Source organism: Lates calcarifer, linkage group LG10 (assembly GCF_001640805.2).
Source record: "Lates calcarifer isolate ASB-BC8 linkage group LG10, TLL_Latcal_v3, whole genome shotgun sequence".
Classification (NCBI taxonomy): Eukaryota; Metazoa; Chordata; class Actinopteri; family Centropomidae; genus Lates; species Lates calcarifer.
The window spans coordinates 27,273,925-27,346,013 of NC_066842.1; the positions used below are offsets into that span (position 1 = coordinate 27,273,925).

Sequence of the window (72,089 nt, forward strand, 5' to 3'; positions counted from 1 at the left end):
ACAAGAGAGAGACAGAGAGAGATAAATACGTCATATTCTTAAGTCAGTGTAACAAGTGTGTGAAACTACAATGCAGGTTTCTGCCAACAGTGACAACTAGAGATTAACCTGCTGCTGTCTCATAAAAATGAGTGAAAGTGGGCTGAATGTATGTTGTGTAGTGTGTTGTCTGAAAGAGGTATAAAAGTATGTGATTAAGGTTAGGCAATAGTCAAGACACCATCATTCATTGTTCATACAGGGGGACCAAACCATTTTTAGTTCATACTTCTAAGGCTTGATTCATCCACGTTGTTTCCTGCCTTCTCATATTGTTTCATCAAAGATTTTCTTAGGGCCCTTGGAGAAGTTAAAGAGTCCGGTATTTATATTATTGTCATGCAATCAGACCCTGTTTTGATCATATTTGTGTTCTGCATTTTTCTTTCAGCAACAGCTCTTCTTTGTATTTATATTCTATATTTGCTTCTCTCTGGGTGGTGCAGTGAGACAGCAAGAAGCAAGAGGGTTTTGATTTTCAGTATGGAGTTTGTAAGTTCTTCCTGTGCCTCTGTGGGTTCTTTCCGGGTAATCCAGCTTCCTCCCACGGTCCAAAGACATGCAGGTTAATTGGTGATTGTCTGTAGGTGTGAATGTGAGTGTGAATGGTTGTTTGGCTCTATACATTGTCCTTGTGATAGACTGGCAATCTGTCCAGGGTGAACCCCACCCTTTGACCAGTGTCAGCTAGGATTGGCTTCAGCCCCCTGTGAGCCTTAAGGATCAGCAGTAAGGTCCACCATCCCTGCACTGGGGCTAGGGGTTAACCCCAAGATACAAAACTGAAAAAAGATTCACCAGAAATTTTGTATAAAAGAAAAATTCTTTCTTATCCCTTCAATCATTCATCTTTCATCTTATGATGCTTTTAGGGGTCCTGACCCCCAGATAGGCAGTTACTGGTTTGACTGAAAGTTAAGACCATATTTCAATTAAAAGAAAATCCTAATTATACATGAAAATATAGTCATTAACATGCTATTGAAACAATAGTTATGTAATTTAGACTTCACAACCAAATTTAGCCCACCTGCACATCATCAAAGTGATGTTTACTGGGCAGGTTGAGCATTAGTCGAAACATCACTACCAACAAGCCGACTGAATAGAGGACATACATCATGTGGTATGACACATTCTGATTTGTCTTGTGAGAAGTCAATGATGGGGTCAGAATCTGGTGTACACAGTTTGAAACCATGGGATTCATTTGATTGTCAGAGCTGTAGGCTGTTGACATTAATGGCGTGGAGAGTAGTTTCTTGGCACACACTCGCCACTTCAACTGAGCATCAGTCAAATGGCCACAGTGTACCTTGGCATTGTTTCTGAACAGGTGCATCCCTTTATCCACACTCTATCCACACCAGTGTGTAATGTCACAAAGCACTCACTGTCTCAAAATGCTTCAGGGAACATGATGGAGAATGATGACCTGCACACCCTAAGCAGTCTCAACCACACAGAGCACCTTTGGGTCTTGGGCTGCTCAGATGTGGGGTTTACCTTGTGCTAACACTGATTGACCTACTTGACTTTTGTGGGCCTGAACCAGAAGCATTAGGGCATAATGCCTTGTTTTTGTTCCCACCAGAGAGGATGTAAAGTATTCTAATGGTCATCCACATTTTTTTTCTACTTTTGATGCATAATGACAACCCTGTTCCCCAGAAATCACATAGAGGTCATTTGTCCCTAACCTCTGATATGACCCATTGGTGCGTAACAGCAGCAGACATACCAGACCTTGGTCATCATGGTAACTATGTTACTAGTATGAGTGTACCAGCACCAAGTGTGCCAGACATTTGTTGTTATGGTAACAGATAACTGTTACACAGTAAGGTTGAGCATTCATGGTTTGTTTAGATTTAGGCACAAAAAGTACTTGGTCTGGTTTAGGAGAAGATCATGGTTTGGGTTTAAATAAGTGCTTCCTTAAGGTTAGAGGACCTTTGTGGTCATGGTAATAGTAATAACAGTCATGGAGAAGAGAAAGGTCACTTTGCCTTTCCCTTCCCCAAAGCCCACTGAACCAGTTCCATCCATCTGAAATGGATGAAGAATGGATCAAGACACATGAAGGGGGCCTGGAGGAGGAATCAGCAGTGGAGGAGACCTCAACTGGACAGCCTGGGGGCTGGGGAATCACTGAGGGAATCAACAAGCAGGACACCTAGCACAGACAGAAACTGGAGGGACTTGACACAGCCCAGGGGAGGATGGGTCCCCCAAAGAGCCAGGTTCCTCCTAAGGTTTCTCCCTCAGAGGGAGGTTTTCCTTGCCACAGTCGCCCACAATCACTGACAGGACAAAGATTTTTAGCTCCAGATAGATTTTTACTGTCCTGTCACCCTGTACAGATGATTGGCCCTTTCTGATTTAGCTTATGGCTTGCTCTCTGGGGAGAAGGTAAATAGATAACAGAGATCTTAAAAAAAAACTTTTTTAAAATTGTAATTACAATAAATAAATAATAAATATCTAATTGATATAATTAATAAATATAATAAAGAAATATAATAAAGTACCTGCAGAATCTGCAGTGTGACAGGTGTAAAAAGTGTGTTTGCTCAGGATAAATAGATAATAGATAAATAGATAATATCATATTTATTTATGTTTTTTCTCCAGACTTTAAGTTAGACTCAAACTCTCATAACACACTGTATTCACACATTAACACCAAATATGTGCATCCATGTATATTCACAGGAACAAAACCCTCAACATATCAAGTGCATGCACAGAGTGAAAACAAGCCTACACAAAGTCAAGCATAATTGATTCAGGCAGCTTGAGACAACACTCAGTCAATGTGTTTACTTTTCGTTTACATGGTTTGTAATAGTGGTACAGTGGTACAGTGGTTAGCACTATCACTACCTGTACTTAGGTAGTTTGTTCCAGCATCTTGGAGAAGTTCCTTCAGTTCCTCAGTGGACTCAGGCTGTCTCAGTGTCCTCTGTCTCTTCATGTAATCCCAGACTGACTCTGTGATGCTGAGATCAGGACTCCTTGTTCTTGTTGTCTCTGAGGACAGTTCTTTATGATGCTGACTGTGTGTTTGGACTCACTGTCCTGTTCTCCAATCAGACACCTTAATCTGTGAAGAAAATAGGGTAGTAAAATACTACTCACCACCTGTATCTGTAATTCATTCATATGATTGACTGAATGATCACATCTTCACAGCCTTACTTTCGATCTTCATAAATACTTCACCTCTCTTCATAAAGGATTCACCACTACTTCCTGTTTGGCACTGGCTGTTAATTGTGAGGTGCTGAATTACCCACTATGGACATAGCTCCTCAGATACTGACTTGCATAAAGCGCTCAGCAAACTCATTTTCCTCTTCCTTTTATTCACCCCCTCCACTGTCTTTCACCTGCTCTGCCCTCGTCCTCATTCTCATTTCAGTCCCGTCTGTATGTGTTCCCTCCCCACTTATCTGACATGTTACATTCCCTTCTGTTGCTCCTTGTGTCATGTCTCACTCTGTCTCTGCTCCATCATCATCAGGTGCCCTGACTCTGTGGTAATGCCCACCATCATGTCTGATACTGCTGACCATCATTACAGGCAGAAACAGTAAATCCTCAGGGGAGGCTGCCTGCTCATTGCCAGGAAGGCCCCTCCACAGGTCAGTGTGTGATAGGTGTTATTACAGACTGAAGGTGGAGAGTTGAAAAGAGAGAGCATGAAATGGTTTTCTCCCTTTCTGCTGTACTTTTCACATGCCTATTAAACTGTCACCAAGTGTTTATTTTGGCTACCGCAGGGAAGATGTAAAATATGACTAATATATTTTGCACGTTTTCCTCTCACAAGAATTTCGGATGGATTTCATTTGTGTTTTTCTTGCTCTTGGCGTCTGAATGGGTTCTAATACCCTTCAAATATACTATGATAATAATAAAACAAATCAATATTACTGTTATGGCTGCTATGTGCTCTCAGAAGCCATAATGTACCAACTCTGCATGAAATCCTTCTGAACAAGCTAAAGACAAACCTGGACCGATACAGAGGAGTATCATTCAGCACAATGATATATACAATATCAGCATTAGAGCTCTGGTAAGGGTTTTAATGTATGTCTCTGGTACCGAGGCTCAAAATAGCAAAAGGAGTGTGATCTTATTAGTTTGAGAAGGTAGTGAGCACTGTATCAAACCAAGTGCACATATGGAGCTGAAAACAGTGTAAAACTCACCCTGATACAAGGTGTCAGATAGGATCGCATCATCCATCCAGAGTATCAGCATCTTTTCAGCTTCCATGTTTTCAAAAGATTCCTAACTGATGATGCCACAGGATGAATAAATAGTACTGTTTGTTCTACAAAATTTAAGCCATGCTGGCAGCACTGTTAGTCTGTTTGCCCACTATACCATCCATACTGAAATATCTCAACTACTACTAGATAGAATGCCATGAAATCTTTTACAGACACAAGTCTCAGCCTTGTTCTAGCATATCTGTTAACTCACTTGAGGCAGTTTGGACAATAGATTAAGTAAAGCGTGAACTATTGTGTGGCCATTAAATTGTATTATATTGTATTAGGGTTAGGGGGTTAGGATTAGGGTTATACCCTAATAAAGGATGTGCACTGATTTCAGACCAGGTCCTGTTCAGCTGAATCTTTCAAATGGAAACTGCTCTGAACATATAAATAAATAAGATCAAATGACATAGTAAGTAATATATATGTATAATCATTCCAAAAGTTTCCAAGTTTACTTGATTGTTGTTTATTTGGTCATTAATGCTTAATGTAATAGAGAAATACTTTTCCACAAAGAATTCAAATACCTTGTTACAATACTTTACTTGATATGATCAATCTGTCTTTATTAGCAGGTTATGTACCAGAGTTTTTTAAAGTAGCGTTACTTAAACCTCTGCTTAAAAAGCCTAGCCCTGATTCAGGTGTATTATCTAACTATAAACCCTATCTAACCTTCCCTTTCTCTCTAAGATCCTTGAGAACACAGTCACAATCAAGTGTGTATGACTTTCTACTTTTGAGGACTTTCAGTCAGGATTACATCATAGCATGGAGACAGCACTGGTGAAAGTTACAAATGACCTCCTAATTGCATCAGACAAAGGACTTGTCATCAGGAAACACTTTGTAAACTTCAGTTGTTTCCCGGCCTCCAGCTCCAATGAAAGGAATCTCTGAGTTATCTCTAATCAGGATACGCCTTCTGTTAGGTTTCAGTAAACCACTGTGTGATATACCTCATTTTAAGCTTGGTAATTTTGTGTGAAGATGTTTTATTTGTTTGTTTTGCGGAGATGTGCCTGAGAACCAAAATAAATGTATGTTATTAGTATTGATTATTAGTATCAAGGCCAGATTAGCTTCTAACGTTGTGTGCTGGGAATCTCAGAGCTTCATCAGCAGGTCCCACTGGGCCCTCACTGAGATGAAACATTGTTTAATTTCACAGTTTCAGTCTCTAACACATTCTACATTGTAATCATGTTTATTTTGATGATGTTTTTCAGTCCTGCTAAAGAAAGAGAAAGTTGCGCATTTCACTTACCTTGAAAATATAAAGTTTGTATTAAATCATACCAAATTAAAATCCCAACAGAAATCTTCTTGCAGGTATCAAGGAGAACATCTAATCACATTGCAGATAGGGGCTGTGATGTGGCACACATACATTCATTCTAAATAACACCAATATTCCTGTTGGGCAACATATAAAGGGTTTGTGCAGACTACTCCTTTAGGATTGTATCTGAAGAATGATATATATACACATAATATTACTAGCATCTGAATTGAGGGATGCTGGTGTGGTCAAAATTTTGTGGTACATGTTGCACCATGCCGCTTGCTTAATTCAACCTATTTAGCTGAGATGTTACTCCACATATTTATATTTCACATTCAACCCTATCTTTTAAAATGATGTTCTTATAAACTACAAAGGCAAATAGATTTTGTAGGGAAATTGTGCCTGGATTATGTTTTTTATTAACATAATGAGGATATGTAGTTAATTGACATATTTGGCAAGCAACAAATGCATTTATACTGAAAATATCACAGACAACAGATTTGTTTTATGTGAAAATACCTGATCCTGCAGTGCAATACCCACCTGTTGTACATTTGCTTTATTACACTTTTTGTGGTTGTGTTTGGCCACTCACAGCTGTTTGGTAAAAGGTTAATGAGAGATCTGGTTCTAATCTGATATTTAGTCATTATTCTATTCTATTATCTAGCAGGCTTCAATCACCAAACATTTTTTGCCTACTTGCCCTCATCAGGGTGGTGTCTGAGGTTCATTCTGGCTTCCTCATATATGGCCTATGAATTAGTCATGTGACCTATAAAGGTAAGGAAAATCAACTTTAACTTCTGTGTCCTTTATCATGAAATAATGGGAAACCATTAAAATTCAGGTCATGATTGAAATGAAAAATTTACTTGTATTGGGGCTTTATTTATGTAACATTAAAGTTAATTAAAGTTAATTAATTAATTAGAAATTTAAATATGTTCATTTAGGCATTTAAGAAGCTCATTTTCAGAATGATTAGCAGTGAGATCTGTGTATCTGTGGTATACTTCTCTGCACCACTGATTTATTAGGGGGAAAAGCTTGTTTGACTGTGTGTCACAGATTAGGATGATTTTTAAACAAGTACCTTTAAAAAATAACCCAAGATGCTTAAATCTGCTCTTGTACAAGTCTTAATTTATGTCCCAGTTCCAGAAACATATTGTACAGAACAACTGCAGCTCAGCCCATTACTGGGGCTTTCTGTAATCTGTATTATTGTCTGCCTGTTATTATGATAGGGTTTTGAAATGGATGTGGTACACAGAGGGGACACTGTTCCCACACTCTGTTTTGTTACACAGTGATCTAACAAATGAGTCTAGCTGCAGTACAAACCAAGGCAGCATCTTCGTTCACACTCAAATCCAAGGGTCCCATCAAGACATGAACATGTATTATATAGATATGAGATGGTGTAAACAACACAAACATATCATCAAACAAAACAGCAGCAATGGCCCGTGAATGGCCAATAAAAACCAGTAAACTGGGGTTGTTTCTTTAATACAGACTGTACAGTATAGACTGAATTATTTCACTTCAACACATGACTGACTGCTGGCAAACAGTGTGGCAGGTTAATAGTAAATATTTCTATATAACACAGTCTGATCAACATCGTGTTCAGGCTGCTAACAAGTATAAACAATGGAGATTATGCCAGAATTCCATCATTTACATCTTGTTTTGTTTCTTTTATTTGTCTAATTTGTGTGATATATATACCTCCAGTGTGTACAATGCAGCCACTTAATGTAAATCAGTATAGATCTCCAGCTTACTTAATATAGTCAAATCAGCTGCACCATCTAATCTTTACAGTCACATTCAGATCAGATGTCAGGCGTCAAGTGACTTGAAAGAAAGACTGCAAGTAGTGTCTGATTTGGATTCCTTTCTTCATCACACACACACACACACACACACACACACATACTGGTTTCCATCTTGTATGGGGACCACATTTCTGATCATCACTTGTGGGGACCACCATTTCTAGAGGTTGTAGAGGGCTGAAAAAAATCAGGTAAACCAATCACAGCCTTGTTAGCTCATACACGCGTTTAAACACCTGAAATGATGAAGTAATGGTTGGAGCGTGTTCAGTGGGGACCTCTGAAAAATCCAGTGAACATTATTGATGGGGACCTCATTAACATATTATTTGCATAATTCACACAAATTCCCATGTGTTTAGTGGGGACCTCATAATAACAATATGCCTATTACTAATGACAAAATGACACATGATATGCATCTCTTATTAAATAATAAATAATTAATAATATTGCATTTGTTGAAAGAAAAGTTTAATCTGCAAATTTGTAGAAAAAATACAGGTGTAGTAAATCAATATCAAATTTTGAAATTTAGCTCAGCTTACTTCCTCATAGTTTATGTAAAGACATAGTATGAGGCCAGAAAATGGTGCTACTGATACAAAGCATAGTGCTGTTTGCTGTGCATGTAGTCAACTGCACAACACAGCAGAAATAGGATAATACATATTAAAAAAAATAAAAATGGAAGGCAACTTTTACATGCCTGTAGGCCGTAATGTGGTTATAAATGAAGAATTTCAGTTTCTGCTGCTCCCAGTTCAGCCCATAAATACTTCTCACAGTCAGTTGACGCTGGTACAAGATGTGATGAATCGATTCATGCGCCTTTCCATCATCTGCACATCTGTTTGCTGCCAGGATGTTTTCTTCATCTGGGTGGCCTAACCTTAAAGATAAAAAATAAAAATTCAAGATTTTCATGAAGATATATAATTTACAGTTACTACAGAATGTTGACAATACAGAGTTAATGTATCATTTGTTAATCAATAGTATAGAATTGCCTTGTAAGTATATTTGAGCTACATCATTTAACTAATGAATCAGCATTTTTTGAACTTTTTTTTCTGTTGACTCCTGATACTGATGTTACTGACAAAAATCTGTCATGGAGTTAGAGCAGATTTGATTTAAGTACACTGTGAATTATGTTCTAGTTAGCTATATCAATGTATCTTAATTGAGAACTTACTATGACACTTTTAGTCTGTCTCAGTGGGATGACACTCTACGTTTTGCTTTGAAATTCTGTCACAATTTGTTCACAAGAGCAACAGTATAAACAACATTTTACATTATTATAGTATTTGCTATTTAGAAATAAGATTAAAAGCTCAAAGATGTGATACATGCCATCTTAAATAAAGCAGATTTTGTGTGGACATTTAACGCAGTTTGCCAAGAAAAAAAATCTTTGAGAAGGTTAAATTCTGCCCTAAATATGCCACTCCTACTAACCTTCTACATGCGTTACATTAAACTGTTAAATGTACTAATTAACATGACTCCTGCCCAGCCAGTACCTGTCAGAATAAAACAGGCTTTATGGGGACCATTCACACACAGTGTTACAGTTACTTGTGGGGACCAGTTTTGGCCACGTTTTCACACAGTTTCTACTCAGATGCTGACTGAATGTGTGTTGTGGGGACACCGTAAGTGTCCAAAACAAAGTAATAATTAGCTAAGAAAAAAAAATCATATGAAGATTAAATTCTACTCTAAACATGCCACTACCACTAACCTTCTACATGCATTACTTTAAGCTGTTAAATGTATTGATTAAGATCATTCCTGCCCAGCCAATATGTGTTTGAATAAAACAGGCTTTGTGGGGACCTTTCACACACAGTGTTACAGTTACTTGTGGGGACCAGTTTTGGCCATGTTTTCACACAGTTTCTACTCAGACGCTGACTGAATATGTGTTGTGGGGACACCGTAAGTGTCCAAAACAAAGTAATAATTAGCTAAGAAAAAAGATTCCTGTGAAGGTAAAATTCTGCCCTAAACATGCCACTACCACTAACCTTCTATATGCAGTTCATTAAACTGTCTGGTATATTGATTCACACTAGATTATCATCACAATACACTTAATTTCCAGTGTAAACTGCCTAAAAAAGCAAAAATATTAAAAGAAAGAATAATAAAATAACAAAGACAGACTGTAGAAGTAAACCTTAAGTGATGAACATGAATGTACCTGTTGAGGAGAGTTGTTTGGACCTGTAGCATCATCTCTCTGAGTCTTTGGCATAGTGAAGGATGGAAATCAACCACTGCTATGGAATCAGCTGCAGTGCTGGTTGTCTGTAAATACATATTTTATGACATAATTTTAGAAAATAAAACCACAAGGCACAAATGGTCACTTGGATGTAAAGACTGCATAACATGCAAATAGATTGACCACCTGTTCAGACAAAATCTCTGAGATACATGCCATCATAAAACACACTTGGAAGAAAAAAATAATCGAATCCATACTGAAATATTTCTTCTCGCCCAGCCATGCTCTATCTGCATTCACACACTTTGAATAAAACAGGCTTTGTGGGGACCTTTCACACACAGTGTTACAGTTACTTGTGGGGACCAGTTTTGGCCATGTTTTCACACAGTTTCTACTCAGACGCTGACTGAATGTGTGTTGTGGGGACACCGTAAGTGTCCAAAACAAAGTAATAATTAGCTAAGAAAAAAAAATCATATGAAGGTTAAATTCTACCCTAAACATGCCACTACCACTAACCTTCTACATGCATTACTTTAAGCTGTTAAATGTATTGATTAAGATCATTCCTGCCCAGCCAATATGTGTTTGAATAAAACAGGCTTTGTGGGGACCTTTCACACACAGTGTTACAGTTACTTGTGGGGACCAGTTTTGGCCATGTTTTCACACAGTTTCTAGTCAGACGCTGACTGAATGTGTGTTGTGGGGACACCGTAAGTGTCCAAAACAAAGTAATAATAAGCTAAGAAAAAAGATTCCTGTGAAGGTAAAATTCTGCCCTAAACATGCCACTACCACTAACCTTCTATATGCAGTTCATTAAACTGTCTGGTATATTGATTCACACTAGATTATCATCACAATACACTTAATTTCCAGTGTAAACTGCCTAAAAAAGCAAAAATATTAAAAGAAAGAATAATAAAATAACAAAGACAGACTGTAGAAGTAAACCTTAAGTGATGAACATGAATGTACCTGTTGAGGAGAGTTGTTTGGACCTGTAGCATCATCTCTCTGAGTCTTTGGCATAGTGAAGGATGGAAATCAACCACTGCTATGGAATCAGCTGCAGTGCTGGTTGTCTGTAAATACATATTTTATGACATAATTTTAGAAAATAAACCACAAGGCACAAATGGTCACTTGGATGTAAAGACTGCATAACATGCAAATAGATTGACCACCTGTTCAGACAAAATCTCTGAGATACATGCCGTCATAAAACACACTTGGAAGAAAAAAATAATCGAATCCATACTGAAATATTTCTTCTCGCCCAGCCATGCTCTATCTGCATTCACACACTTTGAATAAAACAGGCTTTGTGGGGACCTTTCACACACAGTGTTACAGTTACTTGTGGGGACCAGTTTTGGCCAAGAAAAAAAAAATCAAATCCATACTGAAATATTTCTTCTCGCCCAGCCATGCTCTATCTGCATTCACACACTTTGAATAAAACAGGCTTTGTGGGGACCTTTCACACACAGTGTTACAGTTACTTGTGGGGACCAGTTTTGGCCATGTTTTCACACAGTTTCTAGTCAGACGCTGACTGAATGTGTGTTGTGGGGACACCGTAAGTGTCCAACACAAAGTAATAATAAGCTAAGGAAAAAGATTCCTGTGAAGGTCAAATTCTGCCCTAAACATGCCACTACCACTAACCTTCTATATGCAGTTCATTAAACTGTCTGGTATATTGATTCACACTAGATTATCATCACAATACACTTAATTTCCAGTGTAAACTGCCTAAAAAAGCAAAAATATTAAAAGAAAGAATAACAAAATAACAAAGACAGACTGTAGAAGTAAACCTTAAGTGATGAACATGAATGTACCTGTTGAGGAGAGTTGTTTGGACCTGTAGCATCATCTCTCTGAGTCTTTGGCATAGTGAAGGATGGAAATCAACCACTGCTATGGAATCAGCTGCAGTGCTGGTTGTCTGTAAATACATATTTTATGACATAATTTTAGAAAATAAAACCACAAGACACAAATGGTCACTTGGATGTAAAGACTGCAGATGTGCAGAATCATATTTCCAGGGAGAATTTAAGTACTTTTTGAACCTAACTTACTGCATCAGACAACTTCGCCTTACAAATCCTTAATTAATTCAACGAGATTACGCTGAAAACCTTAATCCCTGTTTTAGGTAGCTTAGGTAGATAACTAGATATCTAGTTAGTGTACTTTCAGACACAGTAAACATGATGTTTGGCCAGCATCCAATAACATTCAAGTAGTGTGGTGCATACATTTACTCATAACATATAAAAATTGTGTTGGGTTTCATTTGATATATCTCACAGAGTCACAGACACTTACTGAACAATTTTAAGCACCTCACAGCCCACTGCATTATGTTTTCAGCCTTGAAAACATAATGGGCTTTGATGGGGATGTAGAACAAAGTTAGCATTGTTAATGTTAAGGGTGCTTCCTGCACAGTTTCAAATTAAAAGCTTCACAACGGAAGTCTCAGAGAAATGGCATTTAATATTTTTGTGTAAAAGCACTTTGGTCAAAGCTTGTTGTTTTTTCTAGCTACCTTATAAATTCACTTTTACCTAACATCAGTACAAATATTGATCCTAAATTCATAGGGAAACAAAAATCACATTTACATCTATAAAAGCTAGAATTTCACCATATAAGCCTATCATCCGAGATTGAACAATTTAGCTAAAGATCTAACTGTATCTTTTTAGTGTGCATTAATTTATTCACACCAAAATGCATGCAACTAATTGGAAAAACATAGTAAAACATTTCAGAATCACAATCAGAAACAGAATCAGATAAAGTAACATTTAAAGTCTACACACGGCCTCTCTAGCTAGTGCTAGCGCTAGCGCTAGCTAGCTATTCTGCTAACCAATGAAAGCTAATCAACTTAATTTGATAGTTGAATAGTGGTCATTCTGGTTTGTCATACAAATGTGCTTACCTTGTGTTTCACTTTTGCTCCTTTGCAAAAATTCCAAGGTCATAAACTGGTATATCTTCTGTAAATAATCCATCTCTTCATCCACCGTGTGGATTGCAGCCTGTAACATGCTGGTAAAATCCTTCCTTATGGGGACAAGGAAGTGGGCAGTGCCCAGCCATATTTGGAATAAGTGTGTGTGTGGAGCAGCGAGTGCACTACCAGTCCCAAACTACGAGGGGCGAAAGTGAGCACTCCACACACACACACACTGACTGAAAAACATGTGTGATGGGCCAATGCTAAAAATCACACAGGCACCTTCAGAATAGCTCCTGCACTCATTTAATAGGGCTTCCCTCATGGGGACCTGATTTTTTGTCCCCACACCGTCAGAGGTCCCCATGACGTGACTGTGTAAACAGATTTTTGTCCCCACAACGTGATGATTACCAGAACACACACACACACACACACACATATATATATATATATATATATATATATATATATATATAGAATACCATGTGACTCATCTGAGACACGTGTACTGAAGGCACAGAACAAGTCTACATCATAATGGTCTTCAAATTAGAAGAAGTATTTCTGGAGAACATACAATGCTTCCCTTGGAGCATATTAGTCAACTAAGAAGTGTTAAAATAATTTGATAATCAATCAATCCTACCATCATGTATTTAGGAAGGAAAGATGAGACAAAATAATAAAAACTCGTGGAAGGATAATGTTCAACAGCATCACAGACTGATTAAACACCTCTCTAAAATGTGTCCACACAAAGACAGAACATTAAAGCTTTCATGAAGGGACAATTATTGCAGTATCAGACTGAACTGGTTTTAGGTAAATGTACCAAATAAACTGGTGGAGAAGTGATCATTCATTTGTAAGAATATAAGTGGGTGTTCTGACACTGCGGAATGAGTCTTATTGAGCCATTCTGAATCATTCCGTTTTAAAATGAATATGGACTTTAAATATGATTCTTGTTTAGGATGGAGCTTTATTTCAGCAAATACAGTACATTAGTCAAAGAGGCAAATGACATCTATAAAATAAGAAAAAAAAGGGGAGGGGGGGGCATCAAGCTTCCCTCATGTGGTTCTGTGTGAACAACCAAAGGCGATGTATTTAAGGGATTTAAATAAAAAAAATAATGAATTTATTAATGAATTAATAAAAACTTCAGTCTTCAACTGGCTGGATTTCCATGGACATACATTGCTTCTTGTTTTGACCTTTAAAAAAACGAGGGCCTCAAGTCAAAGAGCAGCGACAGAAGTGATCATGAGGTTGAACCTGTTAGGTGCAGCCTACTGTATATACTGTGCGTACTGCTCGCAATAACAACATCTGCACTGTTCCAGCCACAGGACGAATATCTCTGTTATTTTCCCTCTTTACTATTGGTCTGTTACACCTGTTGAAATGCTCAGTAAAATCTGCACCTGAACAGATGAACGAAACATACAAGCAGAAAACTGAGGCAATCATGGGGAGCCGTAAAACATGAAATCTTTGTTGATCATTGACCAGAACGTGTTTTATTGACCATCTGCTCCTTCAGAGACACATGAGGCTCCTGGAATAAGCATGTTACAGTCAGATATCAGATTAAGACAGAAAAATCGCGCAGCCGTATTTTTCCCTTTTTTAAATTTAATCCCATGTCTCCAAGGGCGACAAAGAAAAATCTGATGATGGCATTATATGATATTATTGAATTTCATTATGCGTTCTGTTCGTGACCTGCCCATCCTGTCTGCAGGAGGGGGCTGCTGACGCGCGCTGACAGCAGCAGGGTCGGACTGCAGTGAAATAAAAGGTGGATGGAGTCCTCATTTCATCCCAAAACACTGAGTTTCACACATCGACCAAACTTCTGCGGCTGACTTCAGTGTGGAACAGACGGCGGGAAAATCACATCAAAGGTAAATTACTGCTTTTGTAGACCTTAAAGGAACGTTTCCTTTTTATAATTTGGTAAAATGTATACTCATGGTGGGAAAAGTTATCTTGAATGTTCGCCGATGGGATTCGTCTGCAGTAGAAATGCTTGTAAATACTTTAATATTGATGTGGACTCTTTCTTCTGTCTCTTTCTTAGATGCAGAGGTGCTTTGGGATTTTTTGCGTGTCGCTCATCTTCTGCGCAACTCTCTCTGAGACCATCGGGTTGGTCATTGCGGTAAGTTTCAACACAGCCTTATCAACGAAGTTAAATTAAGATTCACATAACACAATATAACAACATCATATAAAATAATAATGTAAAAGTGGGAAATGGGTGAGGATAAAAAAAACTACTAAATATATCACAGAAATGACAATATCAATTTTAAAAATCAGAATAACAAATTTGACAACAGAGACAGTGACTGTTTATAAAGAGGTTAAACACAGTTTGTGTTTTGTATGTTAAAATGTTCATTATACTAAAAAGATTTGATACATCCATGCAAACTGTATAGTGGCAGTACAGTTGTGGCCATAAAGAATACAGAGGCAAAGCCACTTAACAGTCTTCCACAGGAATCAGCTTTTTGAGTCTGAGTGTCTTTTATTTAGGTCTAATGGAAACATACCAGAGACCAAAGAAGATGACAACACCTAGGACAGTAAAAACATCTTAAATGCTAATCTCTGTCAGGGAGTGTATGGTAGTTGGGCTGACATAATAAAAGCCAGTTTGGCTGTTTGTACTTGTACTTGTGTGGGGGAAGATGTCTGAGTGTCTAATGAAAGTTTAAAAAAGTGCAACAGAATGATGGTGAGTTGACTACAATAATAAAAGCATAATAAAATGTAAGAGCTTTCATTGGGATTGGACTGATTAATTTATTTACTTTATTAACTCAAGGCTTCAAACTAAATAATCCATTCTTAACAACAGTAAACCTGTGTGCATGTCTCTCTATCCATGATCTGATCACTGTGTGTCTCTGCATCCTGCAGGCGAAGGAGAAGCGCGGCTGGACTCTGAACAGTGCTGGATACCTGTTAGGTCCCCGTAAGTAATGAATGCACACGCATACGTGCGCGCGCACACACACACACACACTAATATATATAATATAAACTAACCAGCTGGCCTAAATGACACATCCACAACTGGTGAAATGTGTACGGTTCAACTATGTGTTTAACTCCAATCGCTTATCTTTCAACACTCCCATGCCTACACTGCTGATGAGCACTTTTCTTCAGAATGTAATCTTTGTGTCTCTGCATCTCTCTGCCTCTGTGGGCTCAGACAGCACCTGGTTGGTCATGTTCAGTCTTTTAGATTTCTTCAAACACAAAGGCCTCAGCTGATTAAAATCCTGGCTATGCTCAAGTGTCAGTAGCTGACAGTTAACACCCACATGGCCAAACCTGTTTAAGTTCATTAAAAATCTAAAATGTAGTGGATGGAAATGTATTTAGAGGTTTTACTTATCAATCACATGATACAACAATTTAACCATACTTTATGGATTACATAAAAAATACTTTAACCAAAGGCTGAGCCAGGGGAAGAGCCAGGATTGAGGCACTCTCTGTAAATAACACAAAATAGACAATCAATATTTTCAGGCTGAAAAATATTGAAATTCTATAAAAGCGATGATACATAGGCAACAATTTGAGTCAATTCAGCCAGACAGTATTGCTTTTAGCAGAGTTATGGTCAAGGTCGCAGCAGAAAACACAGGAGCAGCTGACTGAGCTGAGAGTAACATGGACATCTGAGTCTTTTCACAGCAGACATTTGTCAAAGCAGGAAAAGCACAGGTAACAATAACAACACTATGTCTTTAAATCTACTTTACATGGCTTTTTAAAGTTTTTCCCCAATATTTAGAAATATTTACTAGATCGGCACTAATAATGCTGTTTAAATGTTCCATGTGCGATTGCAGTTCTCATCGTGAGTGGAGAGTTATCTTAAAGTTTCTTTCCTCTTACAGTGAATACAGTCTTTGTAAGCTCCAACATTTTTAGTGACTTGGGGACAGCAGAACAAACTGAGAAGATAACATTGACATACTATCACATTTTTAGGCTGATATAGCAAATGTGCTCACAAACAGCTGCCTATTTACACAGAGTGGTGTTTGTATCCACCTTATGAATGTAACTCTAGTCTTCACTCAGTTCTGTCCATACAAAACGTGTAAAACAACACATTTATAGATTAAACAAATATGATTTATTAACTTATTAACCATTGTGAGTTTTACAAGTGTTGGTAGGTGCTAGCCTTTGGACAGAACCAGACCAGCAGTTTTCTATCTTCTTATCTAACTCTCGGCAAGAGAGTGAATATCTGTATTTCAAAAAGTGTTGAGCTTTGTTTTGATATAAAAACACTGATTATTGGAACTTTTAACCAAAAGGGGGAGATGGATAGGAGCTTTTAACTAACTATTGCTAAATAATGCCCTTATGTACACGGTGAACATTATTTTCTCATTTTACACAGTTACAGAGTGGTGACTAATCTTTTTGAAATGCTTGCTGGGTTTTTACCTGCATTGCCTGAAAATATTGCCTATGTAACACTGCTCACAAAAGACACAGTCCAGCTTGTATTCTGTGAATCAATGCTGTTCTCTTTCTTTGTCCCCGTCCACTGTCTCCACTGTGTCAGCTAATTTAGTGTAATTTAAAGATTGCCTCATTACCTTTAGAGGATGAATTAAGTGAACACTGGGCATCCAGATGTATCTGTGTGTGTATGTGTGTGCGTGTGTACGTTCTTACCAGTTTGAGGGATCCCAATCAGTCCAGAACAGGAACCCTGGAAATGTTGTCCCTTTGTGTGTGTGTGAAGTCCAGGTAAAGGTTGCTCCTGCCTCATCCTGTGTTTCAGGTCGAATTGATCACCTAATTCAGATAAAGGATTCTCCCAGTGCCAGAGGCAGAGACGAGCTGGTCACTCAATGTAAGATAGAAACATACGGCCGCTGCAGGGCCTTGGTGTCAGGCCAGGAATTGCTCTGTCCAAACATCCCGCCTCTTAGCTGCTTCTGCCACTCATCAGGGGAGGACGTCTGTCATCCTGCTGCTGTCTGCACTTTTACATTTAAACGTTGCATTTCCTCTTGTGCTTTAAACAAATGAATTTATGTAAGTGTCTTTTGAGCAAAGAAGGGTGGTGACTGCAAGTCAGTCACAACAGATTAAATAACCATAATTAGCAGTAGTGTTTCGTTAGTAGATATAACATGAGGAAACATATAGCTATGATGTGCTAGCTAAATCAATTATGTTACTGGTAAATATGAATTTTATTTAGATGAAATTGCCAGTGAAGTTGCAGCCATGTTACCAGAGGTCGCTGACACCTCTGTAGTTCTCTGTCAGAGATTCTGATATCCCCAGCTACTGTGAATAGTTTCTGGCCATTGAGTTGCTTGTTGCTTTAAATTAAGTATAACGTGTAGATAAATGTTGTGAGGTATTTTTTCCCTAAGAAGACAGGCTGTTTTTCTCAAAGTCTTTGTGCTTAACTAAATACCGGTTCTACACGAAGTCCTACTCCACACAAGGGTTAGCTGTGCTCACAAGTGTGTATGATATGCAAGCTCTCTGTTTGCATAGCAGATGTGTGTATTGGCTTCTGGTTCATTCTGATATTATAAACTACTAGTCTAGAAATAATGCCACAGAGGCTAAATTCTTCTGCACAGAATCAAACTAGGAGTACAAAATAGGGAGCATTTTCTTCATGGAGTAATTTAATTGTTAATACTGGCGTGAATTCTTCATTGGTTGTTGCATATTTAACAGTATTCTTCATTTAGAATTCCTCGCTGAAACACTTGTTGTTGTAGCTTGCATTTCTTTCAGTGCAGTTACATTATTAGGGCAATGAGACATTTTTTGAGCATTGGCTTTGTACTCAACACACTGGACTTGAAAGAGTGGCGAAAGGTGGTTTGAGGTTAAAGCACTGACTCTCACCTGTGTTGTGACGGTATTTCCTCCCACATCAGATAATCACTATAGGGACTGGTATGTGTCCTCCACTTTTTTTTTTTTTTTTTTTTTTTTAACACATTATCCCCCAATTTTAGGGGACATAAACTTCAGAAGGTCATCCTGTTTAAAATTTGGTAATCCTTTCCAGTCAGTGACTAACTGACATCTACAGCACTTATCTTCCCTGCTGACACCCTGTACAACAGCCATCTTCTCCCTTTTGCTTGTTTCAAGGCTTTTGCCTTGGTTTGCTTCAGAGATTGAGACACATGATCAGAGTCAGCTCTTTTACCTTGTGGTCACTGTTTCATTTTGAATCCAATATCCACTAGAACCAATACAATGAAAACATACTACTGTTAAAATACTGGACAGAGTATGCAGATATTTGTCAGACTGTGAGAGAGAGATCAAACACTTGTGTCCCAAAATGTCCCTTTGCAGATAGATTCAGGATTCTCTAAACATATGTTTTATCAGGTTAACAAACAAATACATTTGTCAGTCCGGTTTTATAAAAACAATAATGCTGGCATGGAGCGTTTTACACTGGGCCATTTTGATGTTAAAACCATTCAATTATCACACTTTGAAAGATGGCTGAATTGTTAAGGCCAACAAGTCCTCCAACCTAAACAAGGACTTGTTGGACTTGTTGTGTGCCCCCACCCTCAGAATCAACCTACAGGTCTGGTACCACTTGCAAGTGTACCAGACCTTTGTTGTAATGGTAACATTAATAATCATTTAGGAAAATATGTTATAAAACAAGACGTACTACAGAGTAATTCTGATAATAAAAACACATGGCACTAAGGGGCCAGTAGAGATGGGAGGAGCAGTTTGACAGACAACACCATTAAAATACATTATTTTTCCTTCTTGGGGTCATCCAGTGTCATGTATTTTAATTGGACTAATGCTTATACTGTAACACACACATAACAAGTTCAGGGGTACCAGCTCAAGCACTACTTTAGCTAATGAGGAAGACCCCCAGATGAGTCAAACAATTCCAGCCACTTGGCATCCCTCAGTCACACATCACGGCCACTCATAGAGCAAAAGTGGTGTCATGAGTGTGTGAACTTACCTGGAAAAAACTGGTGGGTAATGAAGCAAAGTCAAAGAGAAGCCTGGTAAAGTAGACATTACATACCTTAAAAAGTTCTATGTGTGAGCGCCAGTTTGAAAAAACAAGCAAACAAAAAAGACAACAGTTTCCACGATGAGGAAGCAGTAAGTGATAGAGGCAGTAATCTTGAACAGAACCAGACTCAGGGTGGGCGGCCATCTGCCTCAACCAGCTTAATAGGAATATCTAGAATAGTCCCAAATAACTACCTTCATTGTTTTGCCTGGTGTGTTCTGATCTGTTGCATAGCAGAACTATCATAAAGCGCTTAGACCAGAACCACCAGTGATTAAAACACTTTAAAATGGGCAAATTTTTTATTATTTTTTTTATTTGTTAGTAGCTCATATGTCAGGATTTTGAACACTCTTTAAGTACGTTGACTCCGTAGGCATACACCAAGAGCAAATGATGCACCTGCCACCACGGCTAAGCAAATCACTTTGCTTGTCCATTATTTTATTTTCGTTTTCATCATTATTATTCTAATGCATTTCCTTGTGTGTTAAATCAACTGTCCGTCCTGTTTTGAATGTGCTTTTTATCTCTTGTGTTGGTCAGTTCTCCGTTTTACTGCAATTCCGTGAGCCAAGCCCTGCAGGTGGTCCGTACAAGTTTGGAAATTAACCCAAACAATTACAAACCAAATACCATGCTGAAATAACTAGGTGTACAACAATGTCCTTTAGCTCTTTTTATAAGAATTAGATAGAGGTGTGCCATGTGTTCACTGTGTATGTATGTGCGTCTAATGTATGATGCTTCTGTAACAGTGGGATAATTAGGAAATGTGTTTTCTGTTGTTATCATATTAAATAAGCATCTAAATAAGCAACAGTTCAGGCTTGGTAAATTCAGATTCTGCTTTTGAAAGATACAGATTTTCAGTTCAAGCAAATAGAAAAGAATTTCATTCACAGCTGAAATAAAGGAATCCTGGAGCAGCTGAAGATTATTGTTTGAAAATCAAAAATGAAAATCATCCTTATAATTTTATCAAGTTGAACTGCAGTTTAACTTTACATCAGGGCATTGCTGAAATTTCAAGTGAATTTAACTTAGGGCTTCAACCAGTGGAATTAAATGCACAGCTGACCCATCTGCTCTTTGTATGACTGTATCGATTGTGATCACTCCTCACTGTCCAGATGGAATAGATGGACACAGGACACTAGGAGACAAGCCGGGTCTGGCTGGCAAGAGGGACATGGGTCAGGACGAGGACTTCAGAACAGGTCTGTCTGTCTCGCACACACAGAAACAATGTTCCTCTATTTACTGTTTAAAAGACTTTGAATTTGTTGTACCACTGCCTGTGCCCCTGAATGAAACAAGTCCCTCCATCTCACAGTTAATGATTGAAACTTGACTGAGCTGTTGCAGCATTTCAGAGACCACTGCTGACATAGCAACCACCTAGCAACACTCAAAAACACAACACCCCATAAACCCTTGCAACAACCTAATTACATCCAAGCAACCATCACAGTGCCTCTAGCAAACCATTTTAAGAAACCTTCATGTTTGATTCTGCTTCAAGTTACACTGATGTATTTATTGATTTGTTGACTGGTTCACCTTTCTCTGTAATTCACACCACTGATCAAACCTTAGTGTTCTGCCAACTTTAGATGACACGTTAACAGGCTGTACTTTGTCGCCTTGCGTCCACAGGTGCCCTAAGAATAGCAAATGAAGACATCATCCACACTATCATTGACTTTCTGTCATACCTCAAACTTAAAGGTATGCTGAACATTCCTGTCTAAACTGCTTTGTTTAGTGCATGCCATCAAACATTTTCTAAAGCTATGATTTCCAACTGTTCTTGCGACTTCTAAATATGAAGCTATGTATCTACTTGCAACTATTAAATACACATAAACACCTTTAATTTTGAGAAAATTGTGGTAAACAGGAGAATCTGTGAATAGGTGGTGAATGTGAGCCTCCATACAGTACAGACATTGATCTGCATCAAGCCAAATACTGAAAACAACAAAACGTCTCGAGGCCGGCTAACAAGCCACAGAGACTGAATGTTCATTATGCTCTTTAATATGTGACATACCACCAATCCCACCAGCATGAATTAGCTCAGATTACATGCCAAACTGTGGGTACTGGAGGAGGGGTCAGGATGTCCTCAAAACCATCATGACTCTACCTTTGGATCTAACGACAATCCTCAGCTAATACCATGGAAATTGACCTGTAGTCATGTCTTTGAATAAAAATGTGTCTTCCATTGACTGCTTGACAGTGCCTTCAACAGTCCACAGATCGATCAGATATACATCATATTTGGTAGATACTAGTGAGTTTTGTAAGTATATAATAACTTGGAAGTATTTGACATTGGTTGAACTGACAAATCTCTTGTCTAATATGATCTGTGTGTTTTTAATGATAATGCTGTCAGAGCCCTTGCAAATTCAAGTCTGTGTGTGTGTTACAGAGATAGGAGCCTTGGACAACCTGCCTTCCTCTGTGACATCAGATGAACTGGCCAATCCCTAATGGGCCTGCCTCACTGCTGTTCACCTCCCTCCACCCAAGTCTATGTTTCTGCTGTCTTGGCTCCCACTGCCCTAAATGTCACCTTACTGTAGCTCCATTCACACTCTGACACTGGATTTGTCCTGGAACCAAAGATCTGAGAGAAATCCCCCCCCACCACCACCACCACCAATATAAATATCAGATCTTTCTGCTCCTGTGTTAATAAAACATGATCTCTATTGAGGATCAGTGAGTGTCTGCTGACTGTAGGTGGATCTAAGTAATTCAGACCTCTGATCAGAAACCAACACTGTATTATCATCTAAATATTCAATCATCTGATTTAAGAGTGGAATGAAATAAACAAACAAATGGCACTGGACTGACTGGACAGTCTGAATTTATTTCTTCCTCGTAAAAATCACAATAATCAAAATCACCTTCTGCACTATTCTATAAAATGTCTGAATTCCCAGTCAACAGAAGGGCTGTTAAACTTGCTCTTTTGGATTTACTATGACAAAGAATCATCAATACAGATTTGTTCCAGATCATCTTTGCTTCTCCATTACTGGTATAGAGAGTCTCTACACTATGCCTAAGCCCATTGCTGCCAGGAAATAAAGAAAATTACTGAACTGTCAAAAACAGATACTTATCATTACTCTTTGACTTATTATCATGATTCTAAACTAAACTGTGACTTGTTATCTCAAAATTATGACTTGGTATTATGAAGGTTGTTTTTGTCCTTTAATATTGTGGTAAGTTTATTATTACTGAAACCACTTAAAAATTCCACATTCATTAATTTTGCATTAGTGTACTAAAATCTTTGTGTGACGCTATAAAACTCATATCATCAGCAAACAAAAATGGAAAGATATCCTCACAAAAAATAGGCGGTCAATTGACATAAATTAAAAAAAATCACCAGGCCAGGAATAGATCCTTGCAGCATAATTTGAAGAAGCTTGGACCTTTTGACATGTGCTGTTCTCTGTCAGATAGATAACTGAGTTTGACGTCTTTAAAACATTTAAATGATGAGAAATTCTTGAATAAACCAATTTGTTAAAACCGCAGAAGAACAGGGCAATACAAAGATTTGCAGGTAGCCAGTATATGTATGCTGTATGTTCTTAAGTTATTGACACTAACCAGGGGCTCACTACTTTGATAATATCCTCAACAGAGCAGGTTTGATTATGTTACACCCAGTGTTTCAGTTTACCAGGGTAAGTTGTCTCCACGGTAGTCCTTGAATCCTCCATGGTCCTTATCTGTTAGATGGGAGAGCACAGACAGCATTCCAGAAACACTCTCCTCTACTGTCAAAGGAGCCTGAAATAGAAACACGTGCTCATAGTAAGACTTAAATAACTGATAACTGACCATTATTAGCCAACTGTTGGCTGTCAGGGTGGGATTTTATTTTAGTGGTATCCAGAAACCCTGACATCATTTTTTGTCATCACTGGAGCTGCTTAGCCAGAGCACAGTTGACACAAGTTAAGTTTGCATAGAGCAGCAGTTACTACTGAAAATACAAACTGATGATGCTGGTAAAATGAGAGATAACACATGACAACATGTCCTGATATCAGAAAAATGGTTGTGGCATGCAGCAAAGGTGATCATTTCTATTACAGAAAATAAATGTTCTCCACTAAGGACTAATTAAAGAATCACAGCTGCGTATGGAAGGCCATGTTTGACAGGAAAAGATAAATGTTAGCAACAACAAAGTAAAAACAAGTAGTAGGTGAGTCAGAATTTTGACTTTAGATGTATGACTATGAAGCTGGAGACAAACAGGACACCAAACTGCACAGAGACCAACTCATAAACTAACAGTCTCTTCAACTTTATGGTTATTTTGGAGCCTGCAGTTTGTGGTGCTGTCAAACTGTACTGCATTATACAGACAGGTCTTTCTATGAGGGTGAGGGGAGGCTAAAAAACAGAAATCCCTATTAAAAAAATATATAACTAAAAAAATTCTATTAATGCAGTTCCAGGACAGGAAATGAGAGAATACTTACTTGAGGCCCTCCCATGTCTGTTTTGACCCAGCCAGGGTGCAGAGACATGCAGAGGATTCCATCTGACCCCAAGTCAGCAGCTAGACACCTGGTCACCATGTTCAGTGCAGCCTAAGATAATTAAAAAGCCAAGTTTTGGTAAGTGAAAAAAAAACATTACTTTTCCTGCTGTTTGCAAAGACAAAGAAAGATTATTTTATCAACCAAAATAGTGTGTTCTGACTTTGGAGGTGCGGTAGGCGTAGCTCTTTAAGTTGGCAGCTTCACCCCAGTTGCACGTAATGGAGCCAAGGATAGAGGAGATGTTGATAACGGCTGCTCTGTGGATCCCCATCCCTGTTGACTGTGCTGCGGCGGTCTGCAGCAGAGGCAAGAAAGCCTGAACACAAGAGCAACAGCAGAAATGATTAACTAGGATGATCCCAGACAATACAGTACTGAGCTGCCAAGAACAGGAAATAGATCACCAAAAAACATTAGCCATAATACATTATTCGAAAAATTTAAACTATATCAACAAGACTAACTGTTTCCAACCTGACTTCTGATTGAAAATCATTTCATTCCAATCAGGCTACTGCCAAAGAAGCCTGAGAGATATCCACTAGCACAACTGCCACCCCCTAATGTCACTACCTATTACCAACCTCTTTGATAACACCAATAGTGCAAAGTGGTCTACCATGTCATATACAAAACCAGTGACAGAGAGAGTCACTGGCACAGATGACTTCATCATATTGCCCTGAGGCTTTAGTGTTCCATTATGTGAAAAAACATTAATGTTAGTGTTTTTGAAAAGCTCTGTTTCCCCAGCACAGACCGATTTGTCCACTCTGGGTATCATTTTTAAATATCCCTCCTGTGTAAAAAGCTCACTGTGTGTAGATGATAGGGCAGAATGAAGAGGAAACAAGATTTGTTTTGAAATTGATTCATATCACATAGTAATGGTTTGGCAGCAGAGTGGAACCAGGACAACAGATGGTGAACACACACACACACAAAAAAAAGTTGATTCCATCTTCTCTTCTTCCTTCCCTGTCCATCTCTGTTCTTCAGGTCCAACACACCTGCCCTGTAATTAAGGCCCAGTCTGGGAAATCCTGTTGGTTATAATGGTGCAGTGTATAATGCGATGTTACTTTCAGGCCATTCTGTCTCATATGTTCTGTTTTTTGTTTTTTTGATTTGTAATCGCATATTTTCATCAAAAACTCTGTGGTGTTCGGTGTGTTACACTCTCTCATAAGTGTATGATGTGCTTGTCTGTGTGTGTGTGTGTGTGTGTGTGTGTGGTAAATCTCCTGCACTGGTGAAAGTCTGTAAGACACAAAGCACAGACAATAAACAGGGTGTTTCCAGTGGAGATGAGTGTGCAGATGCTTTGACTTCTTTCAGAGTGTCTGGTTACAAAATGAATGTTGGTTACACCCTGAGATTCCACATCATCTTCCCCTCAGGATCTGACAAACTGTACGGAGAGACAGTTTTAACAGCGGCAATGCATCTATCACCATTATTGAGAGTAATTTCTCCTCATGAAACTGAAACTCTTCATTGTGTGGATGAACTAATACAAACAAAAGGTCAAAAAAATCATTAAAGACAACCAAAACTGAAATAAATTCACATATCTTTGAACACAGTGCATTAAATTGTGAGCTCATGTCTGTCATCAGTTACGGATGATAAGAAACAGGAGGCGGTCATGAGCAAGAGAGTCCACACCAGATGGCAGTGTTGTGTCACTTGAGTTGTCTGTCAAGTGATTTGTGTTAATCTTTTTGGTTTGAATTTTCCTCCTTGTGTTTCCACAAACACTGTTTCCTCACTGAAGCAATCACACGCACAGCAGGCTTGATGCTGCGACACAACACTGACAGTTAACCTACACGTGTCTGCCAGAAGGAAGATACCCATTAACTCAGAATGCTGAAGCTTCACACCAGCCTTAGCTGAACTCTGAATGCAGTTTTACACAGAGAAACTGAGTATTCAGTTAGTCAGTGCGGAGAGGAGAAATTATTACAGCAACCCATAACTCCAGACTTAAAAATGTGAAGCTGTCCTTTAAATGAGGAGACTGCATACCTTTCCCTGCCTGGGACAATGAGATAATAATCTACATGGCAGGCTAATAAGGTATTACAAGTTCACAGTAAAACAAAGTGATAGTTTTCAGAGGATGAGTTTATTAGGAGCAGCTCTCGCTTTGTGTAAAAACAGAATCTCTCTCGCAAGATAAGAGTAAATGAATGCAACCTGTTTAATTACTTCAGTCGGCTGTAAAAATAGGTAAGCATCAATGACAAAGGAAGACATTTCCGTTGTGTGACAAGTTGATTTGGTACTTTCCTCACACCACACACATCATCCTCACAACAGAAAATAATGTTCTGATAAAGTTCTTATTCAGGCATTTTTTCATTTCCTGATTGAATCATTCTGGTCAGTATCTGTCCAGCACGGCCTGACCCTCAGTAACACCTGTACAGAATGTCAGCCTACCTTTGTGACAAAGAGGGGCGTAACACTATTGACCTGGAAGGTCTTCATCATGGCCTCTGGAGTTATGGCATTTATGTCCATGGAGAATCCGATAGCGGCGTTATTGATCAGACAATTCAGTCCATTATTTCCTACAATGGACTGGACCTCCTCCAGGGCTGAGCTGATACTCTGCTGACTCTCCACATCTGGAAAAATGACAGAAGCCTTTGTATTAAAAGGATGGTCTTTACTGTGTTAAAGCAGGTATATATAAATACCATCAGAGATGTGTTCTTTTAGCCCAGAGAGTCTGGGAAATAAATTAGAGCTTCAGATAATATTGGTTATCATGTGCTCAGCAGATCCATTCAGGCAACAATGAGCCAACAGACCGAGATGAGGGTAAGCAGAGTAACTCACTAGGAATCAATCAGTGATTATAGGTGAATTATTAAGAATGGAAATACAATATCCAAACCTGGAAGGTTACACTTATATTTTTAAGTTAGAAAACTCAAATACATTCAACAATACAACAGATTTTGTGCATGCTCTATGTAATGTAATACCTTTTAGCTTAATGATAAGACAGAATATCCACTCACCTAATGTCACAATATGAACACCTGGGTAGGTTTTGGAGAGCTCCTGCAGGTCCTACGTGAAGATGGATATTGAGTGAATAGAAAATATTCATGACAACTTTGCATAAATGTCTAGTAACAATCCCTCTGGATGCACAAAAGATTTTCACTGTAATGTTTACCTAGTAGAGCATTGTGATCAAGATACGTAATCACTATTATATATTTTTAAAAAAACAAAACCAAAAAAAAAAAAACATTTGGGTTTGTGATGGCCCAAAAGCTGTGTGTGAGCCTATAAAGTATATACAAGTATGCTGCTATTAAATATGGTTCAATTTACAGTCCAGTCTCATTTACGTAATAGCTGTACAGTATATACTGGATCTTAACAATTCAAAAACAGTAACCTAAATATAACTTTCATTTATAAGACATGTATCTTTAATAGAATAGGAAGCAGTGAAAAGCAACTGATGATATGTCACCTTTGTTCTAGTGACGTGTGAATTCTGAGTGGTACATCACTGTTGGCTATAGGTATAGTGATGCACTGTGTAGCCTATCAAAGTACATACAGTATCAGATGTTACCATGTAATACGGTGAGAGTTCAGGTGTTATGGTTTTTAACCAGTAGATCCAGTATGATTCCCATCTAAGTAGCAGAATATCTCAATTGACACCGCTTCTTGGGAGAGAAACCTTTTCAGTGCCTACAGATTGCAGTGTAAGGATTCTTTTCTGGGACATGGGCAGCTAAAGGAAAATCCATATTTCGTCATCTGCTGTTACCGAGATGCTCTGCTACACGTCTTCAGTTCTCTGCTACCACTATGACTTACCACCTCAGATAACTTACTGCTTTCACATCACAAACTGATGATGTCTGTAGGACTAGATTCACCGGTGAGGGGACGTCTGAATGAAGAGCGTTAGTGAGTGTAGCTGTACTGACTGCACGCACCATTCTGGCCGACTCCATCTGATTCCTTGTGCCAAGTTATCCACATGTACAGAGATGTTGATGTATTCACTTAACTTTTTTGCTCTACAGTGATCGTGAGGACTCTCAGCTGAATGTGTATTACATAAAATCAACGGATGTGCCCTTGTAACTCGTTGATAATGTTTGTGGATTGGCATACATAAATGAGGCTCTATCTGAAACCTGTATTGAACGTCCCTTGAGAAAGACCATGTGGTTCATTTTCTCTTCAGTATAGTTTATATGTGCAATAAGCTAGTTAAACTTGATCGGCTCACCAAAACCCAACAGTGACAAACCACACACGAGAGCAAAAGCGGATACCATCTGCATTGAATAGAGTTTTTAAATCGATTACCACACTTCACCAAACGTTATTTACCGTGGAGCTAGTTGGATTGCGGGCTGTCGCTATGATGGTAGGGGGTCTATTGCTGCTTTTCGCGAGCTCTCTCACCAGCTGTAGTCCTATTCCTCTGCTGGAGCCGGTTATCAGCACGGATTTACACAAACTCACACTCATATTCACGCTGTCACCTTACACGGAGCTTCTGTTACCCAACTATACTGTTGTGTACGGAGGTCAACGAATGTTACGCAGTTGGGTTGGTGATGCCTTCATAGCTGCTCGTAAACCCGAACACTAATTTAGAAGCAGCGGTTGCTCTTAGAAATAATAACAAAATAGACTACTGAAAATAGATTTTTTTTGTCGCTTATTTAAGCGGAGAAAATGTATAGTAAATACTATTTTGACACACAGATGAAAGGAGGTGCTCTCATTAAAACACAGTTTCGAGCAGAGGAAGAGTTACTTATTTACAGAAAAAAATGCGACAAAATGAAAAACAACAATCTCATGTCAACATAGCAAAAAGGGTACAGTGACACAAAGTCAAAAAGTACCATAGCGACCCCCTTTTCAGTTAAACACGTTCCCCTTGGCCGTAATAAAACCCATGTCAATCTCGGGTTTCATCGGAAAAATAGGTTGTCGTAATTTCGACAGTTGTATGAGTTATGAAGGTACCACTTTCTTTGTAGGCGATATCAAAGGTGCGCTCAATTTATTCACCTCTGAGAGCAGCCCGTAAGGTCACATGCATATAAATTGTCAAACTACGGTTTTTGACAAAACGAGCGCAACGTAACTGAAAAAAAAAAAAAAAAAAAAAAAAAAAAACTGAACCGCCGTTGATTTCCAACCGAAGACTACGCCTCTATTTCATCAGAGCGCCTCAGGTTATTCACTTAAATAACTCACTCCAGAGTGAACAAACCGGCAATTCAAAACGATTTCTTTTCATTATGACCGCCTTAATTAAAATGAAGAAATTTGAACTGATTCTGTAATTCGCCAGTAAGCCAACTGGTACATTAGGCTAATACGCTAATTAGCTAACGTTATTAACAAAACGTAGACTTTGCTAATCTGACGTTAAACCAGGTTGAACTGTTAGCTAAATGCTAACAGGTTAGGCTAACGTCAACGTAACTGAGGGCCACTTGATGGAAAAACGTCATAATTATATTATTTTCATTATATTTGAATAAAAAATGCCACAGAACTGTTTTTACAACTTTATGTAGTGAACAAATGGCAGCAACCTGGACCTGCGTGTCACAAAGTGGAATGGAGAATCTAAAGTTAGGGTTGAATTTAGAATATGTTTCATTAACGATCAGATAAGGTAGAGTGAAGTAATGTCATCAGGCAAAGTATTATTATTAAAGTCAACGCAAACCATGTACAATCAATGGTGGCGTAGTAACCCCAGTGGGAAGTTTAATTGTATTACCTTCAGAGACAGCCACAGGGATTTTCTGTCAAAATCACAACACAACATCACAACATCTTTATATTTCACTTATTATGATTAAAACAGGTGCATGTTGGTAGGATGAACAGCCCTACAACAGAGCTCAACACAACTCTAAGCAAACAGGAATATGTTGGCACTGATGACCCTTCTTCAAGAGACTGCAGCTCTGAGAAGGACACCACTGTCCACAATGGTCCTGCAGGGACTTCTTTCTGGACAGTGCCCTCCTCAGATGCCAGTCTGTCTGGAATACTTCCCCATCCCCACCAGCATACTATCCAGCCAAGAGTAGTGGACCCTCTCAGTTTAAGGTATTATGTTCATTTATTCACTATTTTCTTACTTTCATCACGTGTATACTTTGAATGTGTGTTCTCTTTTCTTGTTACCCATACATTTGGACTTTATGATTTTATTCCTGATGCCAGCATTTTTTTGGTAAGATTTAAAAAGGTGATGTATATGTTACATGACTAATTTTGATGAATTGATTCCAGGTTCCATTGTCCATGTCAGTCCACTCAGTGTCAGATGACTTATCCAGATTACCTCCTGGACCACCAGGCGAGTCAGTATCATCTCTTCACTGGGTAAGTCCCCATTCACTTTACATGTATGGGCTGTGAAGTAAAATCTGTGCCAGTTAGCAACTTTTGAACCACAACTGTTTTCACTTTTATGCCATCTGGTGTCAGTATTAAAAATGACATGGGGACATTGAGGCTGAAAGGATTATGACAGGTATTAATTGTCTTGAAACAAAAACATATGTCATTAGAATAAGTTGAAAAATTGCTGTTATCACATTGAAGTTCCACACATCAAGTTAATTTGGATTATGCACTGAGACTCAGTCAATATCAAGTGAACAGACTAAATGATCTTCTGTAAAGTGTATTTCAGTATTGAAGTTATACATTGTTGGGCAGAAACTAGGTAAGATTTAATTTCATGGTGGTTTGACTCATGCTTGAGTATGTACAGACCTATGTGGGAGGGAAATAATGTGTTTGGAATGGTAAAATGACTTCAGACAACCTTGGTTTTCTCAGCCCTATGCCTGTTCCGCCAGACAGCAGCCATCACAGCTCATTTTCTGCTCCTTGGTTTATTAATGAACCCGTTCTCTGCAGCATGATGCCGGTGAGTTCAAATATTTTGAGTCATGTAACTGTTTTTGTGGACTAAACATACTTACTAAATTGCTTAATCAGTTTTACATGTGTGGGTGTGCCTTGCATATTTTTAGGGGGACTTACACACTCCTGTAGCCAATATCTGTGTACCTCAGGCCATGGACCATCAGCAGGTTCAGGAGGGACTGACTGAGGTCACAACCCACATCACACAGCCTGTAAGTTCTGTCAGTTCTTCTATCAACACAACCAGTTGAGACACATGGCTGCCTACCCTGAGTTTCTGCCTCTTAAAAGGAAGTTTTTCCTTGCCATTATCATGAATAGTAACAACAACAGGTAAAAACACTGAATATTTTTACATTTCATGTTAAGATTCTGTGTTTCTTCAACACTATCTGATAGAATACTTCCTTAGTAATCAAAGACCTGAATTGTTATTATTATTATAGATACATTAATATATCATTAAAGTACATCAAAGTATCATTTTAATGTTACAGTTGTAACAACCTCATGTTCTGATGGGTAGTGTTTTTCTTTATTTTATTATTGATTTTATTTGATATTTTATTTGATATCTCCATTTTATGAAAATTAAAATCAGTGATTAATTGATTCTGAAAATAGTTGCTAATTCATTTTTGATTAACTTTTGATTATCAACCAGTAAGTAGTGTCTTCCTCTTGTCTGTGTAGGTGGTGTGTAATGTGAGTGGAGGTGGACAGGTTGTGGTGGTTAACCACTGTGAGCCAGCACCTGTGTTCCTTACCTTGGAATCTGCACCAACACACAGAGATGACAGGCGCAGCTCAAGGGAAAGGTTAGTTTCAGTTTAGTTTTATGGCAGGTATGAAATTAAGTCAGACACATCAACAAGCACGTAAGAAAAGAAGAAAGACCTTCGCTTTGTCTCTCTTTGTGTCCTGAGATTCCATCAGAGCACCTTAACAGAAACATCACAGAGGAGAAATTCCTGCATGATGATAGTTTTGTTAAATTTAATCAACAGCATAAGGGAGTAAAGCTAATAGAGTTGGTGCTAATAAAGTTTTACTTTTTTGATATATGCTAGCCTCCACACATTCTAATTACTCATTACTACCTTTTCACACCTAGGTAGAAAACATGTCACTGATCTCCTCTACAGCGTGTATCCACTTTATCATTTTTTTCACAAATTTACATAAATTGCTGATAGGCATACTCCACTGAAGACTCAAACAGAGATGTCCCGAGCTGATCCTAAGGATTGGTAATGGGGGATAATCCAGTCATATTTCAAACTTTCAGCTATCCCAACTGAACTTCCATTCATATCATACCAATCATTTAAAGTCATAAACTTTCTACTTTTTTAACCATTTGGATCAAGAAGTTCATAAAAATCAAGGTGTGTGAGAAGTGGTGTACACCTGTGTTATTTCAGTGCTTCAGGTACACAGCCTATTTAATCAACATTTGATGAAGTTCATTAAGAATTGTATCAAACTCAGTATCAGTACATACAGAATATTAAAGGACTGTATAAATGTACCAGTGTTTGTTCTCTTACTCTAACACAAACAAGGCTACAAGAACTTCATGGTACAACTTGATAATAGACACAACTGCAAAAAGGAACTGAGATGGGTCACCCTGGTCAATTGTGTTTCCATAAGTAGGAACACAATAATACTGTTCTAGACAAATTTTTCTTTAACCTGTAAAGGACCCTTGAATGTATATTGCACAGCTGAGATGCTTCAGTCCATAAATTCTGAACAGTAAGTGGACCTGAACAGAACAAATTAAACAGAACCTGAGTCTAGAGAAATGTGCAATATTTATCATACATAGGTAGCTGAAGTTTATTTACAGTATATTAATATGTTGTACAGCTGAAGCACATAAATGGCTTGCCTAAATTCCAGCACAGTTTACATTTGTTGATTAAAGTTAGGATTCTGTAGTAATCTTCTTTTCCTTTGTGTTTGCCAGACATGACTGTGTTGGGGAATCCTAGCCAGGTAGGAAAGTGAAGTTTGTTTCATTTCTACCCAGAAATCAACTTTCCCTCAGTCCATCAATTCCCTCAATTCCATCAGTCCATGATGGATTGATAGATTGGTATTCCTGTCTTCAATCATTCATTCATATACAGCTTCCCCAGTACCACGAGACAGCTTGTCCCCTGTATGAGGTCAGAGGTCAGACAGCCAACATGCAGCCTCAAGCTCCTCCAGCACAGTAAGAGCTGTGGAACAGATTCCAAAATATGATTACTGCCTCCACCATACATTCATACATTCATACAAAATTCTATATGCAAACTGTGTTAAGCTTTATATGAACAGGGTTTCATTACTGAACCTGTGGTCAGCCATGACACTACATGAATGACAAGTTTTAATGCAGCAAGGTCCTGATGGAGTGTAAGCTAGAGTCCTGAAAGTCTGTGCTGAACAGCGGGTAGGTTTGTACACAGATATATTTCATGCCTCTCTCACACAGGCAGTAGTCCCAAAGTCCTAATATGACCAATGAAGCTGGACTGTGAGGCTGGCAGACTGTGACAACACCCACCTGTAACTGGATTTGGACTTCCTTACAGACAGACCACAGTGAGGATGGGAAACAAGATCTCAGTTAAGCTTAGAATAAGTGCAGGAAACCCCCCAGGACTGCTGCCTCAGCTCCACACTCAACACTCTGTACACTTATGACTGTGTGTTTACCCAGGACAGCAATCTCATAATTAAATATGCAGATAAAAGAACCATCCTTGACCTCATCAAAGGTAGTACAAAACATTGTTTGTGGAAAAGACATCAACCTTGTTCTTAAAATACACAAAACCAAAGAGGTAATTATGGACTTCAGGAGTAGGAACCCCCCCCATCTGCAGCCTCTTACCATCACTGAGGTGGAGCCAGCTGACAGTCACTGGTTTCTAGGCCTTCACATGACAGAAAACCTGAGCTGGGCCAAAAACACTGTGGCAACAGTGAAGAAAGTACTGCAATAACTTTACTGCCATCAAGGCCGGACTGAGCCATCAGCCCCTCACCCAGTCTTTACAGAGGACAGCGACAGTATTCTCACCAGAAGCATCACTGTGTGCTTTGGCAACACCACTCTGGCTGAGAGAAAATCTCTCCAACGAGTCATCAAGACTGCAGAGAGAATCATTTGCTCTGACCTCCTCTCTACAGATATACTTTACACACAACGCTGCAGGGGAACATAACTTCTTAGTGACCGACATCACCCAACTCACTCTCTGTTCAGGTGGAAGAACTCAGTATACAACCTGATACAACCACAAGCCAGAGAGCCTCAGTACTCACAAACCACACTTTTACAGCAGTTTCTCTCCATTGCTCACCTCATTCACATCGTGGAGACTTAACACCTCACTAAAACTCTTACACCTTACAGACTGTGTTTTTTCCCCAATTCTTTATGTGAGTGCAACAATAATAATATTTATTTGTATTGTGCAACATTTTTTCTATTGTATTTCTTTATTATTAAACTCAGTATGTATATATTTGCAAAGTTTACTCTGAGAGACAGGATTGCAGTATACCCTGTAGCAAAATAAATCTTATCTAATCTCAGGATGGAAAAAAGTTTGAAAACTCCCTTAAAACTTCTCAGAGCACTCATGCAGGATAATTTACGTTTACATCCATATGACCAGTCTATTCCAAATCATATTTTTGTCAAAATATGATTAAATACACAGTTTAGGTCTGAGAGACTGTGGATAAAGGCTGAATTATTTTATTTTGAAAATACCTTTAGTATTTTGAAATACCTTTACCTTTTAAAAATCAGCTTAATTTTGTAGAACATGAAAAAGAGGCAGTTTCTTGTGATGATGGGAATGAAGTCAAATTGTTTACTTAAAAGGATTAAAATCAGTAGCATAATATATGTTTAATATGGGGCCTCATTCACTAATAACCTTTGTGTACATTGTCTTACATATTCTAAAACAACTCACCAGGTGATCTCACTGTTGTTTTTCAGTGTGTTTTTATGTTCTCTAGTATCAACATATCAGCAGCAGATTACTAATGTTATACACTGGGCTTTATTTAATGTGGACTTGAAACACAACTAAATATATCCTCTCCTTTCACACATGTAGAGCTGTTGGAACTTTGTGTGAGTCAAAGTCCAGGAAACCCTGCCACTGCACCAGATCCCAGTGCCTCAAACTGTGAGTCGACCATCTTATTATCAGCTCTCTGTATGGCATGATGTTGTCTCAGCATGTCTGTGAGACATCATGGTTAATCTTTGTGTTGTTTGCACTTCATTTGTATCCAACACTGTAAAAGATGACTGTGAAATTTGTTAATACAACTGACTTCTCCTGTGAGGGATATTTACTAAAGACTTAAGTTTACCCACTGTCAAATTGCCCATGTCCTTTTTCACTGACTGCATCAATGGTTTGTATCTCTACAATGGAACAGAAGAAGAAGAAATTTAATATCTGAGGAAAGCAGGTGCATAATTTGTGGCTCTGAAGAAGATGAGAGACTCAACAATAAACAGTAAACAATCCAAGCAATGAATAAGAAAGGCATACGTAGTGAAAGAGAGAAACAAAATTAAAGGATCGAAGTTATTTATGTTATTTAATGGAGTTTAATATGTTTTTGTGTGTGATTGTCTCTTTCAGCTACTGTGAGTGTTTTGCCAATGGAATGATGTGCAGCAACTGTGACTGCTCTAACTGCCACAATAATGCAGAGCATGCACTGAAGCGTCACAAGGCTATTAAGGTTTGCATTGCTTTTGGTAAAAAAAATGTCATGACTTTACAAATGTATTTGTTTTGTAGAAGTTCTTTACAGTAAGTCTATGGCGCAAAAATGTAAATAGAATAAATGAAGCAATCATGCTAACGGGCCTGAGCTAAAGATTGTTGAGAATCTTTGTGTGCTGATAGTGACTGATACTGGTTGACTGCTGTGTGAGCCGACTGCTTATCAGTCAGTAACATCTGTCATGCTATTGACTGTTGTTGGCTTCTAATGTTTGAGCTGCAGCAGACAGTAAGGCACGGTGAGAGAGGGTGACAGCACTGATCATTCTAATTAGGGTTTCAGCCAGGGTGACGGGTGTCACACTATTAGCGGACCTGATTCAGCAGCACTGTTACTGGAAAACATTCATGGGGGGACATGTTCTCTCTCACACTCATGCTGTGTCTCAGACACACACTTTTGTTTGTGTTACTGTTGACAACAGTGTATTGACTCACATTAACTTCACAGAGGCTTAAACATTACCACCACATCCACCACAAGAAACACAACCATTATCCTGATCATATTCATCTAACTTTAACAGAAAGGTCTTAACCCAAAAATAAATGTTTAAACTAAAGAGAAAAGTACTTCTTTTTTCCTGTGCACAATGTCTCAGACAAAAAACCAAAACATGTTAATTTTTCAGTCAGATGAGCATTGTAGCCCAAATTTTCTTCTCCCCAGCATTGTCCTCATCCTCTGAGCACCCATGGTATTCTCAGGCCAGATTGGATACAGTATATAGAGAGCCAAAGTGGTTCTGTTCTAGAAGTCATGTATATTTCATTAGGATGGTAGTTTTTATAAAAATAATACTGTTGTTTATTTCATATTTATTTTTAATGCTTTTTAGCTTCCTTTAACAAGCACCATTTCCCATAAGCCTTAGACAGTCATGGACTGGCTAAACGTCAGAAAGTCGAGGGGTGGCAGTCAGCTCAGACATGTCCGTAAGGATGGAGAGATTTGAACCCTCGACAAGTTTTAAGACAGCAGAGATTACAACTAGAAAGTTGAAAAATGACTTTGTAAGAGTCATTAGTCATAGTCTCTGCCTCCATCTTGTTCATGTTACAGTAGTTATACAGTACATACTATACAGCAGACAATTCCCAATGACGACTTGGTTGTTGTCATGTGTTTTGACATCTAAATGCCATGCTGTTCTTTTTTTATTACTGGAACATTAAAATAGTTCTAAGTTTGTACTTAACATGTATATTGCTGGTTTAGGAATGTTAACAGTTACATGTTGTCATGCTCAGTTCATCTTTCCTGAATCAATACTGTTATTGCCATTATGTAGTCATGTTTAGGTCGCAACCCAGATGCCTTCAGGCCTAAGATTGCTGGTGGGAAGTCAGGAGAGGTTAAAGGTTGGCACAACAAAGGCTGCAACTGTAAACGCTCCAGCTGCCTTAAGAACTACTGCGAGTGCTATGAGGTTCTCACAAACACACACACACACACACGCGCACACACACACACACACACACACACTGATTTAGTAAAATATTAGAGCGAGCATCTACAAACCAAGTGGCAGCGAAAAGGTCTGAGTCTGAGCATTCAGGTTGTCATCAACCCACCAGTAAAACAAGGCTTTGTCTGCCATTTGAGTTAGTATTTTGTGAATGTTTGCTTGTATTTAATTGGTCAACACAGTGTAATGCACCACACTGCAGCTAAAGTTGAACCACAGTCATCCTTTTTTCCAGACTTTGGAAAAACTGTGGCTGCTGCATATCTTAATGCAGTTCTTTTGACTTGAACATGGCCTCATGTTATACATCTTCTAATGGTTACAACTACTTGAAGCTAAATCTGTATTAAGTGATAAAAAACAACTTACTCTTACTATGTAAAAAATGAGAGATGTTCTCATTAGCCGAGGTCTCACACGTCTCTCAGGCTTCAGTACTTAGTTTGGTTACTTTTTGCCTGGGAGAGTTTGATACATAATTTAAAATATAAATTAATATGGAAGGATATTGACAGATTTTCAAACTACTTATTTATCATTCTTATTTTCATTTCTGTTTTATATTCTCTGGTAAAGTTACCAGGTGTTTATTCACTACAAACATTTTTATTCATTCCAATCCATTTTTATACATGCTTACATTTGTTTATTTTCCTCCACAGTTTTGTCAGTGAGTTAACCTGTTGTATCCGTGTGCAGGCCAACATCATGTGTACCTCCAGCTGTAAATGTGTTGGCTGTAGAAACTATGATGATGGCTCCAAAATGGGCCCCAAAGAGAAGACAGCCAAGGACAAGTGAGTCATGCACATTATGCTACATCTGTGTGGCTTCACTAACACAGTCAACTTTACAGCTGTAATACTAATGTAAAACTAATCAGTGCACTAAATGATGTGGTAAATGGGCAGCACTTTTCTGTCATGTCATGTCAACCACTCAAAGCGCTTGGCACTACAGATCACATTCATACACATATTCATACAGCACTCGCTCCAAGTATATAGAGCACTCTAACACATGCACACATTGACACAGCAATGGTGGGGGCAATAGAGTGGTGCAGGAATGAGTCCTAAAACCCAGAAATAAGTTTACACTACAGATCACATTCACACACACATTCATACAGCACACGTTCTATACAATGTGCTTTCTAGAGACAGACACACACATTCGCACACCGATGCACACACATCGGACCCAATTTGGGGTTCAGTATCTTGCCCAAGGATATTTCAGCATGCAGACTGGAGGAGCCAGGAATCAAACCACCGACCTTCTGATTGGTGGGCGACTGCTCTACCTCCTGAGCCACAGCCGCCCCAGGGCTAACACAACCTCAAGACACCTGCAAGTTTTATTCTAGGACTTAAAATATATCAGAAAATACCCCGTTTGTGATTTTAAAGCTTTTATGTGTTTCAAAAAAGATGGTTGCAAGTGGCTAAGTGAGACTACAGAGGTTGTTGATGTCATACCGATCTACTCACCAGTCCACCTTTACAGCCTTGTTGTGCTTATACTCACACTCTATTACTAACTTTCTAAGAAGAAAGGCTTGTAAAGTTAGAAGCTTAGTGGTGGTGACATTGATGTCAAGCAACCGTGGTGTAGTTCATTTATAACCCAACATTAGCATTAGCAACATTATTTTAACTCTAACGATTGTATTTTGGCTTCCAAAACATCAAGGTTGTGTTCATTTGTAGAGATTATCTTGCTGAACGAAACATTTAAGCATCATAAACTTTTCTTGATCACAGGGCTTATTTTCGGCAATGATCCAAAAACCAGTGGGATTGGCCAATTGGCAAAAAATATGTCATCCTTGCACCACTCTATTTAGGGTTCAGTATGTTGCCCAAGAATACTTAGACACACGGACTGGAGGAGGCTGGATTGAACCACTGGCATTCTGATTAGTGGGTGACCCACGCTACCTACTGAGCCACACCACCCAAATGAAACTGCCAGCACAACAGAAGTAATCTCAAGGCACTTTTCATATAGAGCAGGTCTAAACTGTTCTCTTTATATTACAATATTTACAAAGAGAGACCCAACAATTCCTACCATAAGGCCAGCACTAGGTAAGTCCACTAGCACTAGCACTAGCACTAGCTCCAGGTGGTTGAGATGAAGTTGCCGCTGTGCTGATGGCCAGACACTCCTCACTGCCTCACCATCGCACAGAGCCCCCCAGCTCCTCAGGTGGGCACCACTTTGTAAGAAGGCACCCTCACTATGGGGGAGCCCTGATGTAGCAAACTGCGCTCCCTCCATGGAGGAAGAGCTGACATGCAAGAAAATGTTATCATCAACCATCTCTGGAAGTGACACAACTCACACAGTTGGTGAGATCGAGTCCAGTGTTGAAACGCTCACATCTGCAACAGCCCAGAGCAGTACTACAGTGATCATAGAAGCCACCATAAGCAGTGTTTACACTGCTTATCCTTAAAGGAGAAGATAATGAATGAATAAATGAATACATTAAGCAGTTAGCAGTTTTATTAACAGTATTACCAGTGTTGTCCGTTTGAGATAGTTTAGTGAATCTGACTTTGAATGAGCAAACCTCTCAGAAAAAAGCAAGAGGTTTAGTAGCATTGACCTGTTACCTGAGTCCCACTTCCCCTGCTTCACTGATATACTGGATGTACAGTGTGATGTTAGCCCCATCATATTAACATGTGTCTGTGTATTTGTTCAGATGGCCTGTGTCAGTGATAACCCCTGCTGTGGTGGAGGCTGTGTGTGGCTGTCTGCTGGCCCAGGCTGAGGAGGCTGAGAGGGAGGACCAGAGCCCTGCCCAGGCTGAGCACATGGTCCTGGATGAGTTTGGTCACTGTCTTACTCAGATTGTCAAGGCCATGTTCAAGCACAACACATACTGACACTACAGAATTACACTGTAGAGATATCTTTGGGTTGTACTTCAAACCTCAACTGGATATTATCTAAGCACTGCTCTGTTTTTGATATTTGAATTCACAGTTGGGTTTGGTAGAGTTTACAGAGATCGTCGTTTAGATTGTTGAGTTTGAAGCCTGTCGCGTGGAAAAAAGCGATACACAAAACCAAAGCTCACACCATTTCTTTCATTTTACAGCTACATCTATATCAGCTTATGTGCAGGGGTTAAGTTTTATTTTTAGTTCTATGTTCTGCTCTTAGAGAGGTTTACTAGTTAGTGTAAAACTTAGGTTCCTGTTGGTTCCTATTGGTGTGTTCTTGAGTGGTTTGTATTTCCAGTATTTTTTTTATTTTTATTATTGTTAACACCAGATAACCATTTTTAGTTTGGTGTCCATATGATTTTAGATGTAAAACTGCTGACTGTTTAACATTCAGAGGCATTGTGGATGGACACTTCAGTGGTTTATACTATAAATTTCATCAAAGATGAAGAAATAAAAGATTAAGTGACCAATCTGTACATGTAAATTCATGTAAAAATGTTTAACTTATTTATTTATTCTTCTGTATTCATTTGTAATGTTAGAATTGTCACATGTCCCATTTTGGGCGAAAATATATCATTAATGTATTATTTTTTTGATTAGCCTAAAGAATCATTTATTTTACATTTAATTTCTAGGCCAAAATAACATTTTTTTTGTATCTGGTGTTTTGTGCAGTGTGTTTTCTTACCTACCATACACTGGTCCTAACGACAAACCACATCATACCTGTATAGTCATTTTACACTTCACAGTTCTTTTCCTGAAAAAGTATTTTCTTAGTTTGAAAGTGGATCTAAAAGAGACCAGTAAAGCATTGTTTTTGCAGAGTAATACTGCATGAGCTAGAAAACTGGTCTTACCTGTGACACCACTAATATGTTTCTGAAAACAGGTTTTACAGTAAGTGCATTCACAACATGTAGGAGTGAGGGATTGGGGTGGGAGGTAGGCAGTTGCTGTAACTGCTCTGTAGGCCAGCACCAAGATTGAACTGGATTAAGCAGCAGCAGGGAGCCAGTGCGGTGAACAAAGGAGAGGTGTGGTATGGCAAAATTTAGTAAGGTTGAAAAGCAGGCAGACAGCAGCATCCTGGGTTTGCTGCTGAGATCCAGTTGCAGACGAGGAGGGAATTTCAGCAGTCGAGATGAGAGGTAACCAGTCCTTGGATGAGTACCTGGGCCACCTCCCTGGTGAGGAAGCAGCCAGTCCTCAGTAAGTGTATCATAGTATGAACACATTTAAGTGCTCTATATACTTGGTGAATGTCGCACACAGTGAATGTCAACAAACATAACTCAGCATTTTGGATTTTTCTTTTCTTCACATAAGTTTATTTCCAGGAGGCCTGAATGATGATGTTTGGTTAGTTGTTAAATATTTATGTGCTTAAATCCAGAATTTTACATATTGTTTCAATGTTAAATGTTCTTAATGTGTTGTATGATGACCACAGTGCAGGACACAATTTCACAAAAAAGTTTGTTCTTTGTTGTTCTTTATACTTTTAAGTGTTGCTGGACTTTGGACCTTAAAAGCCAGTGTGTAACATTTACAGGGAACTATTGGCAGAAATAGAACATAATATACATAAGTATGTTTTTACTTGTATATAATCACCTAAAACTAATAATTGTGTTTTTGTGGGCTTAGAATGAGCCATTTATATATGCATAGGGAGCGGGTCCTCCTCCATCGGAGTTCGCCATGTGCTGCCATGTTTCTACAGTACCCCACAAGGGACGAACCGAACCAAACAGTGGCTCTACCTTTCGTGTTTTTATGTTGATGCCACAATTTCTTACATGTCAGCTATTATCTATAGTTTTAGACTTTACAGACAGATGTGGTAGTTGTCGCTATTTTGTCACCTGACAGCCACAGTAGAGTCTCTGACACAAAAAGAAGGGGGTTAGGGAATGGGTATTTAGTTGGTTGCAATCTGCACTGTCACCAATAGATATCTTTAAGGCTGGATTTCCAACCAGGCAAAGACAACACCATCCCAATGCCCCAGTGCCCAAATGTCCAACCCCCTTCGGACCCTAGGGCCCCTGTCTAAAGACCTTACTTGTTTTAGGTAAATAGATACCAAGAATTTTCCCAATAACAGGTTATATTCTTCATATTTACAGTACATATAGTCCAGCATGAACCAAAGCCAGGTGATTAGAGTACATGAGAGTGGACGATGAAGGCTGTGGACTGTGGAAGGTTGTGTAATCAGTGATGCTCAGCTGTTAGAGCTTTCAGAAATAAGGTCATCTCCTGATACTGGGAAACCTGTAATGGAAATAAAAACAGCAACAACATGAAATACATTTGACTGTTACTCACTGGGACAAAATCACACACACAAACACAAAGCCCGCCACTTGTAGGCATCACACAGCAGGTCCATACTATTGATGTTCCTCACTGCAGATCACGGCCGTGACGTCAGCCTGTGTTTTTGTGCTGTTTTTTAGCCTCTAGTAAACAGGAATCCTGCCAGGCCTCACAGGGAGCAGGATCGAACCCGTTACTGCTGCTGCTGCTCCTGATGGGGCATATAAGCAGCCTGGAACATTGCTCTGAAACACACACACACACACATGCTGAGTCTGGACTGGCTGCTCCCACTGCAGCAGACATGGTAAGTAGAAAGAATTGCATGTTTTCAAGTTTTTATATTCAGTCAAATAAGTGTTTTTGACTTTTATAACTTGGCTATGTCTGCTTTGTCTAACTTTTACTGGAGTTTTGTAAAAGCTATTTTCATAAAATCATGTAACTATTTGCATTTGAAATGGGTTATTTAAATTTGTTTCATTTCATTTTTGTAAAATTGACCAGTTCACAAAAGATAATTATGATAATCTATATGTTTATTTCTTCAATTATAAATTCATATTTAAATACTTACCAATGATACAATAATTACAGTTAAAATAACTCATTTTACTTGGGTTACTATATAGTAATTAACATTCATAGTGATGCTTATCCTGATATACTCAGTTTTACTTGAAGAAGAATTATTGTCTGTTTTGGCATATTTATTGTATATTATATATATTCATTATATACACGACCATAGCTTTAAAATGTTTTCACCCTGGAGAGACAATACAAAGAAAGTATTGTATTTACACTGGTAAGAAATGACATAAAAAAGCAGTCTAATTATTGACTGCTGAAATTATCTGGTTGAATAATAACATTATTGAGAAATAAGTAATTAATGAGTAACTTTTTTGGTAAGTGCTTTAAACAGAAAAGAAAGACAAGACAGTTTAGACATTTGTAATAAATTTAAAATAGGTTTAATATGAAGCAGCCAATATTCTATTAAAAAGATTAAAAATAAATAGTAATACCATAATGAGATCTACACCATTATTGTACATTTCTAAAATAAAACAGATGTGCAGATTTTTAAAAAGGCAGTTAACAGATTCAAAATAACGTCAAGGCTGAAACGCTGAGGTTTTAGCAGACCAGAGGTTGTGTTTGTGGAGTTTGCATATTATATTATATTATATTATATTATATTATATTATATTATATTATATTATATTATCAAAACACACCACTGTAAATTGTAAATTATTCAATTCAATTCAATTTTATATATATAGCGCCAAATCACGACAAAAGTCATGTCAAGGCACTTTTCTTATAGAGCAGGTCTAGACGGACTCTTTTTTGATTTTTTTTTTTTTTTTGGAATTTTTTTGACTTTTATAATTACAGAGAGAGACCCAACAGTTCCCACCATGAGCAGCACTAGGTGACAGTGGCAATCTAAAACTTCCTTTTAAGAGGCAGAAACCTTGAGCAGAACCAGACTCAGGATGTTTGTGTGTTTGGTAAAGGCCTGACATAAACTGCAGTATCAAAACATCACTTCCAGTAATATATTATTATTACTTCTGTATTAAAAGTTAAATTAAAATCCGAGGCAAACAAAGAAGTCTTGTATGTCTATGTACACACATGCACATTATACACATCCACATCTACATACAGCACTACTGAATATATCATATTTGTCTTTCTTTTTTAAAGAAATGAGACATAAGTAGGTACATAGAGCTTCTGATACAGTGAAGAAAATGTGTGTTTAAAAGCTGCAGTGGGAGATGTGCAGTGGCTGTGCTGTCCAATATGGAGTCAGAGCAGAGAAGAGCCTTGACTGAGACGAGGAACCACAGAATATATATGATACGTACTGTTTGCTTGTTCTTGTTCCAGAAGATAAAAGCCACAGTTGTCTGGACGTGTGCTGCAGTCATCTCCCTGCTGGTAGTGTCCTGTCATGCACAGAAGGTAAAACTCACCTTTCACTTACATCTTCCAGTGGTTTCCTCTTGCCTCATGCCAAAGCCAACAGCTGTCATCTCTCTCCCCTCAGCTGAACATTCACTGGGGTCCTCAGTCCATGATGTATTTGAAGGGCAAACGTGAGTATAACCACAAAGCCGACTCTCCATCTTGTCAAATTCATCACGGTCAAACAATTTCCCTGAGGGAGTCATCCCAAAGGGATCAATAAAGTCAAGTCTAACTCTAAGTCAATGTAAGTCCATTTCCAAGTCTGATCCAAATGTTGTTTTTTTCCATAAAGCTCAAGGTCCACTCAGCAGCTTTCACTTGAGCGTTCACTTCCATCTCACTGTAGTAGTCATCAGGTGACTTAATCACATGACCACATAAGTAGTTTTTAAGTTTACATTTTTTCCACACTGATTGTATGTCAGTATCACTTATACAGAATATGTTTCTGTTCGTTTCAACTCTTCATTAAAGATTCATTGAAGCTGACTGATGCCTACACAGCAGTTAATTGACATTGACAGTGGTCAGTGTTATTTTAACACTTGATTTATCAAAACTAACACCCCTAGAGTAAATTCCTGAAAGTGTGTGGATGGTGTGGATTTTGGTCGTTGCAGGTATGTCCACATTTGGATCAGACTTGGAAAGTGGTTAGCGCCGTTGCTTCACAGCAAGAAGACCCTGCTTCGAGCCCCCGGTTCACCTGGGGCTTTCCTGTGTGGAGTTTGCATGTTTTCCCTGTGGGTTCCTCCCACAGTCCACATGCACATTAGGTTAACTGGTGACTCCAAATTGCCAATACACAGCAAAACTGCCAGTGTTTTCAACTCTTACAGTGTTGAAATAAGTCTGGGCGAGTATAAAAACACTAACACTTACAGACACTTTTCTAGTGATACATTTAACGTTCTGTGTTAATTTAACACTGGCAATTTTGCTGTGTACATGAAGTGTTTCCTACAGCTGTAGTTTGTCTCGTGCATCAGTTCATACACATTTTCATGAAACGTTTTTTTATTGTAAACATTGCAGGGTATCATAACACTAACACTTACAGGCTGCTGGCATCTGCTTATTTAACAGACTTTCTTATCAATAATTTAATGAAAGCCAATAGTGACACCAGCTGGTGTGAGTATTTATTTGAACAGGCTTAAGTTTATGTAGTCATGATGTGTTGTAGTTTGGTTCATCTTTAGTCAGTGATGTAGTTTTCATTTCTGTGTACTGCCCTGATCCTGGTGCTTCATCTGAAGAGCAAAATCTACAGAACAGAATCATTACACTGTGTCAGAGCAGCTGATGTCACCTCCAGTGCGACAGAAAATTGACTCAGACAGACTGAAAGATGCAGTTTTTTTAACCTTATTTTATGACACTGATGAAGAAGTGATTGAACAGCAATTAGAGCACCCTCATCTGACCAGTTGGTGTTATATTTATTGTAGGTCTAATGTAACAGTAACAACACAAAATGGGTTTGTCTAATGTGTCAATGAATGGTCTCAGGTTTAGGTGAAAACCAGTTGTCAGATGGTAACAGATCTTCAGTATTGGAACTGGACCACAATAACAGAGAGAGTGTCAACTATATAAGAAAATATGTGTCCACTATCAGCACAACAACATATCAGCTTTATCCTGGTTTCTCTGTTGCTTTCTTCAGATGGCAGGAGGTTTGTATCAGAGGATGACAACAGTGTTTTGAAGCAGGGTCTGCAGGGTTGGTATGCAGTACTCAGAGGTACAGTACCACTTCATTTGCACATGACAGAGTTTCTGACTTTGTTTCCTTAAAACCACGTCATGTTTTCATTTTATCAATGATCTTATTAGTGTGACACTTTACATTAAACCTTGTGGCTCTACAGGTGGTTTCATCACCATTCATCATGTATTTTAGTTTCTAGAATCACATGATTGTAAGTTGTGTAAAAAGTTAGTGGACAATGAATTCACCACGACACAAGAGACATCAATACATTTAGAGGACCCTTTCCATTGTACTTGCATGACTAAGGAGAGGTTGTCTGCACACTGAGATCTGATAACCTTCCAAAGTCTGTATTGATGCAGTGTGTCAATCTACAAAGTCTTCACCAAGGATACAAGCATACAAGGGTACATAGACATTTACTGTCATCTCATCACAGTTACATTTACAGTGCTACTTTTGATGAACTGAAATTTGAAATTTGTATATTTTAATTAATATTTTAAATTCCTGTTTTTTTAAAAAAATTCTTCAGCGTATCATGACATGATGTACTTTGTATTCTTTAATCTGAACAGTGTACTGATGCAATGCAATAATGTCAGGTGTGTGCTTTATTTTTGATATGGGCCTTCTCCTTACGTGTGTGTGTGTGTGTGTGTGTGTGTGTGTGTGTGTGTGTGTGTGTGTGCAGGCATCCAGAAGCTGCAGTCACTGGAGTTTGGTAAACCTAGTCACATCATGAGCTCAGAGAAAGTCCTCATCCACTACCTCCAGGAGAGATGAGACACACTGTGTCAGGCTGTCTACACATGAGAACTAAACTAACAATTCACTGAGAGCACGGGGCCCGGTTCTATTAAATGTGACAGGCAGAGACACAAGTGGTGCTACAACCCAACCAGACCATCAGCCATTTATCACGAAAACTCTGTTTATGTTGTTACAGTGTATAAATATTTAAAAAATGTTCACTGTTTTACAGTCTCCTCAGTAAATTGTTATGTTTCCTCTTTGTATTTTTCTGCATGAATAATGTATGTGCTCTTTGTACAGATTTCAGTTTGCTGTATATAAAGCAGAGCAGGAAAAGACAAAATGCTCTGAATAAATGATGAAAGATGATCTTTACATCTTTTTTGTCTTGATCTTTCTGGCTGCAGTGTGTCATTTTGACCACCAGAGAGCAGCTGGAAACTTCTCTGTATTACAGCTGTTATCACCCAGTGTGTGCCACCCAGCGAAACACCTGAAACACATGTTTATTTAAAAAAAAAAAAAAAAAAAGTCTAACTCTCAACCAGTTAGCAGATTAGCTCACTAGCATCAGGGCTTATTATGGGTTCACATGAGCCACAGTTGCATGTTGTAGCAGGTTCTGACCACTTTACTGTATGAAAGCATTTTGCACAGCTGTAGCTTGATAAGCTGCTGTTGCTGCTTAAACCAGGCACAGAACCTCCATCTGAACACTGTGACCTCTCTGGTTCTCTCTCCGTCCTCTTCACAACCTCCAACCCTCAAAGCCCCATTTCCTCCAACCATATAAACAGTCTCTATTAGCCTCAGTTAAACAAACAGCAGCGATGCTTGGTTTAGCTAATCCTGTAATGTTTAGACTGATCACATTTCTCTCCAGACCAGCCCTGCTCAGTTTCATCACACTGCCGCTGGAATCACTTTAGGCATTTTTTCCTTTTTTCATCAGCGGGGAGGCTGGGAGAGATGGAGGTGTGAACCTAACCCTATGTTCACCTTCTGAGATCAACTCCAGGAACAGGAGGACCATTTGTGAATGTATCGTAAGCAGATATCTGCAGCTATGCTGCGCTCTGCTGGTTAAAACATGCAGGCCTGTTCCACTTCTGCCCACGTCCTGGTGAGTGAGGGAGTACAACACATGAACATCTCTCTGGATAATTCCACTTCTGATGGATGCCTGACAGCACCCAAACATGACGTTTTTAGCACTGATGCAGTGTTCTGTCACTTGCTGTGTAAACTCACTCTGTCAAAGTTCATAGACAAGAGACAGATGAATTAAAACACATGTAAAAGACAGAGGAAAGAAAGCAAAACAGAAGAATGAAGAAAGGAAGAAAGCATTGCTATTAAAACAAAAAATATGAAGTACAAAATACAATCAGAAAGATCATTGGAAAAAAGGGAAGAAAAAAACTGAGCAGTGAAATAATTGAAGACAGGAGGGAAAGAAATAAGGGGATGAGAATGAGAGTAAAAGGATATACACAAGAGGGACGGATGGCAGTAAAGAAAGACTCTTTGTGCCTTGTAATAATACTTTATTACCTTAATATAATAATTTGATAATCAGCATATTTTACCTCCAAATGACATTCACAGTTTAGTTACAGACTCCTATAGAGAGCAGCTGTGTGCAGTACAGGTTACACACATCACATGTGTCGAATAAGAAACCTTCATCAGGCTGTTTGATCAGACGGTAAGTCCTGCTGCTGTCCATCATCTGAAACAACCTGCTGCACTGAGCTGCTTCAGCTGTGCACTGAACATCACACAGGACATGACATCCAATGAAACACAAGTATCCTTACTTCAAAAAGGCACTTCCTTTGTTTTCTAAAAGCGTGTACAGTCAAGGGAGGACATCCTCTTTTTTTTCTGTTTTCTTTTTTTTAATTTTTTTGCTTAACCACACAAGCATCCAGAACGTCTCCAAGGTTGACCGGCTGTCAGGGTGTAAACAGGCTACATACAGAGTTCAGCAGTGACATGACACTGAAGGGGTTTGGCGACATGATCATCAAAAGCACAGAGTGGCTGTTTTCTGTTTAGTCAGACATCAGTGGTGTAATTTAGAGGGAGATGTCACATTGGCTTAAGCTCCACATTTGTCAGTTGCAAATCACGGATCTTTCTTTCAGATGTTATTTTGCTTCCCACAAAAGGCTGTAGGAGGAGCACTGAATTTATTCACCTTTTAAATAGTTCAACCGTTCATTTACTGGCTTATTTTTTATATGTACTGCACCACAGTAACTACAGCTCAGGGTCATTTACAACCATTCATTAAAGGGACAGTCTAATATTTAGAGATATATTCTCGTTTGTGCTCCAGAGTCAGATGAAAAGTTCAGTAGTTTCACCTCTGACCATCCAGCACTGAGAAATGTCCAGGGTGTGTTTAGCCTAGCTTAGAAAAAAGACTGGGAAAGGGGGGTTTTGTTGACAGTATTTAAACCAGGTCAGGACTTCAGGAATGATGCATGAAGCAGTGTTTCCAGGTAGCAAAAAAAGAACACTGAAGACTCCATGAAACTACTGCTTTGGAAATCAAACTTAATACATCTCAAAATGATCAAACATTTAAGGTTCTAGTGCAAATATTCTATTTACTGTACACCTAGCAACAGGCGGTTGATTAAGAAATAGTTTTGCTAATGCTAACAGTCCCTGAAAACACAATTTCTTGTTTTCACAATCCAATATTTATTTCAATCGTAAAACATGTATAAATATGACAGTTTTGGAGTAAGGCAGAGGAAGAGCTTGGCTAGTAGTTTCCCCCTGCTCCCAGCATTTGTGCTAAGCTAGGATAAACACGTCTGCCGCACAGTCCAAGAATACTGGACTGTTCCTTTAATGCTGGGCTGAACTAGCTTGTCTGTGGCCCTGAGGCAAAAATGAGCTATGGGTGCCCATTAAGACACCCTTCATCTCCCTATTCAGATTAGTTTGTGACCATTTGACCTCACACAGATTTATTATCTATATCAAGGGAAATATTATTAGCTATTAAACAGAATCTTTAGGTAAGGTCAAAACACTCCAGCCACTTTGATGGGGTGCCACACACTGACCCTGGGGCCTTTAGGGCCCCTAGTGGTCTGGTCCAGTTTGCTCAGTTGGTAATCCAGTCATATGAATAATCAGTGTTTGTTGGTAGGGACACAAAATGTCAGTCACATAGTTGCAAGAGTAAATGATCCAAACAAATGATGGATACACTTACAAGCCATGATAAGCACCAAACATGTGAACCTTGGAATAACTGTGCTGACATGCACACCAGTGGTACATCACTTTGGGGACTACTGCTGGATTTCCATCGCTAACATGGAACATTTAAGCATGCATTCATTATAAATCAAAGCAGAATTAAATTTGAACCAAAACTTGGAAATAGTTGTCTCTGAAAAAGACCTTCTTCATCTTTAATTAAGCTACTATAACCACATTTGCTAAACATAAACCAAACACTGTGTGCATGTTCAGACATGTAGTGACAGCCTACCACACACACACTATTCATCTCAGTCCCCCATCTCCTCTCATGTACAGTTTAAAAGTACAAGAATAAGAAAAATACTCTCCATATTTTACACATATTATAAAATGTTCTCTTACATAAAAACTTCTCCCAGGTAACGAAAATCTCCCTTGATTCATAATCTTACATTTACATTTTACATTAACATACATTAAATATATATATATGTGTTTGTGTGTGTGTATTAAGCAGCTGCTGACATCAAACTTTGACAAAATATATTCAGGTCAGGGGGACTTGATTTATCTTTCCTGGCTGTTGACCAGCATCAGTAGGTTTTAGTCTTGGTGAGTTGCCCTACCTCTGCCTACGTAACAGCATAGACACCAGGACAGATGCATCTGTATTTTAACTGTGTTTTGAACAGAATTTAAACACAGCAGGAGAGAGTTATATCAGGCTGTAATGTCCACACAGACCAGTGGGACACACAGACTCATGCTGGGTCAGACTGGAAATCATTTGTCTGCTGTAGGAAAAAACAATGTCCAACCTTGCCTTTGAATTACTGAGCTTCATTTACTTACTTAGATGGTTTAGGAATTGAATGTGTGTTCACTAGCCCCATATACACACATCCCCTGTAAGAAAGGGGTATTACTTTCAGTGGCTGGAGAGCAGGGTGATGTTTGAGCATCATACTTTGTGGCGGGGAGATTTTACAGGATTCAATGACCTTTCTGTATGAACACCAGACAATAGAAATTGAAATTATTCAAGACAAAGAAAAATGTTGACTTACAACAATCTGCACAGCTGTTTCCATGTCATCCATGCTTTTTACTGCCATCTTCCTGTCAGTATATTTAACAGGTGTCGTCCTACAAATCTAGCTGCGTAGAATGATGATGTACCCATTCTTAATTCCATCTACAAATCTTTGATTGGCTAACTGAGACAAAATAAATAAGCACTGGTTAGTGAGTTAACATGTGCTTACAAGTGAAAACGCTACTTTAAAATGATAAACAACAATAGCTGTTTTCAACCAGCCTATTAAAGGTTCTCTGTGGAGTTTTGTCTTCTAATAACACTGTGGAGCAGTTTTCTATGAGGGGGTCCCTGTTTTGTTTGTCTCATGCAATGTGCCTAGAAACACAACAACACACCACTGAAGGTGGTAAAGAGGAAAACTGCGGGTTACTGTAGTGGTACATGGGTAAAAACAAAGCAGAATACTTTAAAATGAAGAATAAAATTTTAAAATTGACTTTGTAAATGTTTTATGAGGAAATAGGCATATTCAACCCATCTGTTAGACCTTAAGTGTTAAAACTTTTCTTAGTTTACAAGAAAACACCACAGAACACCTTTGAATGGCTCCTATTTCTATAAAGTTTGCTTAAGGTCAAAACACTGTACAGCCACGGTTTGAGACTAGATTGTCAGAAGACACTAAACACAAGGAGACTGTGGAGCTCTGTGTAGTATTTCTGTATTCAGGGTATTATGATTTTTATTTCTGATACATGAAATTCATTGAAAATATCCTAGAGCATATGGTGTAACTGTAGTTGGGGCAGGCTGGCATCACCCAAGACCAGACAGACATCACTGTGACATTTACTCAGTCTGACAGTCAGCCCAGAAGTATTTTGGTATAATTTGAAGCAGAACGTGAGACAGAGGGGGGACAATAAAGAAAGAGTGCAGTGTGTGACAGAGTCAGCCAACATTTCTGACTGTAAGGCAATACCCCCAGAGCTGCAACAACAAAGACGAGGGCCTCACACACTCGCACACACACACACACACACACACACACATACAGGTTTATATGACCCAGATAAGAGTATAAGAGCACTCTGTGTCCCATACTGCACTGCTCTCAGACTGTTCAAACATGACAGGAATTTCCTTATTTTGACCCCTACTCCCCTCGCTGGTTGACGATGTGTTAGTGTGCATATACAATACATGTGTATGTGTTTATGTAATTAGAGGTTATTTGACTGAGGAGGGAGAGGGAGCTGATGCCCCTGCCTAACTGAAAATGAGAAAAAATAATTACTGTACCTGCATCACCCATTTCACACAGCTTTCCTTCTCCACATCAATGCTTGTTTTGAGTAATTGCAGCAGAAATTATTTAAAGATCATGACAGTGACATATGTGATTCACAGTAACTGTTTTGCAGTGCCACACTGTAAATACTATATCTTATCTAGTCTTAAAATATAGTAGAGCTGACCACCCTTTTTATTCTTAAATTAAATGAGATGAATCATGTGTCATATTGTATGACAAATTATTTTTTGAAAAATAATTACAAGAAATTTAAAGGAAAATTTAAAAATGACAACTATAGCAATCAAATCCCTTTCATTTCACTTTTAACTGGTTTAAACCATTTTCTATTTTCTTCTGCCTTGTATATATTTGTTGTCTCATGATTTATAGTACACTTAGGGCATTATGCGAATGTTGAAAGCGCAATGACCAGTGCAAAGTAGTAGATCTTGGGCTCACAGACCATGAGTGACACCTGCTATTTTGGTTCATGTAGGTGCAGCAGTGTAAAGGGGCTGGGTGAGGTGGAATATGAGTGTGGTGATTAATAAATACACTCTCAGAAAATCATAACACTGCTCTCATATCTCTGAAACAGCTGTGCTCTGAGCACCTATCTCCAATCAGAGGCTGCAGATGTGTGTCCTGCTGCCTTCAGATGGCTGCAAAGATTTATTGAACTGAATGGAGAAACTTTTCAGACAATTTACAGCAGTTGTGGAGCACAGATACTGTAAGAACCACTCAGATTCATATACTGCAATTACTGACTTCCCCTCTGCATTAAATCTGCTGGTTGTGATGCAAGCTGTAGTTAATTAACTAAAATAGTTCATTTCATATTTTTCATGATCATTCTGTCATTATTGTGCATTTGCTCCAAGCATTTAATTTGCTTTTGTTAAGAAAATCACCCGATTGCCGGTGGAGTGACTCCAGAAACAGACCTGGTTCTGAGACGTCTCAGCAACGTCTAAAACACATTTTCAACAAAAATACCCACAATGCTCTTTACACTGCTTCAACGTCCCACCTGTGTGCTCTGCGCTAGGCACCAAAACACCATACAGACAAGCAAAGAAAATTTCTAGATCAGGAAAATCCCAAACTCTTGCAGCACTGCTTGCCCTGGTCTTTATGCTCAGATTAAATTATATTGCTCTGTCACTGTTGTGTACTCAGGAAGTCAGCTATCAGCAGATAACAATGATTTTGCAGTGCTTCACCGAGTATTTTTGGAATTGAGATTATTTCCTCAATATGTGGACATCAAACTAAGTGGCTTTTACGAGAGGATTTAGAATTATTTCTCAATCATGTTGCTCTCCGTAAGTCTATCAATTAAATACATTAGGTGTTTCAATTTTTTCCCTGGGGTGAATATAGTTATTGTTGTTTTTTTTCCTTACAGAATCAGAAAATTCAGCTCTGTACATTAGACTTGTTGCCACATTTTGCAGACGCATAAAAAGTCAGCGGTGTTCTGATTCTAGATTCTGAAAACCCATGATCCACCAAGGCTGACAAAGGGTAAGAAACCAGCCGAGCCCTCTGTCCTGTATCTGTGCAGTGCTGTCAGTGTCTCTAACCTGTCAGACTCAGGGTCCATCCACTTTAGAAAGAGTAACTATCAGTGAATCAACAAGAAAAATCTTTGTCAGAAAAGTTGTAGCTGAGTCTGTTACATGGCTCACGGGGTGCACAGCCATCTGTTGTCATGGTTACAGCACTCTGTGGTTGTAACATTCCATAGTCCTCCCTGCTACAGTGTAGCTATCAGTGTTGTCATGGTTACAGTGTTATTATGTTGCCATCCTCTCTCATGCTCTCTTGACTGCTACTGGCTGTGTTCCCGTTGTGGCTGGACATCATCGTGGAGCTGTCACTCAGGGATGCTCCAATGCTATTGGGCAATGAGACGCTCTGTGGGAGGGGCCTAACCACAGTGGAGTTGTGCGGCCTGTTGTTAGGTGAGTCTCTGTTGAGGTTAGTATTGTTACTGTTGGTTACCCGGTGGGAGTTGTAGGGTGTCAGACAGTCGTTCTCCAGAATAACGTCGCCATCATCATCTTCATCATCACTGTCACCCTCTGCAATGCTGTTGCTATGGTAACAACAGACAACATGGCAAATAATGATTTTAAAATCAATCTAAAAGATACAGTCTAATACAGAAGTCTAACGGTGTGTTGTATGGAAAGCTTCATTTATCTATTTTTGTCCACTTTGTATAAGTCCAATATTCCCTCTCTTTCAGCTCTGTTGATGGTCTCTACCAACTCCTGAGAAAAAAACTTCTGGTTCTTTAGCTGCTAAATGTTCACCAGCTAGTCTCTAAAGCTTGGTTTATACTTCTGTGTAGGATAGATGTGGAGCTTATGCTGTTACCTACACAGTTGGCCTACACTGTTGTGTGCATTTATACTTGTGCACTGGTATTTCTATGTTGCTCTGCAATTTCACAGCCAAAATGCTGGCGGGTGGTGGGCTTTCTGTGCCACTATGTTGACTCTCTTCATGTACTTCATGTTGGAGTTGGAGCTAATAAATACTGAATAACAGATACTTTGACTGATATTAGAAAAGAGAAGAGGTGTTGCAGGACAGAAGATGATGTGTATGACCACTGAACTGATTGAGGCAGACCAAAGAGCTTTTTTGTGCTTGTCTGGCCATTGAGAGACATGTCCAAGCTGGTACGAGCCTGCATATGCATTGCCTCGATGTGCAGTTACATTTCTAGGGAGGTGCAGGGCAGGCTATAGTGTAGGGTACTTGGATAAGCAGTATCCATGCCATAGCTAACCCAGAAGTACAAACTGTCTGCTGTCTGCTGCTGAGCAGGTAGTGGACAGTGAGTTTATCAGAGCTTTTCCTCTGAACAGCTGCTGCAGCAATAAATAATTAAGACAAAGATGCTCAAACACTGTGTACAGCTTCTGGGAACTGCAGAGTTGGTGATAGTTCATCACTACGGGTGACATATTTTACATCTTACACATCTCATTTACCTTCTTTATATAAAAATTAGATTTGTGTAGGTTTCAATGACAAATTGAATCTTTCAAATTATGTATCAAAATGCAACCTACCTTCAGTCCCATTCAACAAGTGATCAAGCCTTTGCTTGTAAAAACCCTAGGAATCTGGTTCATAGCTGACAATGAAGTGGTAAAACTGGCTAATTTTTTCATTCATCGGGACTGATCAGTGGTGTCACTGACTACGTTTGTGTAAATGGTTGTAATTCTTGAGTTGAATTTCATTATTTAAAACCTAGACCATTCATCTAATCTCCCTCTCTTGTTTTCTGCTTGTGGCAATTTTTATGTAATCCAGGGTCAGACTGGCCCTGGCCGACAACATTTCAGTCCTTGTTTTAAAGATTTTCTTGGTACAACAGCAACATACAGAACTTCTTTTATCTTCAGTAGCTTCAGTGTAAAAAACAGTGTCAAAAACAGTAAATCTGTCCATGCCATACCTTGCAGTAATGGGGTTGCTCTGAGAGGCGGGGCTTGGTGAGTCATGTGACAAAGCAGAGCCTGTAGATCCAGCTGAGCCTACAGAACCAGAGTTGCCCACTGAGGTTTTACTCCCACGATGCAGCACATTGTTCCTCTGGTTAGCCGGTTTCACAGTCACAATGAGGTTGTGACTGTTGGCCACCATCATGTCTGTAACCTGAAATGACAAATAGAGGATCATATCTCCATCAATGACTGCATAATTCATCATTTTGAAAGGTAAAGAATATGGTTAATGATATTGCTTCATAACAGCACATATCTTTTCTCCCAAATATTTACTGTAAACATGTTCTTCTGTCTTGTCTTGAATGTTTCATATAGTACCTAATTCCACACACAAACTGAAAAGCATTACAGTGACACATATTGATTTTTGCTCAGGCTGGGCATGTCTTCATAAAGGTTCATTTCGGGCACTGTATTTACCTGATCCAGAGATTTTCCTGCTACATCGATGCCATTCACCTCAAGAATTTCATCATTAACTCCCAGCAGCCCTGTGCTCTCTGCTAGCCCACCACGTACCAGACGAGATATGAACACCCCTGGAACCTACGGGACAGAGGAAAAGTATCAATTGTTTCATCTCTCTACAACAGGTTTTGGGTAGAACAATAGGAAGGGTTTTGTATCAATTTTTCAACCTTGGTCAAATTAACAGGAAACACATATTCGAGCAGATTTCATGCATAAGAATGTCCAATATTACTCTTTCAAATGTCACTCAGTCACTAATATTGAGTATGGCCACCCCGACACGGATCAATGCGTTAAGATGTCGTGGCATACTGTTCCACGAGCTTGATGATGTCGTCAATGGGCAGGGCGTCCCACTCTTTGGTCAGAGCCCAGGCTAATTCCTGTGGACTCTGAGGAATATTGTCCCTCTCATTAAGGGCTTGGCCTAAGGCATCCCAGGCATGTTCGATAGGGTTCATATCAGGGGAGCAAGCAGGCCATGGCATCTGCTGCATCCCCTCCACAGCAAGTAATTCTCTCACTGTTGCTGCCCTATATGCTCTTGCGTTGTCGTCTTGCAGCCTAAAGTTGTTCCCATAGACCCTTCTTGTGTGTGGGAGGCAATGGTTCTCCAAGATGTTCCGGCACATGACAGCGTTGACGTTTCCATCCAGCACCACCAATGTTGTTTTTCCTCCATAATGAATAACAGCCCATACCATCAGTGAACTGCCACCTCCTTGAGTGGTTTCCTGGATGCAGTCATCGCAGAGGTTGTCACCACGTAATCGCTGCACCCTCTGTCTACCGTCTATACAGTCAAGGATATAGTGGCTCTCATCCATAAAGACAACATATCGCCAGTGCCCAAGCTGTAATCTTCTGTGCTCCCTAGCCCAACGGAGTAACTCTGTGTTGAACAGTTAGGCGTGGACACTTGGTCATTTGTCTTGCTCGGTAACCATGCTGAAGCAATATTCGATTTACTTTACTTTGGCGGGAAACGTTGATTCCATGGTGTCTTCTCCACAAATGATGAAGGCGGCTCGCTGGCATTTTCCGATTTCTACAGCACAGATTAAGCAGTTGCCGATCATCTCATCTGGTAGATAGTCGTGGTTGTCCAGGAGATTTTCGTAGCCCCCAGTGACCCAGTCTCTCGATGATGTTTGAGGATTTTACAGACCACACTCTGCGATATTCCAAGGATATTAGCAATGTTGGCTTGTTTGTGTCCATCTTGTCGGAGTGCAAACACTCTTTGGTGTATTGCCAGTTGTGTCGGACGAGCATAACCTAGGGAACTTCTGTGTCAAATTTGGTTGGAAGTAATACAGCCAGTTCTGAAAATGTGGACTTACTGCATACAGACTTAAAGCAAGAAAAGGACAATACAGCAATTGTCTTGCCTTTTCTAGCTGCCATTCAATTGTTAAGCATGAATTCATTTCACCTGGGTAACGGGGACTCAGTATGCAATCATTGCACCCGGTCAAAGGTGATTACTGATGTGTATAAATAGGAATAAAAAGAGGAATGTGTCTGAAAACAAAATTATTCCAACTTTATGGGCAACAGTGATGTTGTGTGGCTACTGCCAGTAGTGCCATATTTCTTTGAATCTATCCATGTTCTGTTGTTAGATATCTAGTGCACAAACATGAAAGGGATCCACATAGTGAAGGCAGCCAACACAGAGGAACTCGAGTGATGAATCATTTCTTGGTCATCACCCTGACCTTCTTACCCAGTTACTAAGTTTGGCTGGATGACCTGCTCTTTAAAGACTATTTGAGCTTCCATTTCACAATGATGCTGCTCACTGTGAATTTATACCCTTCCCCTGCTAAGAGATGTTACCATAATACCTCTAATAAAAAATAATAATGTGATAATGGTCTATATCTATGAGAGGCTTCAAAAAGTTTGTGGAAAAAGGACAGTTGGAAAAAAACTATTTAAGGCATGATGTTTATTTTTCAACATATGCTCCATCTAGGAGCATATGATACCAGCATTTAAGTCCATCTGTGTAAAACTGAGGGCCATGCAATTTAAACCATGTTAAAGCAGCCTTTTTTTATAGTGGTTATTTGCCTGTCCTTTTCAATTAGGTCATGAACAGCATCAATGTTTCCCACACAGACTGTCATGGATGGCCTGCCACTGTGGGGATCATCTCTTCCACTTCTAAAACGACATATCCATTTGTAGGTTGTTGATTTCTTCTGTCCCCATAAACTTGCTCCAGAGCGTCAATGATTTAGCTGCTCTTCCACCCTAGCTTCACCATGAATCTGGCCTCAATTTTGATGGAGGCCATGTTGCTCAAGCGAGTGCTGACTTCTGACTGGCGACACCGCATTGCAACATGCATTTAAGGGTTCATGTTAGAACATGTTATGACATGTCAATACGAGAACGTACAGGTGCACTGAGATCAAAATCCCTGCATATGATTTTTAGCTATGTACTTTTTCCACTAACTTTTTGAAGTCCCTGTATTTAAAAAATTGGGGTCAAGAAAAGGTTTTCTTTAAGAAACGTAAATGATCTAATATTGGATCACAAGAGAAAATGAGACATCTTTCAGAAATGTAAATGGCAGCAATTTTCAGTGCACATAAGCTTTTTATCATTTCGTGTAAGTAAGATGAAGACCAATTTGAATTTGAAATTCAATCTGAACAAACATAATTAAAACATATTGACTTGAGTGATTTTTTATATTATTCTTCCTACTAAAACTTTTCAATGACAATGACACTAAGGGTCAGTCGCGTGAGTCATGGCAGACAACCACCAAATTTTAAAGGCTTTTTTCCCCCAATTATATTCATAAACTGTGTCATAATGTTCCCAAGGATTAAAGATCAACTATGAAAAGGCGTGTATCATATTCAATTTATCATCACTTTTGTCAGGGGGAATTTAGTCTTGAATGATAATGAATAACTGATCTCACCTTCTCTACACCCTGCGGTGTCACCCGCACGCTCACCCCATCACGGATGTAGAAACCCAGTGGTTTGTGGGTACCGTGCTTATGAAGTCGAACCCGTCGGTGCGTCTCAGGTAAGATGTCCACATCAATAATGGATGAGATCTGTCTGAAGTTCTGCGGCAGGCCAATCATAAGGCCAGGTTTGTTCTTGGAGTGGGTGGAGCCTGAGCCAGTGGTCCGCAGTCCCGTTAATCCCAGCCCCTTTTTACGCCTCTGGAGGGAGTTGGTGCCAAAAACTACAGGTTCATCCTCTTAAAGAAGAAACACACAAGGCAGAGAGAACAGTTCATTGTTTAGACTGTGATGTGTTAAAAAATGTCAACATTTACAATTGCTGGGGCAATAGTGGCCCAGGCGAACACTACATAAACATAAATACCATGATCACACTTTAGTGCATGTTAAGTGATTTTATTCCCCATGCTAAAACTTTAGCTAAATCCTTAGTTTGCACTATGTTGGGTGGCAGTGGAGTAGGCTTCAAGCTAACACATCACTGTGCTGTTGTAGTCAAAAATAATGTAAATGTTTGCTCACTGGCACAGCTGTTCACAATAAACATCGATAGACAGTATGCTATATTCAGCCATTAAAACCACTAAATGTTTTTAATGTTGTGGCTGACCAGTCTATACCACAGGTATAGACATCATTCTGTTTTTACTGAGGAGATATGGAGCTGTTTTGAGTGTGAAGATAGCCATGACGATGGCCAAGTATTTTATCTGCCTAAACCTGATATAACATAGAGTAGCAGTGGACTTTCAAAACTTTCAGAAAAATCCAAATTTTATAGAAGTGATGAAACACTGTGTTAGATGTGAAGATTATGGGAATCTATAACAAAGGTGAACCTTGGCTGTCATTCACATAGAGGTGTGGGAGAGGTGAACACAAGAGGAGTAAAGAAAAACTGATAAAGGGAAAGACAGGCTTATTCACACACTTACAGAGCACCAATGCAGGTTTATCTATATAATTCAATCAAGTGGAACAGTACATCTGAATATTTTTCTTAATTTTTGTTTGGGAGAACTTTCATACAGTTCGGTCCAAAAATATTATTCTCTGTGTCAGATTTCATATCTGGATCCATTACTCTGACTGTATGTGAGAGGGGAATTTATAAATATTTGTACTACAGTATTCACATCCTTTTCTAATTTCACACTTCACAATCTCTTTTCTCTTTCTTTCTAGTGTTTATTTTGTCATTGCTCTCTATCTCTCTACACAGTTTCATCAATGATGAGCTGATGACATGACTTCATCAAATGATGTTTTAAAGATGTATTTAACACATGAATATCCTTGACTCCTTCTTCTACTACTTATTCTACTACATTAACACATGAACACATTAATGCTAGCAAGTGCAAGTACTTGAACTTTTATTTTGTGTGTGTGTGTGTGTGTTTGTGTGTGTCCGCATGCTAAGAGCCTTCACTAACTTGCCTGATTGCGGAAAGGATTAATATCTGATAACCTCTGTGACTCAGCAAGCTGTGGAGGTCATGGTCTCAGGCTGAGACTCTGAAGCAGATTAAACACTGAAAGATTCAATCTCAGTGTTTAATCTCATCGTTGTTGTTCAGCAGCAGCTGTTTCTCTTTTGTCTCCTCCTTTGAGGTTGGTTTCTATCAGTGTGTGTTCATGGTCACACTGTGGATTATTCCTAGTTAAGAACCATATGAGTGATAGCCTTTGCTATACTCTGGGAGCATCTTTAAGCACACAATAAAGGGATGATAAGGGTCAGATTGAAAGGTTTAAAGAGTTTTTCAATCCCAGATGTGACTCAGATGTGACCCACTCATCTATTGACTCTAAAAGCAACAACATTAAAATCATGTGGGGTTAAAGGCTTTTTTTTTTTAGACAAACAGGATTAGCAAGGCCATAACAACTACATGCTTTCCCTTTCTCTGGATTCTCGGCAATGTGCCATGCCCGTCACATGACTGGGTGACAGTCCTTCAATCATACTCTTGGTTTGACAGTAACTTCCTGAGTCTCTCTGCCAGATAGCTGATGTTTTTGTTTTGACTTTGAACATCACCAAGCTGAGAGAGCAGAGACTGTAAAAAAGGACCCCATATATTACAAGGCATAGTTGGGAGTTTATTGTTAGGAGACCCCTAGTGGCTATAGAAATTATGATCTGAGTGAAGGAGTAAGTCAAGTTAGGCAGTATATAGAGGGACAAAGTCTGCATTGGGAGGAAGATGGGGCGGATGGACAAAACACTTATTGTAAACAAAATATATCACACCCTTTTCTCATCTTGTTTCTGTTTCTGACTTTTCTGGAGGATCATGGAGGAAAAACATTTTATGTTGCTGTTGTGAAAAACAGTGTTTGTACTGTACATGCTTTGTTTCTGCAAAAGTCAATCCTGATATCTTTCTGCTTGTCTTGCCCAAACATTAACTGTCATTGGATCAGTTTACACATTTAAACTGATGCACCAGAGCTGCAACCATTCCAAACTAAAACTGTCACTGTTGTCACACTTCAAGACGAAATCAAGATCAAGGTGGTCATACACATCTGAAGCCAAAGACCATCTCCCATCCAGTATAACCACCTGTCATCATATCATTCAGAAGTAACTTGATGACACCCAAGCAAACTTCATCCACAGATGAAGGCCATGAGATGCAGCGTTAAGTTCCAGAAAAATCCAGTAAGTGGACACTGAATTGAGCCTGTTTGATCAAACTATTATCTAAAGTCTGCTATCTACTAAAGTCAAAAATGAAATTTCATAGTCAAGAATTTGAATGTTAAAGCTCCTGTGGTGAACATGGGTGGGAGGCATAATCAGACTCAACTTGCAAAGTCAAATCTTTGTCTCACTGGACATCAACAACAGCACAGACTGTTGTTTTCCTATGTTGCTATGAATCCTGAGCCAAACAAACCAGCCTGTCAGTTACAGACCTATTACCTGCCTTGTCGGTCCTTTCCAAACTATTTGAATAAAATCTGCCTGTGCCAGCTGATGGAAAACACCTGTTGTGATGTCACTGTTCTGGGTGTGACTAAAAGTGCAGAGGGTTTAGTTTCAGCTCATAAAAAGAATGAGTGAGCTGTTTGCTGATCCCTCTGTCAGTGTTGATTCAGCCTTTCAATGAAACAGACTGCAATGAGAGTGGGAGCATCCATTTCTGTTGAGATCAGCCCTGAAACAAGGATCCCTCAAGGCTAGCCTCTAAGTCATTTATTGTTTTTGACACATATCTTGGGCATCTAATACCCACCTAAAACTCAGGAGCAAGCCTCCCAATTCACCGACAACCTTTAATGCAACATCTTGAAGAACAATTTACAGAAATTAAGATACACATCTAAAAAGAGCTGAGTAAATCCTATCTCAGGAAACAACAGAGAAATCAACTGACTGTCTGTAAAAGAACCACTAGGTCAAGATACAATGTTTCTTCAGGAGAATGAAACAATAGTGGCGAGGTCATGGTCATGGTGTGCCAGGACCCTTAAGATGATGGACAGCCCAATTACAACTCATGAGAGCCCATGGCCCTATGTAGACAATACACAAGGCAGTATAATTTTCTTTTGCCAAAATATGAGAAAAAAATACAGAAATTTCAGTCACTGAGTAAATAGTACTAAGTATCCCAAAAATGGGAGATGAAAGATATTTTTTTTAATTTAGATTTATTTTGTCACTGCCACATCTTACATACTAGATATTTGTTCAAAGACTAAAATAGTCTGGAGTTGGATGGATTCTATTTTGCCACAAATCAAAACCTCTCACTCCATAGCCCAGACTCAAACTGCAGGATCTTCATGGAAAACAACAGGAATGCCTAAGTGGACGAGTCTTGTTCTGACATTTCTGTGGTGTGTGTCATACACCTGAATAGGAGCTCTTGACTACAGCATGTTAGTCATGTGGCAGGCAAAACTACATTCTTTCAGCCCTTGAATGATCACATTCCATAATGCTGAGGGAATATGACCAAAAACATGTCTTCTACCTTCATGTCATCACATTATCTACTGACTACTGATAATGTTTGTATGGCTACACTGACACGTTTATGCATAATGTTAAAATAGACAGAGTGAATATGACCATTTTAAAACACGTATTCCAAGTATGCTGTAAGCAAAGGCAATTATAAATTTGATTTCAATAAATTGTGGACTAAACTTTTTTCTATGTACTCTTCATTTCCCACTAATGAAACTGGTTGTTTCTCTCCTTTACTTGTCTCCTCACAGTTTGTTGGACCGTTGTCACAGCAAATAGGAAAAAGTAACAAAAAGCATGTCAAACAAGCAAGTCATACATCCACACACATATTAATTGCCAGGTCTCATACTGGGCTTTTATTTAGCTGGAAAAGAAAAGAGAAAACAAAGTGAAGGCAGCTTCTCTGCTGGAGACAAATACCTGACCTGCTGCACTCCTCATACAGCATTCTTTCTCTCTGTCACACAAACTGTTTCCCTCCCTGCATGTGTGTGTGTGTGTGTGTGTGTGTGTGTGTGTGTGTGTGTGGGTGTGTGTGTGCATTAGGTCACTCTCTGAGAAGCAGTATCGACCAACGCAAAACAACATTAATGGTGAGAGAAAAAACACTAATGTACAGACATCACATACTTGCACGCACTTTCTCTATTTGGAGAGTGTGTGTGTTTCCTGACAAGGCAGACACAACAGAGACAGGACCTCACCGGAAAGGGCCAGACTGAAGCCTGAAGGCACAGACACTGCTAAGCCCCCTCTAAACACACTAAACACACATACACACACACACACACACAGTAGATTGTAGATTGACAGAAATATACTCTAGGCTTTCTCCTTCCCCAAAATATTAGACCAGCCCTGTTCTTCAATGCAGCGATACACCAAATATCAGACAAACATATAATCCCATATAAATCATTCAGTTGTTGGACTGTTGTGTTTCTAAATGGCTGGCCTAAACAATCATGACAGCATCATACAAAACAAAGCCGTAGCCTGCTGTCCATTGAGTCTGCCAAAACTGTTCCTTAACAGCTTTTAGAAAAGCTGTTAGTGTCATTTTGTGTAGCATGGAGCTGATGATTAATTAAATACACTTGGTGCTCTGCCCATCAAGGTGGAGTGGGACCTTTAATGATATCATCACTGACATGAAAGGATTGTGTGTCAGTTCAAAAGAAAACATGGCTAGAAGTGCTGTTGCAACTGGTGACAGTGAGTGCAGTTTAAAATAAATGGGGAAATCTCTGTTTGTCTGTATTTCAGTTTTCTCAACAACTGCTTATACAATCAATTTATAACTTTGCAGGTGTATTCTTGAGAACCCAAGGCCATGCAGTGTTGACTGTGATTTTGTTTGGATGTGAAGTTGCTGAGATAATCAAAATACAGACAAACAGACAGAGATTCCTCTCGTTATAGTTAGATGATTTTATTTGTTACTGAAATGAAACAGCAGCTATAAAGTATATAAAATGAACATCACTTAGTCCACCTGGAATCTAGAAGGTAGAAGATATGTGCTGAATTTTGCTACAGTCTGCCAGCACAAGCTGTGTGTGCTTTGTGTGAACCTTGACACTGTATGTTTATGGAGTAAAATGCAATTAAATCAGCTTTGAAACATGTAGGCATGTGTGTAATTCTGTCTCTGTGGGAACCAGTCAAAGTCTTAGACCTTCAATGTGAGAAAATGTTTCTAAAGTGAAGTCATTCTTGCTGGTCATCATGTTTTCAAGGTGCTGTTTAAGAATTAGGGGTTGGGTTTAAACTTGAATTTAAGGGACACTGAATGAATGCTAACAATGAAGGATCCCTGTAAAGACAGAAATATTACAAGGTCTTGTGTTTGTGTGTAAAGCCATATCCTGTTATAAATTTACTTACTGTGGCTGCAAAAAGCTTGATAATATATATTCATAATGTCAATAAAGATCATTGTTTCATAAAATGAAATAATATAAGTAAACATAATGAAATGCTTATACCGTATGTTATAACTGTTTGGGCTCTGTTTATTGATATGAAGGCTGTTGTTCCCTGGCAGACACTAAGAATAATAAATAACTATCCACCTAGAAACTGCTGCCTGCATTATACACTGACTGACTGGTTTGCTGACTAGTGTAGGGGTTGGCTCATTAATTGAATGACTGACTGACTTACACTGATCAGTCACAACACTAAAACCAGTTAACAGTTTTAATGCTGTGGCTGAATGGTATATATATACAGTACACAGATATGCAGATGGCGAAAGTTAAGCAAACACATAAAGTGTTTTAGTAAGGTGTTAGGCCAACACATGTTACCAAAACAGCGTTAATGGGCCCTGTCATTGATTGCTGATTGATAATATGGGGGATTTAACTGCATAATTTAAACTTAAATTAGATCATTTAGTAATCATATTGTCAGTTTCAGCAACTTTTTAGTTAATTGTCTAATCCTAATTCTGTGTAAAAATCATTACTGTCAGTCACAGCCCAGGTGTCATTAAAACATGACAACTGAGCATTCGCAAGTCTACTAGCTGATGTCAAAAACATTATGCATTTAAACACACGCAACAGTCAGTATGGTTATGGTCATTTAACGATATCAATCTATGTACCATACTTCCCAAAGTATACCAGCATATAACACTTCACAAGTCGTATGTTTGGATTGTGTATAAGGGCATGAGGTCAGTGACTACAGCAATAAGTCAAAGTCTTTCTAGGCAAGTCTCACCACTCAGCAGCTATCTTGGCAATTCCCTCAGACAGTTATTTTAGACTAACAAGATCAGGCTCCTATCTAAATTAATGGGGAAAGAGCCATAACTTTGCTTTCAAAGTTCACTGGGACATAAAAACTGCATGCAAGAATCACCACTCAAATCTGACAGAAAACAGCTTAAAAAGTTTTGTGACTTTGCCCAAAAATAAGGTGTTTTGAATGCCACAATGTGACACCATCAGCTCATCCCACCAGAGCATTTGTAAAAATGTGAGTTCATGTTTCATGCTTTAATAAATGCAGCTGATGCATCACACAAGTGTTTGCTTTGAAATCCTCATCCACGCTTATTCGAAGTCCGTTTGCACCCACTGCCAACATTGGTCAAATCTGTTGTAAATCTCAACTGTGCTCATGCGTCAGTGCGATAGCATAATTGGCCTGATGTGTTTCCCAGTACAGCAGACAGTTGACTGTTTCTGGGGAGGGGTGGGATGGCCATCTCTGGCGTTATGACTATTTGGTCTCTAAGTGGTTTGTCTCCTCCCTCGTAATGAATCTAGCTGAGTCACTGACTTCTTCAGTGACTGTCTGACTGGTAGTTTACTTGATTACATGTTGTGACCATTCATCACATTATTGCAGAACAAGGCACTGAATTACTGAAATTAAAGACTACCTGAATAACCAGCTGCTGTTAAGTTAGCATTAGACAGGTAGGTTAGGTAGGCTCCTAACGAAATTACTACAAATGTCAGTGGCTAGGTAGCTGTGGCTTAGAGAGTGATTTTGTTGTCACTGACTGAAACAATGTATAACAAATGAGATAATTATTCACAAAATATCATATTATCATGTTATCATCCTCCTCTGTGTTTGTGTGTCCCATATCTGTTCCAAATTCATCTTGGGTCTGTGATTTGCAGCTGTCATAAGCTGTGTGTGTGTGTGTGTGTGTGTGTGTGTGTGTGTGTGCGCGCGCGTTTGTGTGTGTGTGTAACAGTGACCTCACTCTGTAGTGCCCACCATCTGGAGCCCGAGGAGCTGCCATATGGCTGAACTCAGAGCAGGTCCACAATAAGCTTGTGTACAGTGGGGAGAGACAGACAGGGCATGACATGAAACAAAGACTCACTTCATGCTGTGAGGGTGTGGTATTAACCCTTACCATCTAGCCATCTACCATCCAGAAAATTATATTTTTCTCACTAGTGGTTTACATATTTTTATAAAGTCTCTTATGTTTCCATTGTGCTACAGCTGCATAGATAAACAAGTAATACATTAAGATCTCAAAATGTATCTTCATTGTGTTTCTGTAAACCAAATCCAAACCAAACCAAAGAATATCCCTTTTCTGACCATTTGCACACACCCACACCCTGGGAGAGACCAGACAAATCCATTTTGCTTAGCTACAGCTGGAGGGTCATTAATCACTTTTAAAACACAGCAGGTTATCATCAATAAACAAGCAAGAGTTCTATTATGCTTGTAGTTTGACCATGTTAACCTAAATTAATTAAGAGCAAATGATACAAACAAATAAAACAAAAAATATTTACAGCCACATTGCTTGGCAATGGTAAATAGAGACAGAGAGGAGAGAAGGAGAACAAGCAACTTACTGTGACTTCTAGACTGTGAACAAGTACAGTTTACAATTTAATAGCATTCACCGTCTCTCCTGACCAGAACAGAGACGATTTAGATTCTCCTATAGCAACCTCAGTGCATATGAACCACTGATAAAGCTGCCAACTCCTACAGCAACTAATTGCTGTAGAAGGAGAAGTATGGTAATTTGACCCTTCAATAACTTCCCTTTGGGCTTTGCAACAAGAGAAAAAGTTTCAAAGTCCCAAAGTCTTTCTCTTCACTTCTCTCTCTCTCTGTATTTGGATGCAACTACATGTAGCATAACAGTCATATAATGACACTGGTCATCACTGGTGATATCATCACTTTTATCACTCTGCAGGTAGACATATGATTATCTCAGTAACATATTTTAGCCTGTCAGTGATGGGCTTCAAACCAACCTCCCAGCTTGACTCCTGCTAAGGAGGGGCCCAAATCAGTAGGAATCACTAATACAGCAATAAGGATGAGAATCCTACTCACCCAGAAAAAATGTGTTCACCGGAACACGTAGCTTGATGTAATTTGTGCTCCCATGCCACAATTCTCTACCGTCATCCATATGACTGTAATGCTCCAAGGAATCAAATGGTGGCGGCCAGTGGTTCCCACTATGTAATCCTTTGCACCGATACCAGCATCGGGTATCTGTCCGATACCCTATTCCTGTACTCGTATTCGTAAAAGTGTCCCGATACCACAACATCCAATACCACTTTACGGCAGCGTGACATTCAGTTGGGCTGTCAGGTGCTAATTGAGAACAAGGAAGAGCAATGTCAGTGGTGTGGAGGTATTTCAAAGTGGATGATGGTGACAAAAGTAAAGTGGACTGCAAATTATGCTCTGCAAAGTTGTCAAGAGGAGGGACGAAAGCAAGTACTTTCAACACAACCAATCTGATAAAACATCTAAAAAACCAACATGATGCCAAGTTCAAAGAATTTGCTAATAGCGGGCTATATTTAAGTGAAATATGTGGCAAGGCTGTTTGTTAAAAAAAAAGATGCAGTTGAATGGTAAAATGTCACAGCAATTTCTTACAGCCAGAGAATGAAACAATATCTGATGAAAATAAAACACGTTTTCAAGTAAATGTATGAATTGTAATGGCATTAATAAGTACTCATATTGGTACTCGGTATTAGCAAGTACTCAAATGTAAGTACTTGTACTCGTAATTGGATTGAAAAAAATGTGGTATCGGTGCATCCCTAGTGGTCATGAAGCATAAAAAAATCTGATAAAATTTATTTTAATCCCTTGATGCCTGAATGTATTTACAATTGTATAAAAAAATTAATTATTTGTGTTTTTGCTTTCAAGCTAACGCTGTCTCGGCTGCAGTCTGAATGCAAATGGTATGATGTGAATTCTCGACAATCGGCGCTAAGGGGTTAAATTTTTGATGTCTTTGAACCAAAATAAGGTTAAGACACCCTTTTTTCCCACCCACAGTTTTTAATTCTACTATGTGCAAGATTTCTGATGTGACATTGTCAGCTTATCCCTTTAGAACACTTAATTAAATGCCATGCTAATTCACCTTATGGAAGCTGATACACCACATAAGTTTGTTTTGATAATCTTCAAGATTCGGTTAATTATCATTGTGCAACACAAGATTGTATAACAAAATTACAGATATTGTTCCTTTATGACATGGACAAAAAACAAAACTTATGTAGATGAATGAATAAATAATCTAGTCATAAAAAATTAATTTTCATGGTTAAGTGGAGAAGATGTATTCAGCAGTCTCACAGCTTGAGGAAAAAAACTGCTCTGAAGTCTGGTGGTATGGCAGCGGATAGTTCTGCCATACAGCCGCAGGGTGAAAAAGCTGTGGCTGGGGGTGGGTATTGTCTTATCCTTTGGGCTCTGCACAGGCACCTCACCTCATCTATATCACTGAGGCTTGGTAGATGATGTTCTGTGCGGTTTTAATCACCTGCTGCGGAGCCTTCCTGTCCTGGGTCCAGCACATCCTATGCCAGTTTGTGATGTTTCCAATTAGGTTTCTTTCTAGTGATCCTCTATAATTTTGTTAACCACGCTTGTGTTGTGTAATGATCATTAAATTAAATCTTGAATGAAGTAGAATCCATCAAGTAGTATTCCTTGCTTAGTGTATTAATAATACTCTAGTTGCCTAATACATTAGTTCTGATACCACTGTTATTTTGTTTACTGTTATGTAAGGGTTTTATTAACTAAAATGGAATTTCTCTCATCTTTGCTTCAGTTCACCCTCCTCCTCTTTCCCCTATTCCAGTCAGAGCAGTGTACATATTCTGTTCCAGCAGTGCCAAAGCACCACAGACAACATTAACTGTCTTCCTTATGTCACAAGTCCTACTGTATCAGTTCATTCCAGTTTGACTCATTTCAGCTCATTAGCTGAATTACTATGATGGCAGGGTTTCAAGACAGAAGGCAGAGAAAATTAGCTGTAGACATAAAACCTCTTCCTCTCCAGCTCTGTGATTCTCTCAGTCTCTCTCTTTCTCCTCTCTTCTGCTTCCCTCTATCCCTGTGTCTTGCTGCCTCTGTATAAATATTTGATTTCCTCCTCCTCGCATCATGTTGTATTCAGATATTTTCAGCTGTCTATAGTCAGCTCTCCATCCACTAACTTAAACATTTCAGTCAGAGGGCTGAGGAAGCTTTGCCACTCACAGCAACATTATATAAATACATTCCTATACACATTTACAGACACAAGCATGTCAGCAACTGTGGCAGTATTTTCTGTATTTATATGTGCATGTATGTGTGTTGGTGTTATTTCTGGAAAGTAATTTCTGTAGCACTCTCTGGCAGGAGGAAGATAACCCCCCTTCTTGTCTTCATCCCCTCTCTTCCTTTTTCTTCTTCTTTTCTCCCCTTCTCTCCCTCTGCCTCTCTCAATCTTTCATTTCCTTCACTCTCTCGCTCTCTTTCTCTCTCCCTCTAACCCTCTCTCTCTCTTTCTCTCTGTCTCTATCTCTCTCTCTCTCCCCCTCTCTTAGACTGTCTGTCTATCATTTTCCCCTCATACAAACACACACATACACCAAGCTCTGGGGTACAAACATGTCAGCTTTTCAAAGCTCACAGTGTGTAACAACAGGATGCAAAACTAATCTGCCATTGGCTCACCTGCTGATGGCAAAGAAAACTGTAGTGATTAAAAATACTTACCAACTACGTCATTATGTTATGGATTATGAACAAAACATAACTGCATTATACTGCATTATTAGGATGCAAATTCATCTTTAGCCTTGCCCAAACATTGAAAACAGATAATAACGGGATATCCACGACAGCTATATTACTTCCTTAATAGAAAATAACTGTGTATAAATTATGTTTGCAATATTTTAATAAAATATTCTTATAAACAAGTAATTTCATAGCAGTAATTAACGTAAAGCTACTTTTACCACTCAGTAGCAGAGACGTTATAAGGGAGGAGACAAACCACTTAGAGAATCTTGAATAAAACACTCTGTAATGTCAATGATGGTGAGCACAGTTGATATTTGTGACAGTTTCAACTGATGGTGGCAGTGGGTGCAGATGGACTACAAATAAGCATGTAAGAGGAGGATATCGCAGCAAACAATTAAGTGATGAATCAGCTGTATCTATTTAAACATTAGGCATAAACTCTGGTATTTGTTCAAGTGCTCTAGTGGGATGAGCTCATGGTGTCATATCAGTGTTTTCAACCTAATTTTGGAGAAACACATCAAACTTCTTAAGTGCTTTTAT

At 38.9% G+C, this 72,089-nt stretch overlaps 4 protein-coding genes and 1 long non-coding RNA gene across 8 annotated transcripts in view; 2 read left to right on the forward strand and 3 right to left on the reverse strand.

The window, feature by feature from the left end:
• Positions 1 to 7,929: 7,929 nt before the first annotated feature.
• LOC108884591 (uncharacterized) lies at positions 7,930 to 12,838 on the reverse strand. The gene is made up of 5 exons (XR_001961076.2): positions 12,680 to 12,838; positions 11,565 to 11,671; positions 10,696 to 10,802; positions 9,685 to 9,791; positions 7,930 to 8,364 (listed from the first exon to the last, which is right to left on the reverse strand). It is a non-coding gene; the product is annotated as an uncharacterized LOC108884591 (long non-coding RNA).
• A 1,675-nt stretch (positions 12,839 to 14,513) lies between these two features.
• gal (galanin/GMAP prepropeptide) lies at positions 14,514 to 22,506 on the forward strand. Of its 2 annotated transcripts, XM_018678572.2 has the most exons (7): positions 14,514 to 14,610; positions 14,787 to 14,867; positions 15,635 to 15,689; positions 17,535 to 17,606; positions 20,930 to 21,016; positions 21,456 to 21,527; positions 22,240 to 22,506. In XM_018678572.2, the coding sequence occupies exons 2-7, from the start codon at positions 14,787 to 14,789 to the stop codon at positions 22,299 to 22,301; spliced, it is 429 nt and encodes a 142-aa protein (XP_018534088.1). In that variant the 5' UTR covers positions 14,514 to 14,610; the 3' UTR covers positions 22,302 to 22,506. The 2 variants fall into 2 exon arrangements, with proteins under 2 accessions (XP_018534088.1, XP_018534089.1); XM_018678573.2 differs by lacking the exon at positions 17,535 to 17,606 and having other exon boundaries at positions 14,515 to 14,610.
• A 149-nt stretch (positions 22,507 to 22,655) lies between these two features.
• zgc:110339 (uncharacterized protein LOC550490 homolog) lies at positions 22,656 to 28,999 on the reverse strand. 2 transcript variants are annotated; one of them, XM_018678571.2, is made up of 6 exons: positions 28,775 to 28,999; positions 27,427 to 27,478; positions 26,840 to 27,027; positions 24,552 to 24,707; positions 24,329 to 24,439; positions 22,656 to 23,627 (listed from the first exon to the last, which is right to left on the reverse strand). In XM_018678571.2, exons 1-6 carry the CDS (start codon positions 28,913 to 28,915, stop codon positions 23,514 to 23,516), a joined length of 762 nt encoding a protein of 253 aa, XP_018534087.1. In that variant the 5' UTR covers positions 28,916 to 28,999; the 3' UTR covers positions 22,656 to 23,513. The 2 variants fall into 2 exon arrangements, with proteins under 2 accessions (XP_018534087.1, XP_050929618.1); XM_051073661.1 differs by having other exon boundaries at positions 28,850 to 28,990.
• A 563-nt stretch (positions 29,000 to 29,562) lies between these two features.
• On the forward strand, positions 29,563 to 41,104 carry tesmin (testis expressed metallothionein like protein). Of its 2 annotated transcripts, none has more exons than XM_018678557.1 (8): positions 29,563 to 29,634; positions 30,279 to 30,526; positions 30,713 to 30,805; positions 31,268 to 31,358; positions 31,465 to 31,569; positions 32,051 to 32,175; positions 33,333 to 33,361; positions 33,496 to 33,581. In XM_018678557.1, exons 2-7 carry the CDS (start codon positions 30,294 to 30,296, stop codon positions 33,355 to 33,357), a joined length of 672 nt encoding a protein of 223 aa, XP_018534073.1. In that variant the 5' UTR covers positions 29,563 to 29,634; positions 30,279 to 30,293; the 3' UTR covers positions 33,358 to 33,361; positions 33,496 to 33,581. The 2 variants fall into 2 exon arrangements, with proteins under 2 accessions (XP_018534073.1, XP_018534072.1); XM_018678556.2 differs by lacking the exons at positions 29,563 to 29,634; positions 30,279 to 30,526; positions 30,713 to 30,805; positions 31,268 to 31,358; positions 31,465 to 31,569 and adding exons at positions 35,491 to 35,562; positions 36,031 to 36,133; positions 37,470 to 37,607; positions 38,346 to 38,443; positions 40,363 to 41,104 and having other exon boundaries at positions 32,064 to 32,175.
• Positions 41,105 to 48,928: 7,824 nt separating this feature from the next.
• The window catches only part of pard6a (par-6 family cell polarity regulator alpha), a 34,566-nt gene continuing 11,405 nt past the window's right edge, over positions 48,929 to 72,089 (reverse strand). The window contains exons 3-6 of the mRNA XM_018678570.2: positions 59,924 to 60,213; positions 56,926 to 57,051; positions 56,454 to 56,653; positions 48,929 to 55,073 (exon numbers count right to left, since the gene is read on the reverse strand). Coding sequence (XP_018534086.1) covers positions 54,761 to 55,073; positions 56,454 to 56,653; positions 56,926 to 57,051; positions 59,924 to 60,213 — 929 coding nt within the window. The 3' untranslated portion in view covers positions 48,929 to 54,760. The remainder of the gene's footprint in view (positions 55,074 to 56,453; positions 56,654 to 56,925; positions 57,052 to 59,923; positions 60,214 to 72,089) is intronic.

Bases quoted from the DNA above. Each gene is read 5' to 3' on its own strand.
- tesmin (XM_018678556.2), top strand. From the start codon at position 32,151: ATGACAGGCGCAGCTCAAGGGAAAG. The intron at 32,176-33,332 runs GTTAGTTTCAGT...TGTGTTTGCCAG, and splicing joins AGGCGCAGCTCAAGGGAAAG to ACATGACTGTGTTGGGGAAT. The intron at 35,563-36,030 runs GTGAGTCGACCA...TGTCTCTTTCAG, and splicing joins AGATCCCAGTGCCTCAAACT to CTACTGTGAGTGTTTTGCCA.
- gal (XM_018678572.2), top strand. From the start codon at position 14,787: ATGCAGAGGTGCTTTGGGATTTTTTGCGTGTCGCTCATCTTCTGCGCA. The intron at 15,690-17,534 runs GTAAGTAATGAA...CCTGTGTTTCAG, and splicing joins TGGATACCTGTTAGGTCCCC to GTCGAATTGATCACCTAATT. The intron at 21,528-22,239 runs GTATGCTGAACA...TGTGTGTTACAG, and splicing joins GTCATACCTCAAACTTAAAG to AGATAGGAGCCTTGGACAAC.
- zgc:110339 (XM_018678571.2), bottom strand. From the start codon at position 28,915: ATGAGTGTGAGTTTGTGTAAATCCGTGCTGATAACCGGCTCCAGCAGA. The intron at 24,708-26,839 runs GTAGGCTGACAT...TCTTGTGTTCAG, and splicing joins CGCCCCTCTTTGTCACAAAG to GCTTTCTTGCCTCTGCTGCA. The intron at 23,628-24,328 runs GTAAGTATTCTC...TTTCTATTTCAG, and splicing joins CAGACATGGGAGGGCCTCAA to GCTCCTTTGACAGTAGAGGA.